Below are 72,089 nucleotides of genomic sequence, written 5' to 3'. Positions count from 1 at the left end.
CTATTCATTAATCACATGTCAGTAGCTTAACATATATGAATAATGACCTAATTGTAGAATTTACTCTAGTCTCAGACCAATCACAACAACACATGACTCATATACCCTTATTCACTTTCTCATAACATTTCTCGTTAACTAATTATCGATCTAGCTCTGCTTTCAAAAAATATTTATCTCATGTTCACTTTATAAACACTTTAATTTCTTTTAAAGATCTCGTCCATCGAATTTGTAAACTCTAGGTCCGATGTTTTTAACTCATTTTCTCAAATACATTTTTCTTTATGTCAGCCGAATTCAATAACTTAAGCCCCTGCGTAAAAATCAATATCATAACTTGTCGACCGAGGGGCCACATGCGTTCTAGGCCTGGGTGAAGTTGTCGAATATCATTTTCTCAAATATCAAATATCATAACCTATCAGACATCCTAAGCGATTGCAAACATATTGTTGGCAAATAATCGCAAGTGTACGATATCGCGCAAGTAATATAACTTGGAAGACCAAGTATCGATCCCACAAGGAACAATGAATTAAACAACTAATTTCTAATATTCTTTAATTGGCTAGTAGAAAAATAAATGATTTTGTGTAAAACTAATTAAAGTCTAACTTAAATTAACTCAAGTAATTAAATTAAAAATATGAAATTAAACAAATAAATTGAGGTTTAAACAATAATGACAAAGAGCTTAAGGATTTATAATTCCAAATAAACTAGTAAAAGAATGGATTAAAACTTATTTAGTGATTTTATTGTGAATCGAGCTATTCTAATGCACGGAATCCCGCTCTCTCAAGCCTTAAAGATTCAAATAAAATCACAACCTAATTAACTAATCAATTATTAACTTGCTCTCACAATATTAAAACTGAATTAAATAACTAAATTGTAATTATGAAGCAAACTCAACGACTACCTAAATTCCAACCCGCTCTCACGGCGTTTTCCTCTAAGTTCTTAATTACCTATATCTATTTAATTAACAATCTATCAATTAGTTAATTAAGCACAAAATCATGAACTAAGTGATCAAATTAATTCAAGCATTAATCTTAGTAATTAAAACACAATTTTACTCACTTAATAAATCCTAATCCAATTCGAAAACTAATCTAAGTGTTCATATCAATTCCCGAACAAAGGATTTAGTTACTCATGCTTAAACTTAAATTAAACAAAGAAAAAGATGAAGAATTAAACATAATTAGATCAATAAATACCGAAGTTGTCAATTTCGGAAGAATCGTCTAGATTAAACTTGAAATCTTCACAATCGTTCTTTGCAGAAACTAATAGTAAACTACTAATAAACTGCTGGAAAACAGAAGCTAAAACGTTATTTTAAGAGAACGAAAATATAACCAATGTATTCTAATTATCAAAACTAGTCTATTACAAGGTCTTTATATAGTGGAGGAAGCTCTGGAATCTTCTAAGTCGATTTACGAATCGAATTTGAAATAGGAGTTTCGGTTGGAGTCGGAAAAGGAGATTAACTCCAAGTCCAATTCTAATTAGGCAAACTTCAGCTCTTTCTCGTTTGGGACTTTGATTCCCGTTCGAGAATTAAGCCAAAATTTCAAGGTTTCGAACGAACCCTTCCTTTTTTTCTCTTGAGTCTCGTTCGAGAATGCTTTTCTCGTTCGAGACTTACCCTTTTTCTTCATGGTTCCCGTTCGAGAATTGCGTTTTTCGAACGGGAACATAGCCTTATTGCATAAGGTTCGTTTGAAAATAATATATTCCGTTTGAACCTTTCTTTACGATGTTAATTTCTTCGTCCGCAAGCTACGCTTTTACTCCAACGCTCAATCCATCATTTATTAGCTCCAAATACTCGATTTTCACCTAATTTCCACTTAAACACTAACAAACACTATCAAACATAAAAATGCCAAATAATGTATGAAATTAATACTAAATGTGATAAAAACCGAGTAAAATCGACCCTAATTATAGGAGTAAAGTACTCATATCAAACCTCCTCACACTTAACCTTTGCTTGTCCTCAAGCAAGAAATAAATCTCACTCTACAAAATATGTTAGAAAATCTTAGCATATAACTTAACAATGAATCAATAAAAGAAATCCCCAACCTATGAACAATATGAACAATCAAAACTTCTAAACCCGACAACTAAATAAGGATGCAATCAAATAACAATAATAATTTTATGACATAATTCAATATAACAATGGTTACTAACTCATTAGCACAAGGTCAAATTGAATCACACTTCAAGTTTCTTTATCACTTGCGGGACATGGAAAATAATCAATTTCTCACTTAGGCAAATCATAGCATAATTTAGTAAAAACTAAGCTAATGGCATCAATATTTCAACAAATAGAGTATATAACAAAGAAAGTTCACAATTGAAAACATGAATATTCACCATGAGCTTGCTCATAGTCCCGGACTCCGCTACTTGATTCGGTAATCAACAAAAATCATATGGTCTTTTATTGGGGTTGTAACGTGGCTAAGGTAATAGGTAGGTAACAAGGATAAAATAAAGGCTAATTATCAACTTAATAAACTATTTATTACTACTATTAAATTCTAGGTTGATCTAACTCAGCTTTTGTGTTTATATGAACTCATAATTTTCTTTTCTTTTTGAATTACGCTTTACTCATTGCCTTTTGCAATCTCGGAATTTTTTTCTTCTTTTTGACCTTTTTCTTGCAAATTTCTATCTCTTTTTTTTCAATCTTTTTCAAGGCGCAAACTTTTTCTTTTAAGCACAATGTAGTTCACTTTTTCTTTTCACTAATCTCGAGTTTTTAATCACCTATATTCATCATAGTCATAATAAAATATATTAAGTCGATAAGGTAAACAAAAGAAGTAAAACATAGAATGGTAAAGGGTGTAAAATATGGTAAAAACAATAAAAAGGTTTAAGGCTCAAATTGGTGTAATCTAGGGGATAAGGGTAGTCTATTTAAGTGGTCTAAAAGAAAGGTTATACCTAATTGCCATAATCATCTAATTGTTGAAAACTCAATCGTGTAACTTTAAACGGACACCGAGCAAGTTCTAGGAATAAAACATGAAATCAACACTCACAACAAGGAAATTAAGCTCAAAACTCTCAAAAGTGTGTAGTGTTATGCCATAAACTTAATTCCTACAAGAATTATGCTACTTATGCCAAAAGTTTAAAAACGACTATAAAAATAAACAATCGACATGTCATGAATCCGCATAAAGTTATTCAATTATGTTTTAACGATTTGAACAAGTCTAAATTTTTGAATTCACCCTTATTTCATCGGATTATGTCAACGAATTATTAAGTAATTAAGCAAGCATCGCTTATCAATTGTCGAATTAAGAATCCGTGTTCATACATTCATCGATTCGGGGAAATCTAAAATTGACAAATTATTTAAGATACACACCAAATCAACTAACACTTTTCATATTTAAAGACAAAGATTGGAACGATAAAAGACTTTGAAAATAAACTACTTTAACACCCTAATACATTCTACTAAAAATAAAAAAAAAAGCTGAAAATAAACTACTTCAACACCCTAGTAAGATAAAAATAAAGATAAATCACCGAAAATAACCCAAACGAAAGATAAAATTTTCTTCCCCCCTCCTCACACTATTTCTAGCTATGTCCCCAAAGCTAAGAAATAAGAAAAATAAAAACAGAAAATTAAAGGAGTTTGGGTTAGAAAAACAAATCTCGCTCTAGTCAAAGGCCAGTGGATCCGGTGATGGTTCCGGTGATGGATAACGTGCTCCGCCGGCGCATTAAAATAACCCCGAAGAAAATCCTCTTGCCGATTAAGCTGTGCCCGCATTCGATCTTGCCTCCATTGAAGTTGTGCAAGACCAACATGTTGCTCACGTCGGATGTCTTCAAGTAATTTTTTGTTAGTTTCCCAACCAACCTGGTTTTGCTCCCATCCGGTCCGGTTTTGTTCAACCAACTCAGAAAACCGTTGATCAAACCCGGAAACATTGGCCGCTTCTCCGGCTTGAGAAGTCTCTGCGGGTTCCTTCCCCGCTCGCCTTCCTACTCTTTCTTCCACTTCTCCTCCTTCTTCTTCCGCTCTTTCTTCTTCCGCCGCCGCTTCTCTTTCGGCTCTCGACAACAACCGCACTCTTCTATGATAGGGAATAATTATCCCCCTCTTCACGTACCCGGCCACATCTAAATGTGAAATGTTGATTATTCGCGCCGGAGTGGACTCAAAGGTTGCCAAGATAGACGCCGTGGGCATACAATTGTATTTCTCGGCTAATGCTCGAATGAACCATCCATAACCAAGCTTTGACGATTCTTGTGGAACCGCTCTTAATCGCTTCAAAAGACGATGAGCCGTGTTGACTTGGTATTCATCTATCTCCGGATGTAAAATGGCATTTAATGCCAAAAGATCACTCTTCGCCACCTTGGAGTATTCATTACGCCCGCCAAAAGAATGACCAAACCATTTTAAGAACACCACAATATTGATGTCTTTCACTTCATTCATCTTAGACACCTTGGATTTGTAGTCGTCACGATCCATCAATTCCCTCCAAATTGCCACTTGATCGAACTCTTGTGCCTAATTAACCAATCTCGTTCCCCTCATTCCAAAAAGTTCCACTAAATCTTCAACACAAAGAGTATGACTAGTGTTGTTGATGCGGAAAGTGATGGAAGTAGGAGAACCGCGAACCGGTTAAAGAGTAGAAAAGAATTCAAAAGTCATCTCATCGTAAGAATGGTGACTTACCTTAGCTAACGCCGTTAGACCCAAGATGTCTAAGTACCTCTCAATTTCATCTTTAATCCCGAGGCGCTCCATATCATCGAAATCAATTTCAAACAGAACCGTGATATCCCGCTCCTTAATTCCCAAATACAAGTCACCTTCCTCCTCCGTATGGATTTGGAAAGGTGCTTGATAACGAGATGTTAAAATCGCCGAGGTGCTAGGCCTAGCGGCGGAGGAAGCGGTTGATATTGAGCGGCTTCTTTCGACGGCCGGTAAAGATGGAGTAGCCGCTTCTTGATTTCTTGTGCTTGAACGGCGGATTGGTTGATTTTCGGCATTCTTGCTTCGCACCATGATTGCGGAATGAGAATGTTTCTAAGCAAAAATTTGGAGAATAAGAAAAGAAGAATATTAGAAGAAGAATATGTGTGAAATAAAAAGTAGAAAAATGCAAGGTATTTATAGGGAAAATATAACAAATCTCAAGATTTCCCACCACTAAATTCAAACTTTCAAATTAATAACTTTAAATTGATTTAACGGTTTAGATGGCAGCCATGTAATCAATCCAAGTGAAATTTAAACACTAATGAATGGTTCGGATTTGCCAAATCATCAATCCAAGTGAAAAATTCAAATTTTTGCAAAGCACAAATCTCAAAGAAACACAAGTTTCAAAAGAAACACAAGTCTCAAAAGAAACACAAGTCCCAAGAAATCTACTACACTTTAATTCAAAAGTTTTAAATGAAAAAAATTCAAATTTCCCACTAAAATAAAGCAATTCTCGAACGGGAATTTATTAGTTCGAACGAAAAAGTTAAATTGTATAATCGGGATCGTTTGTGTTTTATTTTTTTCGTTCTAAAACTTAATCGAACCCAGGCAAAATTGCCTTGGTTCTCGAACGGGAAAGACATTCTCGAACGGGAAAAAGGCAAATTCTGCCTGGGTACGAACGAGAAGTCCATTCTCGCTCGAAAAACCCTCTTACCGAGAGCTTTTGGCTCTGAAAATTTCCATTGGTCTTGAACGAGAATGTGATTCTCGAACGAGACCAAGAGGAAATCAATGGTTCTCGTTCGAAACCTTTGCTTTTTCGAACGAGAAACCAATACCTGAGCTATATTTTAAGCTATTTTGCAAGGGTCTCGTTCGAAATTTCTGAATTTCGAACGAGACCAAGGCAAAATGGCTCAAATAGCATCTGGAAACTCTTCTGAAACTTGCTATAAACCCTTTAAATACCTGTATTATCAAAAACAAAAACTCACCCCGGAATTAAACAGGAATAATAATAATAATAAAAATAAATAAAAATAACATCAAATTCAAACATAATAAAAGAAAATAAAAGATAAATAAAAATATACGAACCTCTCGGGATTGCCTCCCGAGTGCGCTTTATTTTTAGTCAAAAACTAGACCGTGGCCCGGAATTTATGGAGGAGTGGTGAACATGATTTGTTCCACCATTTGATCCGTCAAAGGTCCAAGATACGGTTTGCACCGTTGTCCATTTACCTTGAAGACTTCACTGCTAGCATTCTCCAATTCCAAATCTCCATGACTTGCCACACTTCGAATTTTGAAAGGACCGCTCCAACGAGACTTCAATTTCCCGAGAAATAATTTGAGGCGTGAGTTGTAGAGCAAGACAAACGACCCTTCCGAAAAGGTTTTAGGAACGATATGAGCATTGTGCCATCGTTTCGTCTTTTCCTTGTAAAGCTTGGCGTTTTTGTAGGCATTTAACCGAAAATCGTCCAACTCATTGAGTTGAAGCATACGTTTCTCGCCCGCCGTTTTAAGGTCAAAATTAAGCTTTTTTATGGCCCAATATGCTCTATGTTCAAGTTCCACCGGAAGATGGCCCAATATGCTCTATGTTCAAGTTCCACCGGAAGATGGCAAGCTTTCCCAAAAACAATACGATATGGAGACATTCCGAGAGGCGTTTTAAAAGCCGTACGATACGCCCATAATGCATTATCTAGTTTTAGCGACCAATCTTTCCTTGTGTTATTAACCGTTTTCTCTAGAATTCTTTTTAGCTCATGGATAGAAACTTCAACTTGCCCGCTTGTTTGATGATGGTACAGAGTAGCGACCAGATGATAGACTTTATACTTCCGCATCAAGGCATCGAATTGCCGATTGCAAAAGTGAGATCCACCGTCGCTTATTATTGCTCTAGGAGTTCCGTATCGATTCATCAAACGTTTGAGAAAATCCAACACAACTTTGGCATCGTTAGTGGGTAATGCTTCCGCTTCTACCCATTTTGAAACGTAATCTACGCACACCAATATGTATTGTTTTCCAAACGACATAGGAAATGGACCCATGAAGTCTATTCCCCAAACATTGAAAAGCTCCACCTCTTGAATGTTGGTAAGCGGCATCTCATCTCTCTTAGATATGTTCCCCACTCTTTGGCATCTATCGCAATGACTAACAAAGTCTTTTGCATCACGAAATAGCGTAGGCCAAAAGAATCTGCACTCTAGCACACGAGCGGCGGTCCTTGATGTACCATAGTGACCCGCATAGTCCGACGAATGGCATTGACTAAGTATAGGCATCATCTCTTGTAGTGGTACACATCTCCTCAAAATCCCATCTCCACACACCTTAAAGAGGTACGGCTCCTCCCATAGAAACCGTTTAGTATCGCTCAAGAACTTCTTCCTTTGGTGATAAGTCAAGTCCGGTGGCATTATTTCGGAAGATAGATAGTTTGCAATATCAGCATACCATGGCGTTTCTACCTCCGAAAGTACCATCAACATCTCATCCGGAAACGTTTCATTAATCTCTACGCCACTTAAAATTGGTTCTGGAATCTCTAACCTTGACAAGTGGTCGGCGACGACGTTTTCCGTTCCTTTCTTGTCGCGAATCTCGATGTCAAACTCTTGCATAAGAATCACCCATCGAATTAGTCTCGGTTTAGCATCTTGCTTTGCAAAAAGGTATCGAAGGGCCGCATGGTCCGTATAGATGACAACCTTAGAGCAAAGTAAGTACGACCGAAATTTATCCAATGCAAACACCACCACAAGCATCTCTTTTTCGGTGGTGGTGTAGTTGAGTTGAGCACCCGCCAATGTTCGGCTCGCATAGTATATCACATGAAGCTTTTTCTCCTTCCGTTGCCCCAATACGCACCCGAGTGCTATATCGCTTGCATCACGCATGAGTTTGGAAGGAAGAGTCCAATCGGGTGATGAAATAATTGGGGCTGAGATAAGAGCTTCCTTCAACCTAGAAAAAGCAAAAAGGCAATCATTAGTAAATTCATAAGGAATATCTTTAACAAACAAATTAGTTAAAGGACGAGCAATGGAAGAGAAATTTTTAATAAATCGTTGATAAAACCCGGCGTGGCCTAAGAAAGCACGAACTCCTTTTACGGTAGTTGGTGGTGGTAATTTCTCGATGATTTCCGTTTTCGCTTTATGTCACGACCCATTTTCATGAATCGCAACCGGCGCTAGGGTATGGGTGATGTAGTACCGAAACCCGTAGCTAGCCTTCCATATATCACATAAACACATAAACCTGCAGAAAACCAATGCTCGGGGGCAACCGAGACTTCAGCCTAAAACTAACAGTTATAATATTCAACAGTTTATATAACATGCTTATTCAATCCCGAGCCTAAAATAGGTTTATCATCAACCAATGTAAATAATATAACATGCCAAAGCAATAAAACCAGTCGAACCAATCCGACAAAAATATAATAATAATAAAGACGTCTAGTTACTACTGCGGTCTAAGAATAAAACAGTTTATAGTTTTATTAAAAATAAAAGAAACCTCCGAGGAAAAGTAAATGCGGAGATCACCAGACTCTCTCAGATCATAACCCTGGGGAAAATTGGGAAAACAACGGGGTCAGATATACTGAGATGAGTTTATACCACTATCTACATTTATTAAGTGGAAACCCTTTGAAACCGTTTAAAACGTTTAAATACGATATTACGAATAATAGTTGGAACCCTAATCCACAATTCTAAATAATAAACATAATCCAATAGGTCTGGTCCCGAGAGCTGAGCTACACCGAGTTACCACTGACCACACTTATTCCAGAGTCCCGAGAGCTGAGCTACACCGAGTTACTCTACTTGGTCCCGAGAGCTATGCTCACACCGAGTTACCACATTACCATAATTACCTTTCCCAGATCATTACCGGTGCGCACGCAGTCCTAATGATGCCCATTAGGTAGCATGTTCCAACTAGAAGTCATAATATAAAAACAGTTCGAAATATACGTACAATATATATATTTAATATTAAAATAACAATTTACTTAATAAAGCGGTAAATAGTAAGCACAAACTCACTGCTTGCTTGTCCACGTGAAACTTGGCAAACAGCTAACCCTGCGTAGACTCCGAAGCACGAGCAGTGGACGGGTCTAAAACATATATAAGTCAAAATCCGAACAATCTCTAACTCTAAGAATACTAAACTCCACATAGGACTAGCATCTTGAACACAACTAAAGTACAACCCAAGTAAGGTAAACATCCATGTACCAAACAAACCAAAGAATTCATATCATTCACTTTAAACAATTTAGGCAAGTTAGCTTAGATGAGTTCTTATCCTTAAAAGCAAAACAGAAGTCCTTTCCATAACTTAAATAGTTCTTTAAAACCAAAGAGTTTTCCAAAGTAGTGTGTTAGCCTTAACTGCAGTATAGCTCAACACAACAAGTCGGGCGACCCAAGTCTAACCCGACCCAACCATAAGCCAAAGTGAAAACCAGAGTTTAAAACCAATCCTTAAATAAAACCAAAGTCATTTGAAAGTAAGAACTCAATCCCTAGCTTAACAATGCCAACCTTAAAAGCAATAAGCCACATAGCTTGCCAACACTTGGCAAGTTTCACCCAAAGTATACATCACTTAAAAATGTCACCTTAAATGAAATCAATTGGATTTAAACACCTTTTAAAGGTTTAAACTTAAATCTGAAATATTAACTTATACATAACACCTTTGTAAAATTGACCATGACTTATATACCATTTCAACCATCGATTACCAAACAACATAAGATAAAACTAACATTTTATAAATGTCCAAAATAGTTTATAAAACGTATTTACATCCATTAACAATTTGATCAAAACCAATATTAAGGCAAAACACTCAAATAATCAAATTTGGCAATTTGCCGAAAATTGCCTAAACTAGCCAAACGATTCAAAACCAACAATCGATGAACCAAAGTATGTTACTACTGATTTAAAAACATCAAAACATCATATAGAAAATATTAGATCAGTAGGTATAGCATTTGAAAACCAATTTGCAATCGTAGCGTTTAACTTTCGTAAAATTGTCAATTTCGCAAATCGTAGAGATTTTTACAACATAGATCAAACCCAAATCTCACTTCAAGATCCTAACTCATAAGATCATTAGCTATTGTAGTATAACCACATAATATCCCAAATAACTCAGATTCAACACTTTAACAAATCACTAAACGAATCAATTTCATACAAACCTAGAATTAGCCAATTCGTTGTTTAAATCATGCAAATCCAATTCCAATCATGATACATCATATTATAATCATATTAAACTCCATTTAAAACATAATATTCAAATCATAAATCTCAGACCATTAATCATAAAGTTCCAAACTCCAAAACACCCTAAATCATGCAATTCTACGCAAAACACAAGACAACGATTCACCAATACATAAGAGATGGAAATAATTACCTTAGAATGGAGAATAACAAGATTATCTAAGTATTAAACCCTAGGTAAGGGTCTGGACCAGAAGCAACAAGAGTCACAATCACACCAACGAAGAACACCACAAGCAAAACGCGTAGAAATCGCAAAACGGATAAACAATCACCAATCAATTGTTAAAAACCATCAAGGATCATAAAGGAATGATAAAAATAGGGTTTATCTGAGTGTAGGGTCGCATTAGGTCTGATAGGATGAAAAAGGGCTGAAAGAATCGAGTTAAGGAGCTATTTATAACAAAACAGCGAACCCTACAGTGCCGCGTCGCGCCCGAGATGACTGAATCGCGCCCGTGATGGTGTATCACGACCGTGATGCTCCTGTCACGCCCGTGATACACCCCCTGCTTCCAAAATTATTGATTTTCTGGGCCATAAGCCCAAGGTCGATCCACACGGCCCGAACCACACTCAAAACAAGCCCAAACATCGAAATAACTATTGTGCAACCTAAACCAAAGTTCCAAGGAACTAAACCACCAAACATTAACCCAAAACACATTGAAAAACTCATCGTAACAAGCCGAAAAAATACGGGGTGTTACACTTTATCTACTTCGATGCCGTCCTTTGAGATTTTATGTCCCAAGACATTTCCTTCTTCTACCATGAAATGGCACTTCTCCCAATTCAAGACTAGATTGGTCTCCTCACAACAGACCAACACTCACTCAAGATTATTCAAGCACATCTCAAAAGAGTCCCCGAATACCAAAAAATCATCCATGAAGACCTCCATAATATCTTCAATCATATCGGCGAAGATGGAGGTCATAGATCGTTGGAATGTTGCCGGTGCATTACAAAGACCGAATGGCATCCTCCGGTAAGCAAACGTTCCATAAGGACATGTGAAAGTTGTTTTCTCTTGGTCATCCGGGAAGATAAGAATTTGATTGTACCCGGAATATCCATCGAGAAAACAATAATAAGCATGGCCCGCTACCCGCTCCAACATTTGATCGATAAATGGTAATGGAAAATGGTCCTTTCTCCTCTCCGTATTTAACTTGCGGTAGTCAATACAAACACGCCATCCCGTTACCGTCCTTGTGGAAATTTGTTCACCCTTCTCGCTTTCAATCACCGTCATACCCCCTTTCTTTGGAACACATTGAATGGGACTAACCCACGCACTATCGGATATGGGGTATATAATTCCGGCGTCGAGAAGTTTTACTATCTCTTTGTGCACGACCTCCTTCATATTTGGATTCAAGCGCCGTTGTCTTTGAGCCGATGCTCTTGACTCACTTTCTAGATGGATCTTATGCATGACCACCGATGGACGAATTCCTCGGATGTCCGAAATTTGCCAACCGATCGCCAATATATGTTGCTTCACCACTTTGACAACTCTCGCTTCTTGTGTTTCTGACAAGTTGTTTGACATGATGATGGGAAGTGTCATGTTGTCGCCTAAAAACGCATACCGTAAGTGAGATGGTAACGTTTTAAGCTCAACCTTTGGTGGAGAAATAGAAGAATGTGGTGTCACGCTCTCTCTTCTAATCAAATTCTCGGCTTTCGGCTCATCTTCCTTGGAATATTCTTCCCCGGTGATTTCATGTGTCTCATCGGAATGAAATATGACTTTTGAAACCGGGAAAAGTTCTTCCACGATTCCATCAATCATATCCAATTTCATGCATTCTTCCTCCTCAAAAGTGTTGCGCATGATCCTTTTCATATAAACTCCACTTTGTCATCATCGATACGCAAAGTGAGTCGTCCAGCGTGCACATCTATCAATGCCCTTCCCGTGTTCATGAAGGGACGCCCAAGAATCATAGGGCATGTTTTATCCGCCGCATAGTCAAGTACGACAAAATCCACCTGAAAGATGAATTTGTCTACTTTGACTAGAACATCTTCTACCACTCCATATGGCTTTTTGAGTGAATGGTCCGCCAATTGAAGCATCATCGATGTTTGCTTCAATGTTTGATCACCAAAAATATCCCTGAAAAGAAACAAAGGCATTAGATTGATACTTTCCCCTAAATCACATAGACAATTAATTGAATTTAAATCGCCTATTTTGCATGGAATTGTAAAACTCCCTGGGTCCTTAAGCTTGGTGGGCAAGTCACTAAGGATGAGTGAGCTACAATTTTCCGTTAGAGAAATTGTGCCTTTGTCGTCCCAACTCCGTTTCTTCGTTATGATTTCTTTGAGAAACTTCGCGTATTGAGGCATCTCACAAAAAGCATCCGCAAAGCTTATGTTGATTTGGAGTTTCTTGAAACTTTCCAGAAATTTATGGAATTTTTGGTTGTCCGGCGTCTTCTTTAATCGTCCCGGGAATGGGACCTTCGGCACAAATGGAGGAGGAGGTGGCGGTTTAACATATGGAAGTTCGGTTACTTCCTCCTCGTTTGTGCCCGTTGTTAGATCGATCGCTTTCTCTTTACTTGCATGTGGATCATCAAGTTCTTTCCCGCTTCGAAGTTCAATAGCTTTGACTTGCTCCCTTGGATTTGATTCTGTTGTAGATGGTAAACCACCTTGAGCTCTATTTTGAAGCGAGATGGCAAGTTGAGAAATTTGAGTCTCAAGATAGTGATTGACGGAAGCTTGGTTCTTAAAACCGGCTCTAACTTCCTCAATAAACTTGTCAATTTTGCTCCCCTCATCTGCATTCCGATTTTGTTGAAAATCGGGTGGGTGTTGTGGTCGGTAGTTGTTGAAAATCGGGTGGGTGTTGTGGTCGGTAGTTGTTGAAGTTGCCTTGGTTTTGTGGACCACGGTTTCCTCCTTGGAAATTTGCTCCTCCCATATTTTGGTTGGCATTGGCTTGACCCGAATTGTCCCTCCATGAAAAGTTAGGATGATTCCTCCATCCCGGATTGTAGGTGTTGGAATATGGGTCATTGCCTTGCCTTTGCCCACTGACATAGTTGACTTGCTCATTTGAGTTTTGATATAGAACGGGGCAATCCATTCCCGAATGATCGTGCCCATCACAAGTCTCGCAACCCATTTGAACTACCGCAAGTTGAGCATTCCTTTGATTAGTTTGTTGTTTGTACATCTCGAGTTGTGCTAGAAGTGTCACATTCTTCGCTTTCATTGCTTCAAATTCTTGGGTTTGCTCGAGGGTCATTATACCCTTTTGAGGTGGTTGCCTCAACCGCTCGGTTGACCAAGAACAACTATTTGTAGCGAGTTCCTCTAGCAAGTTGTTGGCCTTATCATAAGTTTTCTTCATAAGTGATCCTCCCGATGCCGCATCAATCGTTGCCCGTGTACCCTCATTGGTACCATTGTAGAAAATAGAGACAAGATGCTCCCTTCCTAGATGATGATGCAGACAATTTCTTTGAAGCTCTTTGAAACGTTCCCAAGCTTGGTATAGAGATTCACCATGTAATTGGAGAAAATCTATAATTTTCTTGGTCATCCTCGCCGTTTTGCCCATAGAGAAATACTTATTGAGAAAAGCTTGTGCCAATTGCTTCCATGTTGTGATTGAGGTGCTTGGAAGTGATTGAATCCAATTCCTCGCCTTATCCCTCATAGAGAAAGGGAAAATACGAAGCTTGATTTGATCCTCCGTCACATTATGGATTTTGAACGTGTTGCACACCTCCGTGAATTTCGAAAGATTAGCGTTTGGATCCTCGCGTTCCAACCCATAAAATTGGCAACGACGTTCGAGTAGTTGAATCGTTCCCGGCTTGATTTCAAAGTTGTTAGTGAGGATAGGAGGTGCAAAACATCCATAGTTGGCGTTGTCTACATTGGGTAAGAAGAACTCACCCAAGGATACGTCTTTCGGGAAGAGGGACAACCCTTTTCGTTTACCCTATTAAGAGCTAGGCCATCATGTGGTGGTGGTGGTGGAACAATCCCCTCATGATTCAACGGAGGGTTACAGTCGTCCTCCATTGTTTTGGAGTTTCGCGCTGTTTTTCGGATACTTCTTTCGAAGGACGTTAAATTTGACTGAAACGGTTCTAGCGGTTTTTTGGCACGTCGTGTATTAGGCATACACTAACCAAAACTCCTGCACAAACACAAACAAGAAAACCAACGTAAAATCCAAGAATCAGAAAATATAGAAATAACTAAAAGTAAATAAAACTAACTCAATTTGAGAATAAGATACTCTTAATTAATTTAATCGCAATTGCTCCCCGGCAACGGCACCAACCACTTGTTGACAAATAATCGCAAGTGTACGATATCGCGCAAGTAATATAACTTGGAAGACCAAGTATCGATCCCACAAGGAACAATGAATTAAACAACTCATTTCTAATATTCTTTAATTGGCTAGTAGAAAAATAAATGGTTTTGTATAAAACTAATTAAAGTCTAACTTAAATTAACTCAAGTAATTAAACTAAAAATCTGAAATTAAACAAATAAATTGAGGTTTAAACAATAATGACAAAGAGCTCAAGGATTTATAATTCCAAATAAACTAGTAAAAGAATGGATTAAAACTTATTTAGTGATTTTATTGTGAATCGAGTTATTCTAATGCACCGAATCCCGCTCTCTCAAGCCTCAAAGATTCAAATAAAATCACAACCTAATTAACTAATCAATTATTAACTTGCTCTCACAATATTAAAACTGAATTAAATAACTAAATTGTAATTATGAAGCAAACTCAACGACTACCTAAATTCCAACCCGCTCTCACGACGTTTTCCTCTAAGTTCTTAATTACCTATATCAATTAATTAACAATCTCTCAATTAGTTAATTAAACACAAAATCATGAACTAAGTGATCAAATTAATTCAAGCATTAATCTTAATAATTAAAACACAATTTTACTCACTTAATAAATCCTAATCCAATTCGAAAACTAATCTAAGTGTTCATATCAATCCCCGAACAAAGGATTTAGTTACTCATGCTTAAACTTAAATTAAACAAAGAAAAAGATGAAGAATTAAACATAATTAGATCAATAAATACCGGAGTTGTCAATTTCGGAAGAATCGTCTAGATTAAACTTGAAATCTTCACAATCGTTCTTTGCAGAAACTAATAATAAACTACTAATAAACTGCTGGAAAACATAAGCTAAAACGTTATTTTAAGAGAATGAAAATATAACTAATGTATTCTAATTATCAAAACTAGTCTATTACAAGGTCTTTATATAGTGGAGGAAGCTCTGGAATCTTCTAAGTCGATTTACGAATCGAATTTGAAATAGGAATTTCGGTTGGAGTCGGAAAAGGAGATTAAGTCCAAGTCCAATTCTGATTAGGCAAACTTCAGCTTTTTCTCGTTTGGGACTTTGATTCCCGTTCGAGAATTAAGCCAAAATTTCAAGGTTTTGAACGAACCCTTCCTTTTTTCTCTTGAGTCTCGTTCGAGAATGCCTTTCTCGTTTGAGACTTACCCTTTTTCTTCATGGTTCCCGTTCGAGAATTGCGTTTTTCGAACGGGAACATAGCCTTACTGCATAAGGTTCGTTCGAAAATAATAATATTCCGTTTGAACCTTTCTTTACGATGTTAATTTCTTCGTTCGCAAGCTACGCTTTTACTCCAACGCTCAATCCATCATTAATTAGCTCCAAACACTCGATTTTCACATAATTTCCACTGAAACAATAACAAACACTATCAAACATAAAAATGCCAAATAATGTATGAAATTAATACTAAATGTGATAAAAACCGAGTAAAATCGACCCTAATTATAGGAGTAAAATACTCCTATCACATATTTATAACATATTTCATAATCATTAGTCGAAAATGACGCTTAAAAATAATACGAAGGCTTCATCACAAAATTCTCTTGTCTTGATCAAACATTCAAGTTCATAAACATCACTAGCGCAAGTTATAAGTCATTTTGTAACTTGCAGTTTGCGTTACGTAAATCTTATCAATATTTCACCGCTGACCAAAAATCGTTGAATCTCGTGATTTCCACCTAGAACTAAACATTTGTTATTTTACACATTAAAACAATTCTTAGAACAACCCTTATTTAATTTTACAAAAATATGTTAACTTTTTTAAACGTTAATCCGCGTTTCATCAAAAGTAGCGAATCGTCAACCTTTTTTTAATCAAAATTATCGATTAACGAAATTTTATTATTTTCGCGATCTCAACCTAACTTGTTTATCACAGTGTAAACATATCGATATCATTATTAAATTAGCCTATTCTAAAATTCGTAACGATTGCTATAAATTTCCAATGTTAAAATGTCGAGACGGCGTTAAACCTTGACTTAGGGTTTTATACCTTAAGCCGAAAAACTTGCCTAAACCATAATTCAATAATTCAAACGTTAAATCGTTACTTCAACGGTGTATGCAACTCATTTTAGCACGACCGGCTTGGAAATCTTTGAATAAAACGTCAAGCTCCTCGACGTTTGATCGTCCTATTTCTACGGTTTTCAGAAACCATTTGTTGATTTGTTCTCTATATGGATACTTTCCGGTTTTGTATGAGTTTAGATTAAAGTTTTAATGAATTTAAGTGTGAAAATAGGCTTAAGGACAAAATTTTAGAGTTTTAGAAATAGGACCTACTTATATCTATATTTGCTTTAATTTTATAATTTCGGCGTATATATTTAAATTTGGGTCAATTTTATATAAAATCACCACTTTTATATATATTTTTTTTCATTTTATGATGCTCTTTAAAAGCTGTCATATAAGTCACCATCTTTCATTATTTTTGTTGCAAATTTATCATTGATGTAAAAATCTGGTGTTTTTTTGCTGACTCGACAACCGAAATCGGCAAAAAAGAGGGTGTTTTTTATTTTAATCAGAGCATTGGTAAGATTAGGGCATTTATTTGGGAAGGGGAAGACACCAAATTTTGACACTGGTGATAGATTTGCAACAAAAATTAAAAGTGACAATTTATATGACAACTTTTAAAGGACGTGACCAAAATGAAAAAACGTGTAAAGGTGATGATTTTATATGGACCTAACCCTTTAAATTTTATGTTGCTATTGTCTAATTTTGACATTTTACATCCCCTCACCTTCTCTTAATTTATATATTATTATTGTAATATACGTTCTGTTGTACGATGCGACTGAATTTAAAAGATGTCACATATAAATAATATTGGTTAATCTCAATAAAATACCAAACTTTTGTGAGTTTCGTTTGTTATATTCAAAATTTTCAAAATAGGCTAGTCTAGCTAATTTCAGAATATTTTATTCCTTTTTTATCCATTCGTGAATCGAACCGAAAAAGTTGCCACTTCACTCGCCACATCGCTGCCAACTCAACAAATGTCACTAAAATAAAATACCAAACCTTTGAGATTTCATCAACTACATCCAAATATTTCGTCGTTAGTTTAGCCAATTTCGGAATATTTTAAACATTTTTTAGCTATTCGTGAAATAAACTGAAAACTTTGCCGCCTCACGCCACATCGCTTCCAACTCAGCACAAGTCACTAAGTGAAACTGAGTTGGCATCATCTACAAATCCAACCAGACCAAAGGCATCCCTAACTAAACCACATGACGAACAAATAAAATTAAATCCAATTTAAATTTTCAAATCAAATCTAATTAAATATAAATAGAAACTAATTAATTAAAATTATTTATTTTAAATTAAAATTTAATCATCTCAAAGTTTTATTTTTATTTCAAGATGAAATCTGCATAAATTTAAATTTAAAATATGATTTAAATTTATTTATTTAATCAATTTAGTAAAATTAATTTAAAATTCCATTTAATTAGATCTCAATTTATCTCGAATTTTAATTTTTTATTCTGAAAAAAAAAACTATTCTAAAATTTTAATTTTGCCACCACTGTCTCCCACTTCAACCATATCCGCCTCCTTACTCCCACTCTGGCCACCATGATTCATCTTCTCGACTTTGTACAGACCATTGATAGTAACCATTTTGACTACTATCAAAATAGATATTTCCTCCAAATACCTTATAAGACTCTACATCTTGTAGAAGTTTATTAGAATGGAGAAGATGAACATATTTGTTCATCTTCTCCATTGATGAAAAAGACCAGATATGTCTTATCCATCCATGCACGTAGCTTGTCTTCTCCATTCATAGAGTTACTTGGTCGGAGTGCAAGATGACGATGGCGGAATTAAAATTTAGAATAATATTTTTTTGAAAATGAAAAACTAAATTTCGGGATAATTTGATATTTTATTAAATAAAATTTTAAATAAATCTTCATAAATTGATTAAATAAATTTATTTAATGTACATTTAATGAGATTCTAAATTTAAATTTAAGTAGATTTTATTTAAGAATAAAAATAAAATCTCAAGACGATTAACGTTTAATTTAGATAAATTTATTTAATTTAAATTTAGATTTAATTATATTTTAAATTAGTTTTATTTTGGTTTGTTTATTATATAATTTGGTTAGGGATGCTTTTTTATTGGGTTTGTAAATGCTGCCAACTCAGTTTCATTTAATGACATCTTCCGAGTTGCTAGCAATGTGGCGGGTAACATGATAACTTTTTCGGTTTGATTTATGAATGAATAAAAAAAATTAAAATATCTCGATATTGGCAAAACTAACTGATTTTGAAAGATCTTGATACACTGATAAGATTCGCAAAAAATTGATATTTTTATTTCAGTGACTTCTGCTGAGTCGGCAGTGAAGTGCCGAGTGAGGTGGCAACTTTTTTGGTTCGATTTACGAATGGATAAAAAAATTAAATATTTTAAAATTGGCTAAACTAGCTTGTTTTAAAAGATTTGATATGACTAACAAAACATGCAAATGTTTGGTAGTTTATTGAGATTAATCCAAATAATATTTGTTTTTAAATATTAATACACCAGAGAAGAGTGTATCCATTCTGAGAATAAGTTTGAAAAGAGTTTGTTTTTTTTATGAATGAAATTTTTTATAAAAGGCCACGAGAAGTGACAAAATGCTATACATCAAGCTTTCGCACAAAAAGTGGCAAATTAATTGCACACTAGAGGCTACGACGAGGTGAGAAAGCAAATCATCCAAGGAGAATACAATCAGGACTTCTAAAAAAGTCCAAATCTCAGTACGAAAAAGTACTATTACAACTGTTAAAATAAAAAACAGATTTTAAAAAACCCCCCAAAATTATATCCTCCACCTCGACATCTTTTTGCTGAAAAATCTTCTTGTTCCTTGAAATCCAGATCTCACAAACCATAATAATCCACAACAATTTCCATAACTTCGCATAACTACGTTTTGGTAAAATGTTTAACCAAAGACGATAGAAATTATCCATTGAGTTCGGCATAACCCAAGACACACCCATCCTGTTAAGAATCCCATTCCACACCAAACGAGCAAAGACACAATGCATAAAAAGATGATCTTGTGTTTCGAAACAATTACAGAAACAACAACTTGCATTTTCCACACTAATAATACCACGGATAACTGAAAACTGTTTTGACGGAACTCTTCCATGCAACGCCGTCCACAAAAAGAATTTTATACTTGGATGAGCCAAAGATTTCCAAAGTTTAGAAAACATACCATTTTTTAACTTAGTATCCAAAGTAGAATGCTCAAAATAATCCCTTCCAGCTGCTGAAGACGTTGATGCATGGCCCTCTACATGAGCTGTTACAACATTTAATTGAGAATTCCTCATAGGGTGCGGGAACTGCTGAATCAAAGTTGCAGTAAACTGCCGACCACTTCCAGAAAACTGCCGCTCAACACCACTATCCTGACGCATCTGATGAACCGCACGCGAAGCTTCTTCACGACCCAAATGGGCAGCAGCAATAAAACGTATAAAGGAGGCTGCAGAATAAAAACTAGAAGCAGAATTCCATCTCATGGTATCAATAGTTCCTTCTAAAAAATTCAGCTCATTAAATTTTTCAATAACAAAATAAACACCTCCCTTTCTCCCCACCTCAATCTACGCCTCCATCTCCATCCTTCACTCTTGATTTACTTTAGAGTGGCATTCTTTTGGTTTGAAAGATTAAAAAGAACCGGAAAAAGAGAGGAAGCCGTTTCCGATCCTAACCAATTATCATTCCATAAAGAAATTAAAGAACCATCGCCTAATTTGAAACGGGTGTTAGAGATAAACACATTCCAAATAAAAATATCACTACAACAAGCCTTTTTAATTCCTTTCCAAATAAACGAAAGCGAATTTCCATCTCCGATAGCAAGAGAACTCCAATGGGAAACACCCGAACACTTCGAGATAACCCGAAACCAAAGAGAATTCAAATTCGAAAATCTCAATTTCCAAATCCATTTAAATAATAAACTTTGATTCCGTGTTTGAAGGTTAACTAAACCCAAACCACCCAAGTCAAAATCTTGACAAATTACCTTCCATGAAATCTTACATAATGCCCTAGATGTAGCATCCCCCTTCCAAAGAAAACGTTTCATACAAGACTCCAAATTTTTCCGAATGGAAATAGGCATAAGGATAGTGGACATGAAATAAACCGGTACACTAAAAAGTACAGATTTCAAAAGAACTAACCTCCCCGCAGGAGACAAAAAAGAACCTTTCCATAAAGCCAATTTCGAATTAAATCTCTCCACCACATGCTCCCAAGTGTCTTTAAATAACCCCTGCTTAGCCAGTGGAAAGCCCAGATATGTGATCAGAAAGGATCCAATCTTGCAGCCCACAATCTAAGAAGCTAAAGACAAATCAGAATCACTAACATTAATTCCCAGAATAGAACTTTTATGGAAATTAATCTTTAAACCCGAAATTAGCTCAAAGCATCGAAGAATCCTTATCAAATTCTGAAGCTGTGCTAAATCAAAAGGCAGGTAAATCAGAGTGTCATCCGCAAACTGAAGCAAGAAAACTGAATCAGAGTTTGTATCAAATGAGTAACCCAAAAAAATCCCATATTTTCCGCCTTTACAATGTAATACCCCGTACTTTTAAAGTACCAAGTAATGTGCCACGAAGCATAAGTACGAGAATTTAATCAAGGACATCGGAATTAAGTTCGAGAAATAAGAATTTAGACCGAAGCGGGTCTATTAAAATTATCGTAAAATAATAAATTAAGTGGAATTTATTATTTGATAAATTGGAATTTAGCGGGACTAAGAAAAGTAAATAAATTAAAATAAAATAAATGGTAAGTCCCGAGTTAATTTTACGATAAAGTTCGTAAAATAAATTATTTGGACCTAGATAAATAAATAATGTGATGGAGCCATTATTTATCAATAAAGAATAATCGTCAAGGTTCTTTTTAATTACGACAACATTTTAGACTTTAATTGAAAAATTTAAAAGTTGAAGGATTTAGTGGGAAGAGGTGCCAAATCTAAGTATTTATATAGATTTTTTCCCCATAAAACCAATAGGAAAAAGGCACCTAAACCTCCACCTCTTCAAGAATACTCTAGCTCAAATAAGATTAGAATTGGAAAATAGAAACAAAACCCATCTTCTTCTCCTCCACCGAAAACCCCATCACCATCTTCATCAACTTGGAGCTCTCACCACGGTGGCATCAATATCTTCACAATCCGGCCACCAAATCCAGCGATTCAAGGTCGGTTGGAGAGCTAACACACACACGAATAAGGTAACCTCTTTAGTATTGGATTTGATTGTGAGTTTGATGGTGTTTTGCTTAGTTAAAATAAGGTGTAGTTGCTTCCCTGTTTTTAGTTGTTATTTAATTTGAGTTTTGGGCTATGATTTGGGTTGTTTATGATTGATTAATGGAGTTTAAGGTTCGTTTATGGTTAGGAATAGAAGGTAGCATGTCGGAGTGAGGATTAGGGGTCGGAACAGCAGCGTTTTGCTGCCGTAATTGCAGCGTGTTGCTGCTGCAATTTTGCAGCAACACCGCTGCAAAACTGCTGCAACCCGCAGCAGTTCAGCAGCCCATGGGGACTGTTTGGGCAGTCCCCGACCCCTCTAGGATGTTATATTTCGAATATACATCGAGTCTAAATCATGACGTGTTGAATTGGAGTTAAAATAATGGTTTAAAGTGGGTTAAAACTGATTTGGTAAAATGCAGAAAATGAAAGCTAAAAACTGTTTATGATGCTATGTTTGGATTAAGATACGGAGGCCGTTGAGCGATGATTTTTGAGAAATCTTGAGTAGTATATCGTAAGGGATATACAGAGAGTGATACGCGATAGTCGGATTAGAATTTGAATGATTGAATAGGGCTGTGATGATTGAAATAGATGGGGCGTTCAAAATTATGAAATCTGAAAATTTGTAAATCAAGCCATGAAGGCTACTCAGCCTATAAAAACGGACCTCGAACTATAATAATCTTAACCCGAAATTGAGTAGAATACATAGAGGATGTTACGTAGATGAGATATGGGTAAAATAATAGTATTATTGTTAAGTCGGATTAAAAATTATCCGTGTTTAAAGTTAAGTCAAAAACTGAAAATATAAGTTAGAAAAATAAATTAAGTGTTAAAACATAATAAAAAGAAAACTTTGGAATTAAATTGTGAACAAATGGTAAGTCGGAATCAGTTGAAATCTTCACGGATATTGTAGTGGGATGTGTGAAGTTTAAGAATGTCAGATTATTTTTGGAAAATATCCGCTGTAGATACCCTGTTCCGCTGTCCGAAACAGCAGCTCTCGTAAACTGTTTTGCACGCCAAAGCTGCCAATTTTAAGGAGTCGACTTCAGGACAAATTTCCGACATCTTAGGACGATAATTTCAGTTTAGAATCTAAATGACAGTTATAGACAAGGTTACAAACTATAAGGATGTCAAATTTGTTTGGGAGTCGGGCCGTTTTAAATAAACGTTTTAATAGCCCAAAGTCGGCTAGTTAGCTAGTTTTGGAAAAAAACTAGTTTTAATTAACGAAATGTAAAGTCGTTAATCAATTGAGTTATAAATTGACGTTTTGAGCTAAGATCAATTATAAATTATGGAAAAGTGACTTATTAAATTAATTATCGATTTAGCTCGATAATTAATTTCATTTAGCTAAATTGAATGGTTAATAAATAACATTTGGACTAATGTTATTTATTAAAAGGAGTTATATTTTAAAAGGTTATCAATTTATTCCAAGGCAAAATAAATTGATTTATTCGCTAAGTAGTCTATAGCTTGAACACCTTTGGATTAGGATCCATTTTAATTACGATTTATTATCGTATCTTCATAGACTCGACGAGGCGACTATTAAGGGGGCGCAAAACGTAAAGAACGCAACAGGGCTTTGCTATGGCCGAAGTCTTTGGATAGCAATTAGTGAGTTCTGCAATTTACTTTCGTATATTATTATTATAAGTTGATAATTATGTGATAATTCATTAATTGCATTGCATATGCATTATTACTTGGATAATTCATGTGAATACTTTGTTCATAATATCGCTTGGGTGCATTATTTGATATATTGTTGTTATTTGTAAATTGTGATATTTTCTTAAATGATCCGAGGAAACGAGCTACCTATTGGGCGTCAATAGGCTGTGTGATCACCAGTGTCCGGGTCAGTCATAGAATTAGTGTCGATAGATGTTTGTATTTGAAAATGTTTGATATGAGCTCAATATACGCTAATTATGTTTGGGTATCGGAAAGAAGGATTATAATTTTTGTTAGATACGTGAGTAACTCGGTTGAACTATCTCGGGACCCGTATCTAGTGAGTAACTCGGTTGAACTATCTCGGGACTCACACCTTGGGATTAAGCAGTGACATGATGTAACTCGGTTGAACTATCTCTGGACTATGTCACGTGGTAACGAGTAACTCGGTTGAACTATCTCGGGACCGTACCACTTGGATTAAAATGATTTGATATAATATTAATGGATACAATATGAGTAGGATACGAATAGGAAATAGTATTAATTTAAGATTAGGGTTTCATCGGATCAAATATTGTTGTTTGTTTTAATATATGTTTATGCAATTTATATTTATAATATCTTAAGTAAATGCGAAGCGTTGTCTGACCCCCCAATAGTGTTATGTTTCAGGTGTATAGTATCAGATGTAACGGACTTCTATCCTTGTTCCAGAAGTCCGCGAATACAGAAAGAAGGAATAAATCAGTAGTGCTGCAGTAGTCGAGTCCTAGAGTGTAATTATGTTTTGTCAAACGGTTTTATATATGTTGTTTATACTCTGACATGTATAAAGGTTTTAAACTGCGCTTTTAAACCGTTTATATATATATATGTGAGAAACAGGGCATTGCTTGATATGAGATATCGCTTTGTAAGACCCTGATTTCTAAAGATCGTTTTGTATCGTTTAAAGAAGTTTTATAAAAACGTTTTGAGAATGTTTCGCGAAAAATTTATAGTGAAATTTTAGGCTTGCTACGGGTTTCGGAGCTACCACTCCCATTCCCTAGCGCCGGTCGCGGCCCTAAATTTTGGGTCGTGACATACAAGTAAGCATTTCAGACCCTCCACTTCAATAACAAACAAGTACGGCGAAATAGGATCTCCCTGACGAACACCTCTCTCCACTGGAAAGGATCAATAGGGCTACCATTTGCCAAAACCGACGAGCTGGCAGTAGAAAGACAATAGGACATCCAGTCAATCCATTTCTGAGGAAAGCCCATCTCACTCATAACCGATAAAAGATAACACCAATCAATACAGTCAAAATCTTTATGAAAATCAAGCTTTAAAACGAGCAACTTATCTCTCCTTCTAGTTGCATTATGAATCAATTCATTAGCTATCATAGAACAATCCACAATACTTCTTCCTTTAAGAAAAGCATGCTGATTTTTAGAAATTAACTTGGAAAGTAAAGGTGCTAACCTTAAAGATAGAACCTTCGAAAGAAGCTTGTACATACCATTCACCAAACTAATAGGGCGATAATATTTTATATTCGATGATCCTGGCACTTTTGGAATAAGAACCATAAAAGATGAATTAATCCCTGGAGTCAACACATTACTACTATAAAAGGTCGAAAAAAGATCCAGAATGTCCTTTTTCAAAAAGGCCAAGCCCTTTTTTAAAAATAGTAATTGAAACCATCAGGTCTCGGCGCTTTCTTCTCCGCACAAGAACACAGCGCTTGAAAAATTTCAGACTCATCAAAAGGCTGCACAAGCCGAGCTGCACTGACAGGGGATAGCCTCAAAAACTCCAAGCCTGAAAGATCAAAACAAACCACAGGCAATTTGCAGTAAAGAGATCTAAAAAAAGAGCAAATATGAGTACGAATATCCAAAGGCTGCGTATAAACTACATCTTCCACCTGAATCGAAGAGATCATATTGTTACTATAATGCATAGAAGCAATACAATGAAAACATTTAGTGTTCCTGTCGCCCACTAGATTCCAGTTAAGTCTTGATTTCTGAGCCCATAAGGATTCTAATCTTTTCTCTGCTTTCCATAAATCCGATCTAAGAGTTGCTAAATCTGCCTTCTCATCAATGGATAGCGAACCCGAATCATCAGCAATATCTTTTGCAGAAATAACAGCACTCAAATCAGCAATATGCTTGTTCTGGTTTCCAAAAATATCCACATTCCATGCCTTGATAAGCTTCCGAAGCTCTCTCAATTTATGAACCAAGTTTGAAGAGGAGCATGAAACTGAATTCCAGGAAGTAGCCACAAACTTCTCAAAATCATCATGATCCCACCAAGCGTCAACTGATCTAAAAGGCTTTGGACCCCAGTCTATTTTATTAGCTGAGCTAAAACAGACAGGTACATGATCAGATTGCTCCCTTGCCTTAGCCGTGAGAGACATAAAAGGCCAGACATTGCCCATATGCGCAGAAATCATACAACGATCAATCCTTGATTTGGAAATTGAGTTTTTCCAGGTAAAGTTCCTACCCTGTAGCGGCAAATCCAACAATTCCAAATCATTGACAAAATCATCCAATGCTAACATAGAAGGAGAAAACTCCATGCAATTTACCCTTTCCTCTGGCCTTAAAATCTCATTAAAATCTCCTGAAATAATAACATAACCACCAAAAGACACCAACGGTCTTAACTCCCTCCAAAAAGCCACTCTCTCAGAAGCTATATTACTAGTATAAATAAGAATATGACAGAAATAAAACTGTTGAAAATTAAAATCCAAAGTAATCCAACGATTTCCTTTCCCCACCACAACATTACGCAACAAAACAGCATTCCAAATAATTAATAAACCTCCAGAAGCACCACAAGAAGGAATCCAAGCATAGTCATAATCTAGATTTGGCCACAATTTTCTAACAAGGAAATCATCAATAACTTCCTCTTTAGACTCCACCAACCCAATAAAAGTCAAATTATTATCTGATACCAAATGCCTTATTAATTTCTGCTTTCTAGGCATACCCAAACCACCTCTACAATTCCAAGAAATAAAGCTAAGCAACACCGACATAAAAAAACTGAAAAATCTTGAAGGAATAACAATCAATTAACAAGATCTTTATCCTTAGTACTGTTCACCACTAACCTTTTGATAGCTAAGTCTTTATCAGATGATGGAAGAATGCCAACAGAATTCCCTAGCAACCAAGTGTTTTTTGCTTCCTCACGAACATTAAAAACCGAGGATCTATCGTTTGCAGCCAAGAAGCGGTTCATGTTCTGAATATCACCGTCCGACAATTCTGCTTCCTTCTCCACCTGAACACCCGAAGTAGACTTAGTACTCCCTGTGATTGTCAGTTTTTTTAACGGTCTCCTTGCATCATTCTTTCGCAACGTGAAGCCCGGACTTGCAGAAATAATCTGCTGAGATGCATGAGTAATCTGCTCATTTATAAAATTCCCAAAATTCACTTGTTTCTCTGTCTGCACTGTCATATCACGGACAGAATGATTCCCAAATGAAACAGTTTTCTCTCTTTCACCATTCAAACCTCTGCTGCCAGATAAATCCACCAATGGAATCTCCTCAAATAAAATCTGGTCCACCTGTTCTCCCTCCAAATTACTGATTTGATCCACAGATTTGTCCAAAGCATGCCCAAAATCATCCTCCGAAGCTTTTTCCAAATCTGAGTAGAATTCTTCCTGTTCTTGAAGTAGATTGGCTGGTCTACTTCAAAAATATGAACCAAGGTAATTGACTCACCCCTCAAAAGCCGAATAGATTTGTTAATCCAACCATTCAGAGTTGCAATTAAAACCAAACCAGTGTCCAACCTTTCTTTAACAAAGACAAGGGGATGAACACGAATCGTCTCACCGAAGAGATTTCCAATTTCCCCAAAAGTGTTCGGGCTCCAAAGAGAGAGTGGAATTCCAGAGATTGAAATCCACGTCAAACGAAGAGTTGGAGTATTAAATTCAACAGCTTTATAAATTTTTTGAAAGAAATCTTGTAACAGCAAAGATTTTTCATTCAAAAATTCCAAAGCCTCAGTAGTTGAATCAAAAGTAATCAGGATCAAATTACCACCCATGACCACATTATCGAATTCCACATCATTCGCCAACAAATAATTCTTAGCATCAAGAATAGATTGTAAAGAAATGGCTCTTGCAACCACTGATCTGTCAAGCCATTCACCATTCTTCTCTGGAACTGCCCTAAGATTATAATCAAGCACAACCTCTTTTTCCTTGGCCACAGACTGATCTGCAGACGCATTACTCCCACCAGAAATAACTTCAACATAAGAACGCCTATCACGAAAAGAAGGATTTGATATTGGCACCTTCTTAGTCTCTTTGATTTTCTTTGGTTGTTGTTGCGGAACCGAAGGAAATCGTGAACGAAACACTCGTACACGAAAACGCCCTGATAATCATATTCAATTGACCCAATATCCAGTCAATCTCCAACCCCTGAATAGGGCGTAAAAACCCAAAAGAGCAATTCCTTTTTGATAGTTTCTTTGCCAAAGTAACCCTACCAAAAACTTGATAACGAGCAAAAGTTTTCTCAAGATCAAAATACCTCCAAGAACGTGGGAAGTTCTCAAAGTAGATTAAACGATTGTTATCTGCCGAAACCTGAGAAGAATCTCTGACTAGATGAAGATTTTGATTTGGGTTTGAGCTCAATATCGAGATATTTTAACTCGATATTGGCAAAACAGATATGGGTTTGAGCTAAATATCTCGATATTGGCAAAACATATAAGTGATTCTTCTTCTCCATTTGGGCTTAATCAGTTATACATATAAGGGGGTGTTTGATAACCCAACTTATTACTTAAATTAATATATTAAGCACTTAATTGTTTTAAATTGGTTTGATAACTCAAAAAAGTTCAACTTAACTTATTCAGTTAAGTCAAAAACCACTTAAAATAATAAGTCAAAAATTTTGACTTACTGAAAACATTAATTTATTAAATATTAGTTTTATCATTCAATAAACTTTATATTTTTATTATTTTCAATTATTAGTCATGAATAAAAATATTGTATCTCATATTTTTTTTATTATCACTAATTATACTTAAATTAGCACTTAAAATTGCAAATTACTATATTTTTCATCATGAATATTTTATTCTCCATCTTTATTTTGTTTTTATAGTCTATATGTCATTATTTAATATATCCGCTTTTAAAATTTTATTTAGACTTCCATTTGTAACACACAACAATGGTTATCAGATTTAAACAGTTTTTTAGAGTTTTAAAAGGTATTTTATTTATGGACCGATTTTCAAGTTAAATGGGAGAATCGTTATATCTTTAAAAACTAATTATCAATATAAGCAACTAAAATTTATGATTTTTATTTGTAATATGTGTATTATTCATAATATTTTTTAAATATTTTTTATTTATATTTTAAAAATTATTTGTATTTAGTAATTTATTTTTAAAATAGTTAATCTTTAAAGATTTATATATAAATATAATAATTTTAATAATATTCAGTAGTTATAGACTTGCAGTTATCAAACAGACTTATTTAATTCAGCACTTAAAAAAATCAGCAATTATTATTTTCAGCACTTAAAATTCAGCACTTAATTTTCAGTACTTAATTTTCAGTTTTATCAAACGCCACCTAAGTGATTGTTTTCTTTTATTCGACCGTCAGAATACTTGACTCTTTTTGCGCTAAACCAATCCAGTGCTGAACTGTATTCTGCCCCTAAATAAACCTAACTAATAAGAAAAAGCTGCAAGCATAGTACAGTAAAGAATAATACATTCGACCAAATTAAATCATTGGAATTCAAACCTACTAGCTAAATTATCAATTATATGTTGACAGGTATGTATGATGCATTTTATTCTTGATTACTTTAATTATATAAAGATTAATGTTATATAATTTATCTTGTTTAACCCATCTTTTTATATACAATAAAAAAATAGATGCATTAAATTTTATTTTTTAAAATATATATTTTTGAGTGAGAATTAAATAAATAAAATCTTATTACGTAAAGAGAATTATAAAAGATGAATCAAATATGTAGGTTATAAAAGGTGAGTTATATAATATTATTCCCTTATATAAAACCTGTCATTAGAATACCAACTAACTAAATTATTTGTTAGATAAATTATTTATGATGCATTTAATTCTTAGATTAGTTTAATTATATTAAACCTATCACTAAAGTGACTGATAGTTATAGGAGTACTTTCTAATGCATCTCACTAAGGGCCGGCTTTCATATACTACTAATTATTGCTAATAACCTTCTAAAAAACCAACGAGCTGTAACTCAAATGATATAAGCGCTGGGCAGCAAATGCTAAGGTCGTGGGTTCAAATCCTCCCACAAACGCTCCCCCCTTTTCAATTATCCAAAAAAAAGACCTTCTAAAAGAATTAATTACTAATAGCATATTACAAGACCATAAAATCAAAGATACGCATCAATAGCGGGTAATTATAGTTTCGGATATTTGAAAGTGCAAGAATGAGAAAGTCTTTCAAAATAAGACTTCTCATGAATATGCAGTTATTTTTAACTGCTTCTCTAAAACGGTTTGCATAAAAGCTACAACAGGAATTTTGCTCTTTCAGGATTGTCTTTTTAAAAAAAAAAAAATTCAAGTTGTATTATTTATTTCGGATCTTTGATGTTGCATTTGCTTAAATCGTAATCCCTAATGTACCACTCTAAGCGTTGCCATTTTTTGAGCGAAATTTTAAGTTTTGATTTTTGGCCACTTCTAGTGACTATTAATATATACAAATTATACATCACAAATTATTTTCATTTCAATTATTGAATTAGTTTAATTTTTTTATGATTATTGAATTTCATTTTTTCAAATGAATTTTTCTGGATAAAAATACTTAGATGGTAGCCGGATTTCGCTATATTAGCTTAAAAACTTATCACATATATAATTTGATTTTGGAAGAGAATTTTTAGACCAAATTTTATATATATATATATATAGTAAGTTTTCAGGCAAATAAATTTCGGTTGTCACATTAGTATTTTTTAGAAAAAATAAAAAATAAAAAATAAAAATTCAATTTAATAATTTAATAATTGAAATAAAAATATTAAAAACTAGTGAGCCTCAAAATTAGTTAACAATAAATAACATTCAGAAATATTAATATATTTACTTATGAGCATGGTCATCTTGATAGTGTATTTTCGCTGATTTATTTTTTCATTAAAAGTTAAAAAAGACCATAGTGTCTTATCGGATTTGAACCGATGACTTATGCCTTATCATGGCATTACTCTACCACTGAGTTAAAGAGGCCCATTTGATTGAATTTCTGAATTGAGCCATCGTTGCATGTATATAAATGAAGCTTATTATTTTATAATTACATTATATATTCAGATTAACTATTATTACGGCTATTGGATTATAGTTTCTTTATAAAATGGTTATCGAATTATAAAATATTATAAAATAATAGCATAATTCATTTTCAAGTCTTTGTATTTTTTATTTTTTATTTATTTGGTTTTTGATCTACTTTACTTTTTTAGTTAATTTCTATATTGTTCATTCTTTGTTTACTTAATTTCTATACTCTTGTTTTCGTCCGAGTTCTTTCTAAATTTTTTATCTACTTAGTTTTTTCAAAGTTTTATTTTTTATTTATTTCGTCCTTCATCTAATTTTTAAAGAATAAATTATTATGAAATTTAATTATAAAGGGATCAAGTAAAAAAAAATGAAAACTACAAAAATTAATTAAAAGCGAAAAGTACATTAATTTAAGGATGAGTTAAGCTTAAAATATTTACCAAACTATAATTTTTTTTATAAAACATTACTGAACAATAAGAAGTTTTCGTACTATAATTTTTAATAAAATAATTACCGGATGATAGATGTAGAAAATACAAAATAACACAACCATACAATAAGCAGATAACTATTTTTCGAACATGATGTAATTAGTATTTGTTTAGTAAAAAAATATATATTTTGATAATCGTTTTATAAAAAATAATATAGTTCGGCAATTGTTTCATAATTTGTTATAATTTAATAATTATTTTGTAAAAAATCACAATTTTATAACTGTTTTATAAAAGAAAAAATAGCCCGCTAATTGTATCATAATTTCTTATAATTTAGTAATAATTATTTTATAAAAAATTATAATTCGTAAATGTACAAAGTCAAAACTTTATTAATTATAGAGCATTAAACAACCAACTTATTGAAGTTATTCAAAGTTGGGTCCAACGCAAGTACTACTTTTTTGAGAAAATTAGAAAAAATACTCTCTTTTTAAAAATAATATGATTTCCTATCTCAATAAGTAAAAGATAGAGAAAATACCTCACCCTTTTAATATATTTATTTTTTTACTCTAAGACATATTTATATTATAATTATACCTAACTCTTATTGTTATTTTACTCTAATCATATTTATTCTATTCTAAAGGACATCTGTCATTTTTCTTTCTCTTTCATTCTTTTTTCTCTTTCTTTTCTCTTTTTTCTTTCTTCTCTTTCTTCTCCTTCTCTGATTCTTTTTTCTTCACCATTTTTTTCTTCTTCTCTTCTCTATTTTTATTCTTTTCTTCTTCGCCGTTCCTCTATCGCTCCGCCATCGCTCCGCCATCTTAATTTTAGCGATTTTTTCTTAATTCGTGGTAATAAATATGATTTATTTTCATTTTCAGATCTAAACAAATTACTCTTGAATTTTTTCAACTTTAGATTTAAAAATCTGCATAAGAAACAATGTTATGATGAAAAAAAATGATTTTATGCACAAAAAAACGATTTCTGCAAAAAAACAGCTTCTGATTATCATATGAGTATCATCACTGCATTATCATGTAAGTATCATAACACTGCAGAGAAAATTGATTTTTTACTAAAAAACAGTGTCTGATTATCATATGAATAACACTGTATTAAAATATCATTATCATAACATTATATGATTATGATAAGGTTATGATAATACAAATATACGATAATGATAACAGTATGATAATGTTTTTATGATAATATAATGATAAGCTTATAATAGTATGATAATATGATACTTACATGGAAAAAAAATTACAGAAATAGTGTCATATGATGATGTTTTATCATATGATAACGAGATGATAATATTTATGGTACATACATGATAATATCTATGATAATATATGATAAAATAGTTTTCGATTATCATGTCGTTATCATAACACTGGAGTATGATAATTAGATGATAATGAATTATGATAAGTTTATGATAACTGGATGATAACGTACGTGAAAATAGAATTACAAAAAAATTCATGACACCAGTATGATAACCAGATGATAATAAAATAATAATATTATGATAATAGTATGATAATATGATACCTATATGTAAACAAATCACATAAAAATTATGATAATGAGATGATAATATAAAGATAATAGTATGATAATATGATACCTGTATGAAAAAAAAATTACAAAAAATTTATGACAACGAGATGATAATGTGAAGATAATAGTATGATAATAATATGATAATATGATACATGTACGAAAAAAACAATTACAAAAAAATTATGATAATAAGATGATAAGGTGACGATAATAGTATGATAACATGACTTTATTATACTTCATTATCATACTATTTTCTTCACATTATCATTTCGTTATCATAATTTTTATGTAATTTTTTTCATATAGGTATCATATTATCATACTGTTATCATAATTTTATTATTATGTCGTTGTCATAATATTATCATTTAGGTACAATAATACATTATCATCTCGGTATCATATGATTATATTATGAGAATGAGGTGATAATACAGTGATAACAACATGATAATCAATTTTTTGTAGAAAATCTTTCTTTATGCAGTTATGATAACAACATGATAATACTGTGATACTCATATGATAATCAGAGACTATTTTTTTTTATAACAAATCATTTTTTCTGCAGTGTTATGATAATCATATGATAATCAGATGCTGTTTTTTTGCAGAAAATCGTTTTTGTGCAGAAAATCGTTTTTTTCATCATAATATCGTTTTTTCATACAGATTCTTAGATTTGAAATTGAAAAAAAAAATTCAAGAGTAATTTATTTATATCTGAATGTTAAAAAATCGCCATAATCACCATGAATTAAAGAAAAGTTCGCTAAAATAAAAAATGAAAGAACAGTGGAGCGACGGTGGAGCGATGAAGAAACGGCGGCGGAGGGATGAAGGAACGACAGAGAAGAAAGAAACAAATGGAGAAGAAAAGAAGAAATAAAAAAGAAGAAAAAAATTGACGAAGATGAAGAAGAAGAAGAAGAAGAAGAAGAAGAAGAAGGAGGAGGAGGAAGGAGGAGAGAGAAAGAAAATAAAAATATGACAGTTGTCATATAATAAGAGTAAAGATATATTTGGAGTAAAAAATTAATAAAAAGTAGGTATAATCATAATATAAACATGCTTTAGAGTAAAAAAGTAAAAGCATTAGAATGATGAGGTATTTTCTCTATCTTTTTTTTATTGAGGTAGGAAATCAAATTATTTTAAAAAATAGAGTATTATCCTAATTTTCTCTACTTTTTTTTGCAAAGTCCAATTCGTGGTGGCTGTACTATTTTGTGGTAGAGATTAACAGAGACAAATAAAAACAAGGAAAATAATTAAAAACCAAAGAGTAAAGTTTTTTTTTTTTTTTTTAGAAAAATCACAATTAAAATGATCATTTTCATTAATTGGGTTGATCAGTGACAAATACAGATTATCATTTCAGGGGGGTCTAAATTAAAACCATAAAAATAAAAATATATAATATATACTTTAAAACAAAAAAATGTCTAAAATATTAATATATTATTTTTAAAAGTTAATAAACTAACATAAAACATATTATAGTACTGCATTTTTTTATATTATTATACTTTAACTAATTATGATATTTATCAAATTAAGATGTAAAAAAATATATTCTTTTAAGCCCTATTTGTCTTTTGTAAAAATTTACATTGAGAAAGTTGACATGAAAACCTTTTAATAAATAAACTATATGAATCGGATCTCTCAAATTATATGAATTAGTATGTAGTTATGGATTTTTGAATATATTTTTTGAAACTCTCTCTAACACATGTTATTTTTTTTATAAAATCGTGTCATATAATGAAAAAAATCATACTAAAAATCTGCAAATTAAAATAAGTGTTATAATTATAATTCTCTTTTAGATAACTTTATATTGTTTCACATATAAAACTTATAAGTGAAAAATAATTTTCTTTATTTAGAAAATTTAAGTTTATTTTCTTTAGAATAAATTGTTAAAGACAATTAAATTTATATTTACTTAATTTTAAAGAATAAAAGCTTTGAAATTATAGAATTTTTCTCACATGTAAAAGTAATCGTATTTATAAAATATATTAAAATTTGTATTTACAATTAAAACAAATTTTATATTTTGTTAACATTAATTTTGTGAAAGTGTGGCTTTTATTAGATAAAAAAATATTAGAAAATTATAAATGTAATTATGCAAGGCAACAGAGTTTGTAATTGGACAAATATATAACAAAACCTTTTATTTAACCTAGCGCTAATTGGAACACTATGTAATATATGTGTGTGGTTTTAATATCAGGGGGGGGCCAATACACCCCTTGGGGCATATGTGTATCCGTCTCTAGGGTTGATATAAGTGGTAAACGGTTTGTTATCGCTTAAATAAAGTTTCGGATTCGAGTTTTGTGAATGTAAAAAATCTTCGCTAGCAGACTCACCCACTATATCAAATACGTGACGCGGTTCTGATCTGGATTAGTTATGGCAAAACTCTAGAAACCGGATGGGCAACCGAAAAACACTGACCAAGTTTAAATTTGATAGTCATTGAGCTTGAATTTTATTAAATTGTAGTTATAAAATTGGGTACTCAACATCTATTCCACACACATAATTTATTAGGGGTGTACAAAATTTACATAATCCATCCAAACAATTCATGTGAAACCAACCCAAACCACTATATTCATTTTAATCATAAACCATTGGGTTATTGAAATTTTATAACCCAACTAAAAGAGTTTCTTGGTTTATTTGGGTTATATATTATTTAAAGTGCATATATATTTGTTGAATGATTCACCAAGTTTTTTCAAAAAAAATTATTTTTTAATATTTTTTTCTGGAAATAAATATTTTTGGAACAATATTTTTTAAAAAAACAAATTCTGGAAATTTTTTAAAAAAACAATTATTTTTTTAAATTTTTTTATCAAAATATATTTTTTCTGGAAAAAAAATTTTAAATTTTTTTTTTAAATTTTTTTCCTGAAAATATATTTTTCCTGGAAATAAATATTTTTTTTAAAAAAAAAAATTTCTCACATTCCGCTAGAGAAGAAATAAAAAAAATGATAAATCCTATAGGTTGACGGAAAAGTTTTTTTTTTTAAAAAATTATTTTTTTTTATCAAAATATATTTTTTCTGAAAAAAAAAATTAATTTTTTTTTTCCTGGAAATATTTTTTTTTATTATTTTAAAAAAAAATCAGATTGAAATTTGGGTTTTAAATTTTTCATCTAAAGTGATAAAAAGCAAAAAAAAGTAAGTTAAATAACCCATATAACCCATGTTGGTTTTGAATAACTAAACTAACATAACCAAAATTATTTGGGTTATAACTCAAGATAATATTAGAAATTCAGTTTGGATGGTTATAAGTTCATAACCCAACCAAACTGAATTTGAACACCCCTACAATTTATGGATGATTAAACCTTTCTTGTGAGTATATAAGCTGAATACACACTTAATTTATTCCTTCAATTCTCACAGTTCTTTCTCTCCTTGCAACCAAATAATTTTTTTCATGTCGCTTCTCAGCAGCAAAGTTTTTATGCTTGCATGCGAACGAAAAATATTTCCATCATTTAGTATTATTATATAGTCTATTATTTTAATTATTTATCTTAAACCTATGGGTGAACAAAACTTTAGTTTAGCCAATGTAATTCATAAAATTTATATATGGTTTAAAGTAGGTCTTTTTTTATAAATTCTGATTTTCCACTAATTTGATTAGTAATAAATTTCATGTTATCTTTAAACTTTGACAGTTTGATACATTATTCTTAAGACCTTTGCCATATATGTATATCCATAATTCTTTTAGAGTTAACATGGCATCATAATGTATGTCCACGTATATGAAAAGTATCCTAATGAACATATACAATATATTATATTGTACAACATCAGCTCCAAACTAAATATAGATATGTTTAGTAAATACAATAAAAATGATGGATCAAACCGGAAAAATTTAAAGATCATTGTATATTTGGAAAACGAGCTATAGGTGTGGCCCGATAAATTATTTTTGCCTCTTATCAATTTTAACCAAATTAATCAACTCAATGAAGCATCGACTATATTTGGTTCGGTCAAATTTTGATTATTTGATACAATTAGTTTGATAAAATTTAGCAAATTTTAATTAATAATATAAGCAATTCATTTATAATATTGTTTCGGAAGTAGAAATGTGCCATGTTTTAATTATAAGTAACTTCGTTTACATGTTTGGGATAAAATGCAGTAAAACTATTCAGATTTACAAAACATCAGATGTGTAAATATATATAAAACCGTTTGTCAAACCATGTATACATCTAGGTGTAATACCCCAAAATATTTAAGTATTTAACTGGAACATGTGTCCAGTTCTGATTTGCCAGGGTGGCGATATCGGAAATAATTTCCAAGAAATTAAAGTAATTATGCGGAAATTAATGTTATATTTCAATTCTAAAGTTGGAATTAGAATTAAAAGGAAAAATGTCAAGAAAAGTCCCAAACTAGAGTTCAGGGACTAAAGTGGTAATTTAACCAGTCAAGTCCCAAAAAGGGTAATTATTTCGCCAAGGTCTGCGAAATATTTCATAGTAATAGTGGTAAAAATTTCGGGTCAATCGGAGACCTTTTAAAATTTGAACGCGGATGCGTTTGGGCTAAATTGCAATTTTTGCAAAGTTTAAGGACTAAAGAGTAAATTGGCCAATTTAGCCTCGAGAATAGCAATTAGAAGATTATTTTCGGAAAATAATAATTTTGGATTAGTATTATTTATTTGGATATAAATAATACGTATACGTTATGACTAAAGTGTTAATTGATTAAGCGATGGACTAAATTGAACAAAAGAAAAGTTCAAAGGATAAAATTGTAACAAATAAAGAAAACAAGAATTTAAGTGGAACTTTAGCCATATTATATAAAGAATGAGATATGAATGATATGAAATCAGATGAAAGGAGAAGATTCCAGAGGCTACGTTCATCTCATCGTTTCTCACCGTCGTTCCTTCACGGTTTCTCCGTTCGGCGTCCGTTTCGGACGATTTTTGCGGCAATATCTCCGGAATTGAATGCTCTACTGATCTTAAGCATCATATCAAGGTAATACTTCAGTAATTGGTGGTGCAATGATGTTTTTATAGGCTGTTTTGTGTAAGAAGTTAGGTTTGAATCGATGCGTCGGAAATCAAGTCGTTTTCATCGTTTTTGTTAGGATTCTTGATGTATTTTGTGTATAAATAAAGTGGGTATGAATTGGTACAAGTTTTAGGAGTTTTGGAGCTCCGGAAATGATCCAGGAATGCTGAAAAACGTCGCACACGTCGGTGCACGACGTGCTGCACTTCAGCACGTCGTGCTGGTGCGCGACGTGCGCCATAAGGGTGCACGACGTGCACCACTAGGGGTGCACGACGTGCACAAGGAAGGGCACGACGTGCCCTTCATGAAAAATGAGGGGCACGACGTGCCCTACTTCGATCGTGACCTCCGGGGGACTTCCGGGAGCGAAAATTGGCTTCCGATGACATGATACGGGTGTACAACTCTGACTAATGTCTTAAAATGAATATTAATAAGACATTATAGCAATGAACATTTGCATTATGAGTAATCAAGATATGAATAGAGATCTATAGAGAAAGATATGTTTAGAGCACGACAGTTATGTTTCGTGCTTTTGTCGTGTTAGGTATCTAGTGCAATTTTTAAGAATAGGATTCTCTAAGTATATGTTTTGACAATAGAATCCTATGATAGATGTGACGGACTATCGAGCTACGAGTATGACGAACCAAGAAGATCGACGAGGATTGACGAACCAGTCTCCTAGAGCTTACGTTCGGATATAAGGAATAACGGTCACTGTGAGTTGCATCTTACTTTCGCGTATTATTTATAAAAGCTAATTTCATATATGATAAGTACTTCTGTCAAATACATCGCATTTATATGATTTGTTTTGTATGGGATGTTGTTATGTTTGATTGCTTTGATATATCAACTTGGTGGTAATGTCTATGGTCTGTATGGGATATGAGAGATTAGTTCGTGGGATTCGAATTAGATACATCGGTTGGCTTCGCTATCGATGTCAGACGTATTAGACACATCGGTTGGCTTCGCTATCGATGTCAGGCGTATCAGTTACATCGGTTGGCTTTGCTATCGATGTCAGGCATCTATGATACATCGGTTGGCTTCGCTATCGATGTCAGACATGTAGGATACATCGGTTGGCTTCGCTACCGATGTCAGACGGATGATGTTAAGTATGATCGTTATGAAATGAATACTCATGAATTATATTTTGAGTATGCGATGTTATAATTTTAATAATACCGTTAATAATTTGCAAACTCACTCAGTATTTCCCAAAATACTGACCCCCTCACTCTGATGTTTTTCAGGTAGACAGAGTTGGATCAGACAAACCATCTTCGCTGTGCCAGAAGTCGATTGGCTTGCACAGAGTATGAGCTCCTAGAGCTGCAGTAGTCAGTAGGTGTCAGTACAAAATTTGTGATTTGATTTCAAACAGTTTATTTTGAATGTAAACTCTAATATAATATTTTAATGTCTATAATTATATTATTTAAAAGAGTTTTCTAAAATTATTTTGTATATGATATTATATTTTATTTGCGAAAACTTTATAGTTATTTTAGGCTTGCTACGGGTTTTGGAGCTACCACTCCCATTCCCTAGCGCTGATCTCGGCTCAATAATTTGGGTCGTGACACTAGGACTAGACTACTGCAGCACTATCGATACACACTTCATTTGTACATACTTCTAAACAGACTTCTGAAGCAAGGATAGAAGTCTGTCACGTTAAAAAGACTATATACCTGAAAATGTTTGAAACAACTGGGTCAGTCGAAACTGAGTGAGTTCATAGTTTACTAATGAACATTCTATTAAACAAAACAATGCTATAAATCATTCATTCATATGCATCCGAATATAACTTCCGATTTAAACCCTAATCCTTAATTCCTTGAATCTTTCTCGCAATCAAAATTAATAGTTCGATCTTGATGGTAGGTTACAGGATATTTCAACCATGTCAACCATACCATCTGGTCGGGCATCGGGATAGTTCAACCATTATGCCTCATACCATCTTAAGTCCAACAATACAGCGGATTCCCGGGATAGTTCAAAAAGATTCACTAGATACATGCTGTGGGATAGTTCAACCATGCAGACCTCGTATCACATTCACACACACAACAAACTATATATATATCGCTCGATTATACTAGTGATCACATAGTCCTATTGCCGTCCAATAGAAAAGCATGTTTCATCGGATCTATACTAGTTTCAAGGTAATGATGTGTGCACTTCATACCAAGCATTTCGATAATAAATCATGTCATGCGATTTATATAAAACATTTGTATTTAGAAATCAATGCATTTTCAATACATCAAAAGTAAACATTTATAAACTCACCGCTTGCTATTCCAAAAATGGATAACACGACCCCCGTCAAGCTCCTTGTCCGGTAGTTGGTTGCCTCGCCGGATCTAGGAAATAGATAAATATAACTCGAGTAAGAATCTAACTCTATAGACATTCTAGACTCGAGATATAAACATATATATAACTCGTCGATTTCTAATCGCGTATAATCTCACTTTATTCCTTCGTTACTTATCGTTCTTCGATACTAACACTATACGGCTTTAGGTTTACGACTTAAACCTAAACCCTAAACGTCTCATCCCGTATATCAAAACTCTAATCTCATTCTTTATGTTCTAAGTCCAAATTGCACATTTCCGGAGTCCGTAGATTCTTATTGATTTAAGAAACGTCTAGTCCAAGTTCCGAGCATTGTGAGGGGTCGAAAACAGCCTAAGGGGCCCGGATTTGACCTTGGCACGTCATGCCAAGGTGTGTCGCCCCGCGAAGGGTGCCTTCGCGTCGCGACGCACTCCCTAGCGTCGCGCCCTTGGCTGACGCGACGTGACGTTGGGGCAGCAGCCCTTTGCTTATCCAAAACATCACCCAAATCCAATTTCGACATGCTTAAAACGCTCACGAATGTATCCGACATCAAAACAACATCTAAATCCATCCAAAAACGTACTAGAAACGCTGAAAATGAATCAAATACGTAATCGCAATACGGTTTCGCAGTAACCTAACGTTAAAATCCAAAAACTCATCAAAATAACCCAAACGAATCTTAAAACGTATAGCTTACCTTGATAGCCCTTCGTTCTAGGATTGTTTAGCAACAACAACCGTCGAATTGGGTCAAGAAACGAAAAAGTTATGAATCACCGAGGTTGATCGTGAGAAGTGTTAAGGTTTTAGGTTCTGATACTTCTTAATGAAGTAGATGATGATCATATATATAGGTTGGCTAAAGTACACTTTAACTCAAACAGCTCAATTTCGTACTTAACTCAATTCCTTAATTAACGTCCGCGTCCAAATTTAAAACGATTTTCAAATAACACGAAAATTACCGATAAGTTCTTAAAATTATTTTACGAACGATGACATAGAAATTATTAGCTCAGGACCTACACTTTATTTTATATTAATTTATTTAACTTTTCCTTAGTCCCGCTAATACCCGCTCTAACGAATAATAATTACCAATTAAAATTATTATTTCGTGATTAACCTAATAAACTTAATCCGACTATAATTCTCAACTCGGTTTCCTATTCCAACCTACTTGACCTAAATTTCGCAATTTAGAACATGTGACATGATCTAATACGTTAACATTTTATGGATTATTATAAAGCAGATAACTATTTTTCGAACAGGCTGTAATTAGTATTCGTTTAGTAAAAAAAAGATATAGTTTGGTAGTTGTTTTGTAAAAAATGATATAATTCGGTAATTGTTTTATAATTCGATAACCATTGTCATCTATGGAGGATTTTATGGTATTTAATTGTTTGGGAAATTTGAAAATATAGGAATATAAGTCTTTCGAAACAAATTACAGGACACAGAGGGGGATATTTCTAACTGTTTTATCAAGACGGTTTTTCTATTTAAACTTAGTAATAGAGAGTTTACTTATTCGCGTTTGGATTTTTGTAGAAATTCTTTTTGTATTCTCTTTTCAGGACTTTGATGCTTTGTCTTTTTTTTTATCGTAGCCTCTATTGTGCCATTTTACATGTACCACTTTTTATACGAAAGTTTCGAACTGGCTTTTGCTACTTCTTGTGGCCGATATACATATTATTCATTAAAAAAATAATTTGACGATCATTTTATAAAAAATAACAGTTTTATAACACTTTTGTAAAAGAAAAAATAGTCCGATAATTATATTATAATTTTTTATAATTTAATAATTATTTTATAAAAAACTATAGTTCGCAAATGTACAAGAAATCAAAACTTTATTAGCTATGGAGCATCAAACAACCAACTTACTGTAGTTCAAAGTTGGAAAAGTCCAACGCAATTACTACTTTTGTTTTTCAAAATCCAATCGTGGTGGCTGTACTATTTTGTGGTAGGGATTAACAGAGACAAATTAAAGAAGGAAAATAATTAAAAATCAAAGAGTAAAGGTTTTTTTTGTTTTAGGAAAATCACAATGAAAACGATCATTTTTATTAGAATTAAAGAAACACCGAACAATTAATGGGGATTGGTTCAAGTGCTGAGCGGTTTGTTATCGTTTAAGTAAGATTCCGGATTCGAGTCTTGTAAATGTTAAATATCCCTGCTGGCAAACTCATCCACCATGTCAAGCGCGCGACGCAGGTCAAATTCGGATTACTTAAGGCGAAACCTTCAAAACAGTATGGACAACCTAAAAAAAACACCAACCAAGTTTGAATTTGGTAGGCATTGGACTTGAATTTTGATTTTTGTGTAATTTTATTAAATTGTTTATAAAATTGGGTAGTCATCATAAAAATCTATACCACACATAATTTATGGATGATTGAGCCTTTTTTGTGTGTATATAAGTTGAACATCTACACAATTTATTCCTTCAATTCTCACAGTTCTCTCTCCTTACAACCAAATAATTTTTTTCATGTCGGTTCTCACCAGCAATGTTCTTACACTTGCATGTGAACGAAAAATATTTCCATCATTACGTAAGTAATAATATAGTTTACTTTTTAATTATTTATCTTAAACCTATGGGTGAACAGAACTTTGATTTAGCCAATGTAATTCATAGAATTTATATATGGTTCAAAGTTGGTTTGTTTTTATAAATTCTGATTTCCACTAATTTGTTTAGTGATAAATTTCATGTTATCTTTAAGCTTTGTCAGTTTGATACGTTATTTTTAAGACCTTTACTATATATGTATATCCATAATATTTTTAGAGCTAACATGGCATCATAATGTACGTCTACGTATATAAAAGATCTCCTAATGAATATACATAATATTATATTGTAGGACATCAGCTCCAAACTAAATATGAATATGTTTAGTAAATATAACAAAAATGATGATCAAACCGACAAAATTTAAAGATCATAATATATATGAAAAACGAGCTGTAAATGGCCCGATAAGTTAGTTTCGCCTCTTATCAAGTTTAACCAAATTAATCAAGTCGATGAAGCAACGACTATATTTGGTTCGGTTAAATTTTGATTATTTAATCCAATCAGTTTGATAAAATTTAGCAATTTTTTATTAATAATAATAAGTAATTATGTTAATAATATTATTTGGAAGGTAGAAATGTACTATGTTTTAATTATAAGTAACTCTGTTTATATGTTCGGGATTTTCTTACAAGCAGAAATATCTAATAAGCTTACACGATTCCGGATAGCTCATACGAAAAACTGTATGGTAAGTTTTAAATTTATATTATTATATTTATTATCATTCAAATATTGAAACAAAATTGTTTTTTTTATTAGGATATAAATGATTTGATTTTTAATTAATCAGGATGAAGTAGAGAAGACAATAAAAAGAAAAAAGGTGGTTGAAAAAGCCAAACTATCAGTTTCATCTTATGATACAGCATGGGTGGCTATGGTTCCTTCTAAAGAATCAAAGGAGAAGCCATCGTTTCCGGAATGTTTGGATTGGATTATGAAAAATCAACATTGTGATGGATCATGGTGCCATAATCCATACCATCCATTGCTTGTTAAGGATTATATCTCTTGTACTTTGGCTTGTGTTCTTGCTCTTCAAAAATGGAAAGTTGGCCAATCACTCATCAAAAGAGGTAAAATCAATGGTGGATTTAAATTTTCTTTTTTAGCACAAGTTTAACTTTTATTTTATTTTTTTATCTTCCGGGCAGTTCGGATTTAACTTCCTTCTAATAGTGAATTCACTTCATAAATAAATTTCCGATTCCAGCTCGTGTTAGAGCCTACCCTAATTTAAGGGTAGCTCCGCTCCTGAGTGAAACAATTTTCTTCTCTTATTTTTTTGGGTTAATTATAAATAAAATAACTACTTTTACGTACATTCATTTGTATTCTACCACGATCTTTATTTTTTAATTGTTTGCAGACATATCATCGTTTAGAAATCCAACAATTTATAGTTGATATGACAACATAAAGATGACATGGTATAATAAGTCAGATTTCACGAGTAATAATTATAATTTAATATAGTGATGTTTTTAACATAGTTCGTTGCTTTATATTTTTGTTATAAAGACATATGTGGTGTCAAATATGATTTTGAGTTGAATAAAAACTTAACAACATGATCAATCACTTGTGGCATCTGACTTGTCACGTCACATCGTCCTCCGGTTGCCATATTATCTATAAATTGCCGAATTTTTAAATATTGTAAAAAATTAAAAGGTGGTAAATAAATTTGACAATTTTTAAAGATAATGATAGGGAAATTCATCCCGAGGGTACCCACACTATCGTTTTTTTTTTAATTTTGGTGACCAAACTTTTATTTTCATTTGGTTACTAAATTTTATTTTTTTGATGAATTTTTTTTGGCCAGAATGCATACATAACAACTGGAGTTTGATATGTGGCAATTGGATTTTGCTAGTTTTATCTTAAAAACTTGTCAACATATGCATAATTTCATTTGAAATAAATTTTTTACGTCAAATTATGCATACTTGGCAAGTTTTTAGGTAAAAAATAATTTCAGCGGCCGCCTAAGTATTTATGGCCAAAAACTCATCTAGAAAAATTAAAATTTAGTAATAAAAAAATAGTTTGAATACCCTCTGGATCAATTATTTGGTAAAGATATAATTGCAATTTAGTATAAATAGTGAACCGTAGATATGAGTTGTTCAAATTTCATTTTATAAACTTTCATTAATTTTGTAGGTCTAGAATTTATTGAGGCTAATTATTGGGCTGCCACTGATGAAAGACAATTGACACCAATTGGATTTAATATTATATTTCCTGCCATGATCGAACTTGCAATGGAATATGGATTAGAAGTTCCTTTTCATCTTGAATTGCTTGATTTATTACTACAGAACAGAGAAAATGAAATCGCAAGGTATTGTTCAAATTTAGTTACCTTTTGACATATAGCATGAAATGAGTTATTTCAATATCGTAATAATTTTTAGGCCTAATTCCTTAAAAAACCCCTACCTTGCACTTTTTCTTCGTTTATACCCTGACCTTGTAAAAACACCACTTATACCCAATTTTGGGTTTTTATGTTTCATCCATACCCAAAAGCATTAAATTGTACTCTTTTCATTTGGAAAAGAGTTTAAAACACACTTTTTTCTATTTTAAAATATACAAATAAATTCTTAAACTTAAAAAAATAATCAAATACATCCAAATAATTAATTTTTTTTAATTTTATAAAATAATAAAAAATTAAAAAAATTAATTATTATTTTTAGTTTTTTTGTCGGAAATATTTTTTTAAAAAATTAAAAAAAATTCGGAAATATTTTTTTAAAAAATTAAAAAAAATTATTATTATTTTTAATTTTTTGAAAAAGATGGTATTTTTGTACTATTAATAACATAAATATCTAATTAGTATATAAGTTAAAAATGAAGGATTGTTTTAAACTCTTTTTCAAATGAAAAGAGTACAATTTAATGCTTTTGGGTAGAGATGAAACATAAAAACTCAAAATTGGGTACAAATGGTGTTTTTACAAGGTCAAGGTATAAACGAAAAAAAATACAAGGTGGGTTTTTTTTTTAAGGAATTAAGCCTAATTTTTAAATAAAATTTTGAGCCAATCTCGAAAATCTAAGTGCTTAAACTAAATTTCTTGCAATTTTAAGGGCGTTCTATCCATATTTATTTAACAATTTTTACTACAAACAATCAACTTATTTAATTTCTACAGATATGAATTGGAAGGAACCAAAGTCCATCTAGCATACCTAATAGAAGGACTTGGAAAGAAATGTAAATGGGAAGAGATGAATAAATATCAAAATAGTAATGGATCATTTTTTAATTCTCCGTCAGCAACTGCAGCTGCTTTGTTTTATAATCATAATCAACAATGTTATGATTACTTGACCATCCTCTTAAAGAATGATGATAATGCAGGTGAGAATATAATTTTTTTAGATTTATATATTTCTTTATCTTTAAGAATTAACTTTTACATTGTGATTTTTCAGTTCCCACAACTTATCCATCGCAAATATATAGCCAGCTTTGTGCAATTGACAATATTCAAAAGTTAGGAATTGATGATATATATTTCAGAATAGAAATAGATAATACTTTGGATGACATATACAGGTAATTAATTAATATTTTATAATTAACTTTTTTACAGTGATCAAACTATAATTATTTTATGAATGGTTGTCGAATTACAAAAAGTTACAAAATGATTAGAAACCGTATATTTTTATTCCGTATTATAAAAAAATTAAAAATGATTACTGAACTATAACTGTTTTACAAAACGGTTACCAAATTATAACTTTTTATAAAACGGTTACTGGCTAGGTGTTTGGATATGTTTTCCTTATCCACATTTATAAATAATTGGGTTAATTCCTAAAAAAATCACGAACTTTACACGAAATTTTATTTTAATCATGAACTTTAAAAGTTGTCATTTAAAGGCATGAACTTTCATTTTGTTTCAAATCTATCGCCAAAGTAAAATCCGGTGTATTTTATCTAACCAAAAATTCCTAATCCTATATACTCTAACTAAAAGATAATAAGATTTAATGTCAATTTATAATTTGGATCTTTGATTACTGGTTTATTGAAGAATTTAGTTAACAAAAATACACTGAAATGATAGATTTGAAACAAAATGAAAGTTCGTGCCTTTAAATGGCAACTTTTAAAGGTCATGATTAAAATGAAACTTCGTGTAAAGTTCGTGATTTTTTTAGGAATTAACCCTTTAAAATTTGTTAATTGTTTTGTAAAAAGGTTATAATTATGTAACTGTTTTATAGCTTTTTCTAAAAAAAATGGCAACCATTTCGTATAACGCTATTATTGGATAACAGTTTTATAATTTTTATAATTTGATAACTGTTATATAAAAAAAATATAGTTTGGTAACTGCAAAGATATTTAATAAAATATTTTAAAGATCTTACACGAATAATGTCAACATAAAGAACTTAAAAGTAAAACTGGTTTTGTAGATTATGGATGCAAAGCGATGAAGAGATATACTTAGATGTGAATTGTTGTGCTTTGGGATTTCGTCTATTACGATTAAAAGGATACAATGTTTCTTCTGGTATGTACCTGATATATATATATATATATATATATATATATATATATATATATATATATATATATATATATATATATATATATATATATATATATTATTTTTAATTTGCACATAAACTTCATAATAATTATGGAAACTGTTCTCTCTCCCATAGATGCATTAGCACATGTCTCCGAAGAAGAATATTTTTTCAATTCAGTGAGTCCACAATTTAAAAGTACAAAAACAATTATGGAATTATACAAGGCCTCAAAGTTAAGTATATATGAAAATGAATTTGTTCTTGAGAAGTTAGAAGTTTGGACATATTCTTTCTTGAAACAACAACTACTTACGGATGTTATTAAAGATTCTAAGCTACGTGAAGAGGTATGCACGATAAATGTTACGAAATTTAATTGGGTTGTAATATTTTTATTACAATTCTGTTAATAATGTTACAAAAAATAAAAAATAGAGCGATCGAAATATATGAAATTTTGCAGGTTGGTCATGTCCTAAAATATCGTTACGATAGTTTAAATTTCCTCGAGATAAGGTGGGGAATAGAACAACAGAAAGCAGATAATGTTGCACTTCTCAAAACATCTTATAGGTAAGTAAGATTTGCTGATTTGTAATTTAATAAAAAGTTTGAGATTTCATGTTGAGGAATATTAATCCAATAAATTAGTATTTGTTTTGACATCATAACAGTCTTAATGACAATAATAGCGAGTTATTGGCATTGGCGATCCAACAATATAACACGTGCCAATCGTTGTATCAGAAAGAATACAAAGATATTGAGAGGTGGAGATTCATGTAATTTTTCTTGTGAAAAAGACGGAATGAAAGCTGTAATTTTTTTATTAATGCCGCTTCATATGCAAGTGTAGATGGGTTAAGGTTTGCAGATTTGAGGAATTAAATTTTGCAAGGCTTCTGCTACTTAATTGCTACTACACCAACTCTGCAGTTTTAGTTGCTCCTGAATTAGCCGATGCTCGAATCGCCATTACCAAAAATTGTATTCTAGCTACAGTTGTTGACGACTTCTTTGACATTGCTGGTTCCAAAGAAGAACTTGAAAACCTAGTTCAGTTAGTCCAAAGGTACTTGCTTGTTTAATTTTTATTGGTAAAACTATAACATTTCAAACATCTGATCATTAGTTTGTTTTATGAATGATGCGGCACAACCATTTTATTGAATGATTATTCTAGATCACTAATTAAGTTTGCGAAAGATGCTTACTTATAGGTGGGGGGAAACTTCAACTATTGGCTATCGCTCTGAGCAAGTTAAGATAATCTTTTCAGCACTTGAAGACATGATCAAAGAGCTTGATTCCATTGCATTCAAACATCATGGAAGAAGTGTTGAGCATCACTTGGTCAAAATAGTACGAGTTTTTATATGGACTAAAAAGTTTGCGAAAATTAAAGCTCATTATTGTGAAATTTTGATTTATATGTAGCGATACTGATATTGTTGACGTTGCAGTGGCATGAATTGCTCAAGTCTATGATGCAAGAAGCTGCATGGGCTAGAGAGGATGTGATACCATCTCTTGACGAATACATGGAAAATGCATACATATCTTTTGCTTTAGGACCAATTTGTCATATAACAACCTATTTTCTTGGGATAACATTACCCGAAGAAGTAATGATAGGGCCACAATTATATAATCTATTTAAGCATGTCAGCCTAGTTGGACGACTTTTTAACGACCTCCAATCTTTCAAGGTACCATGAAATCACTTCCTGGTAATTTCTTGTGAGTGCACTTGTTGTTTTTGGGTTAAAATATTTTACGATTACTCAACTACATACTTTATACACTTTGGTAATCGCCTTTTTATTTCTACATTTTTAAACCTAGTTTTTTATTTTCGTTACAACAAGAGGTTATTCATTCATTTTTAGATGAAAAATTATTTAAGTAATTTTAAAAAACCAATAGTTTGGAATCTCCAACATATTTTGACCATGTTGTTTCTTTTATTCTTATTATGCATGCGCAATTTACTATTTTAAATTTGTAGAGAGAACGCGAACAAGGTAAATACAACAGCATATCGTTGCGTGTATTTCATAGTCAAGGGAGCATAACAGAAAAAGAAGCAATTGAAGATGCAAAAAAAGACATTGAGATGTATAGGAAAGAATTACTACGACTCTCTGTGCAAAAGGAAGAGAATTCACTACCAAAACCTTTCAGAGAGTTATTTTGGAACTTCAGTAACGTATTGCATTATTTTTACATAGACAATGATGGCTACTCAAATCCCAAAATTAAAATGGCAAATGATGCAAAAATTGTATTATGGGAACCAGCTTCTCTTCTTTAGTTTATTATTACTGCATGTTATGTTTGTTAATTAATAATATCTTGCTTCCTCAAAAGTTTTATTGGATCGTTTCGAATCCTTTATGATAAATAGTTAAATATAATTAAGTGTTTATAAAGAATTTATAACCAATTGCAAATAAATTTAATTTTTTTTATGATAATTGTATTCATCGTCAATTTTATTTTTGTAATTCTATCACTATTTCAAAATCCCATGATGTTCCAGCATCCATCTAGAAACACACAGTTTCATTTTATTGATAAATTGTAAATATGTTTATGATAATTATATAAAATTGTAATTTTATCACATTCTTTATATAAATTTGTTATCTTGCATGTATTTATGGTAGCCACATCGGCTAAAATTGTCGAATTTAAAAACCATGATGTAGTAGAGAGATTCAATTCGAAACTGACTTTATGGAAAGGCGCTCTTTTATCTCCCGCAGGCAGGTTAGTTCTTTTGAAATCTGTGCTTTTCAGTGTGCCGGTTTATTATATGTCCATGTTTCGCATGCCTTTGACTATCCAAAAAATTTTGGAATCTCGAATGAAACGTTTTCTATGGAAAGGCGATGCTTCCACTAGGGCATTATGTAACATTTCTTGGAAGGTAATTTGTCAGGATTTTGAATTGGGTGGATTGGGTATTGTTAACCTTCAAACTCGGAATCAAAGTTTGTTATTTAAATGGATTTGGAAATTGCGATTTTCTAATTCAAACTCTCTTTGGTTTCGAGTCATCTCGAAGTGTTCAGGATTGTCGAATTGAAGTTCTCTTGTTGTTGGAGATGGTAATTCATTCTCTTTTATTTGGAAAGACATTAAGAAGGTTTGTTGTGGTGATTCTTTTATCTGGAATGTGTTTATAGCTAACACTTGCTTCAAAATAGGGGATGGTTCTTTAATTGCTTTATGGAACGATAATTGGATTGGTCCAGGAACAGCTCTACCCCTGTTTCCAACTCTATTTAATTTGTCTAACCAAAAAAATGCAAATCTTATGCAAATAGCTAGTGAGGGGTGGAGATGGAGGCGAAGATTGAGGAGTGGAGAAAGGGAGGTGTTTAATTCTTTACTCGCAAAATTTAATTCTCTGAATTTTGTTGATGGAATAGTTGACATTTTGGAATGGAAATCGCCTTCAAAATTGTATTCAGCTGCTGCGTTTGTTCGGGCAGTGACTTCAGCTCGCAGAGAAGAAACTCAGCAGTCGGCAGCTCTGCAGGTCCACCACGTTCAGCAGCAGTTCACGGGAGCAAATTCTGCTGGGCAGTTTCGGACTTCAGCAGCAGGTCAGCTCCGGACTTCAGCAGCAGATCAGCTCCGGATTTCAGCGTCAGCTCAGTATCAGGTCCGGACAAGGGAAAATGAGAACAGTCGGCAATCAAATACTGAGTTTACTTTGGAGCAGAATAACTCTAACCTTTTGTCTTCTAAAGGTATGTTTTCTAAATTGTGGAAATCATTAGCGCCCCCAAGAATTAAATTCTTTTTATGGACGGCGTTACATGGTAGAGTTCCGTCAAAAGAGTTCCTTCTTATCCGTGGTATTGTGAACATGGAAAATGCTAGTTGTTGTTTTTGCGATTGTCTAGAGACACATGATCACCTTTTTATGCATTGTGTTTTTGCTCGTTTGGTTTGGAATGGTGTCCTTTGCAAGATTGGTATTTTGTGGGTTATGCCGAGCTCTTTAGAGATTTTTTATCGTCTTTGGTTGGACCTTTTGCCGAGATGTAGCTATGCCAAGTTATGGGAATTGTTGTGGATTGTTGCGATTTGGGAGATATGGAATTGCAGAAACAAGCGAATTTTTCAGCAAAAGTCTTTGGAAGCGGAAGATGTAATTTTAAGTGTTTTTGTTAAGACAGCCTTTTATTTCAGCAGTTGTAATATTACTTTTTCTTATTCAGGCTTGGACTTTTTTAGAAGTCCTGATTGTATCCTTCTTGGATGATTTGCTTACTCTCTTAGTCGTAGCCTTTAGTGTGCAACTAGTTTGCCTCTTCATGTGCGAAAGTTGTGTGTAGTTAAGCGTTTTTTTGCCTCTTCTTGAGGCCTTTTATAAAATCTCAATTCATCAAAAAAAAAACCATGACAGAGTTGCAAAACCAAAATGATGATGAATGAATTGGCTATTTAAAAAAAAACATGATAGAATTGCAATTTTATGTACAAACAATAAATGATTTCGTCAATTGCACCCTATTTCGTATTTTTACATTTTAATAGCATCCTAAATTAAAAAAATGGATGATTTTATTATTGTAAGAATTAAATTTTATGAAACAACTAAATTTAAAGGGTCATTTTATACCTTTTTCTACTTGGACAAAATCAAACAAGTCCCTTAAATTAAAAAACTTTCAAATAAATCATAAATAAATTAAAAAAATTAAAAAATATATATAATTAATTATTTAATTAAAATTAAATAAATATTAAAACTGAATCCGCTACCACCCGCCTTTTCCGCCACCATCCGCCTTTTCTGCTCTCCGTTTTCGGTCTTCCACCAGAGACGAGCTGGTGGTCTTCCCTTAGGAAGACTAGCATCAACTAGTCTTCCTTGAGGAGGATGATAGGAGTATTTTACTCCTATATTTAGGGTCGATTTTAGTCGGTTTTTATTATGTGTAGTATTGTTTTTATACATTATTTGGCGTTTTTACGTTTAATAGTGTTTGTTAGTATTTCAGTGGAAATTAGGCGAAAACCGACTATTTGGGGCAAAATTATGGTGGATTGCATGTACGAGTAAAAAGCGTAGCTTGCGGACGAAGGAATTGAAGTTCACGAACGAGATTGAGGAAAAAAGGGGTTGTTCCGTTCGAAAAAGAGGTTTCACGAACGGAAAACATGCAGAGTGAGCATGAGTCCCGAACGGAAAAAGCCTTGTCCCGTTCGGGACTCAAGAAGGAATCAAATCTCAAAGCTTTCGGTCTACAGTTTTTTCGAACGTGAAGGGTTTGTTCCGTTCGGGAAAGAAGAAAATTGGGCATGTCACGAACGGAACTATGGCTTCCCGAACGGAAAAGAAGGAAAATACACGTGCAGCAGACTTTGAGTTAGACTGAAATTCCTCCTCCAATTACAAATATAATTCCTATTACAAATTGATTTGTAATACGAATTAGAAGACTCCGGAACTTCTCCTACTATATAAAGACCTTGTACTAGACTCAATTAAAGATGTAGAATAGTGTAGAATAATTTAGAATACATTAGTTTTAATTATTTTCTCTTAGATCAGCGTTTTAGTTTTCTTTTTCTCAGCAGTTTATAAGTAGTTTATAATTAGTTTCTGCAAGACGATTGTTGAAGATTTCAAGCTTAATCAAGACGATTCTTTCCGAAATTGACAACTCCGGTATTTATTGTTTAATTATGCTTTCTTCTTCATCATCCTTCTTGTTTTGTTTCAGTTTTATTATGAGTAACTAAAACCCTTGTTCAAGGGTTGATATGAACTTATAAATTTGTAATTACTTGGATTGGATGGATTAGTATTAATTCGTGTCTTAATTATTAATCTTATTGCTTGGATTAAATTAGCTACTTAGTTCATGAGTTTGTGTTTAGTTAACTAATTGAGAGATTGTTAATTAAATAGACATAGATAATTAAGAACTTAAAGAAAAACGCCGTGAGAGCGGGTTGGAATTTAGGTAGTCGTTGAGTTTGCTTCATAATTATAATTTGATTATTTAATTCAGTTTTAATATCGTGAGAGCGAGTTAATAATTGGTTAGTTAATTAGGTTGTGATTTTATTCGGATCTTTGAGGCTTGAGAGGGCGGGATTCGGTGCTTTAGAATAGCTCGATTCACGATAAAATCACTAAGAAATCCTATTCCATAATTTTACTTATTTATTTGGGATTATCAATCCTTGAACTTTTTAATCTTATTGTTTTAAACCCTATTTTATTATTTGTTTTCAGTTTATATTAGTTTAATTAAATTACAAAACCCTATTGATTTTTCTAGCTAGCCGATTAAAGAATATTTGAAATTAGTGATTAAGTCCATTGTCTCTGTGGGATCGATACTTGGTCTTCCAAGTTATATTACTTGAGCGATATCGTACACTTGCGATTATTTACCAACAAGTTTTTGGCGCCGTTGCCGGGGACAATTGCGTATTTAATAAATTAAGAGTATTATATTCTTGATTGTGTTAGCTTTTATTTTCTGTTTTTTATTTTTATTTTTTTTGTGTTTATTGGATTTTACGTGGGGTGTTCTTGTTTTTGGGTGTGCAGGAAATTTGATATTTGTTGGTTTTTCCTCAATTTGTTTTTGGTGTACCTATTTTGGAAAGAGTAATGGCATGGAATCAAAATTATATGCAGTACCAAAATTTTCAGTATAACTGTGAAATTTGTGGGGATTTTGGTCATACTCGAGCTGACTGTCATGTACTCTATCCAGATTGGAATGGACATGCCAACTATATGGGTGATCAATGGCAAGCTAGTGAAACTTATGGTTGGAACGATACTTGGGAGAACTTCAATGAAAATTTGAACTTTAATTCAAGTTATCACCCACATCAAAACGAATGGGATTTCAATTCCAACTTTGATAATGAACCACAACAATCACCGGATTTTCAGCAAAATTGGAATGTGGATGAAGGAAGCAAGATTGACGAATTCATTGAGGAGATGAGAACCGGTTTCCAAAATCAAGCCGCGGTCAACCACCGTCTTGAGACGCAAATTTCTCAATTGGCTATTTTGATTCAAAATATAGCTCAAGATGGTCTACCATCTACAAAAGAATCAAATCTAAAAGAGCAAGTAAAAGTAATTGAGCTTCGAAGCGGAAAATCACTTGACAATCCATATGTTACGAAGGTGGTTCAAGTTGACGATGTACCGATCAATAGTGACGATGAGATGGCTGAAACTCCATATGTCAATGCTTTAGTTGGACATCATCCAACAAAGGTATATGTAGATGCCGAAAAAGAACAGTGTGAGGATGGTGAACTTGAAACTCCGATTTTCCATCCAATTACAACATCCATGAGCTTAAATAATGAAAGTGGAGAGCAATTTGGTATTACGGTACTCTACGAGGAATTTAATAAAACCTTTGATTTTAAAGATCCATTCTTAGAAGGGTTTGATTCCGAGTATGATGGAAATAATACTAAATATATGAATATGCTTCATACTCCTCATGTTCCCTACTATAGTGTACAAGCATACTCTATATCATCCGAGTTTTATTTGAAGGAGCCAACAAGGAAAAAGAGGAAGAAGATGCTACCAAGACGGCTTCCTCATGTTAGGTTGTATTTTTAGCAACCTTACGCGAAGAGTCAAGCTTTAGACTCTAACTAAAGCGCACTTGGGAGGCAATCCCAAGAGGTATTATTTTCCTTTCATCTTACACTCATGTTTTTCAATTTTTTTTATTTCATTACACTGAGGACATTGCATGAAATAGTGTGAGGATGGGGGAAAAACATATCGTTTAGTTAGGATTTTTATTTATTTATTATTGTTTGTTTATTTATGTTTTCTTAGGTTTAGTTTGTTTTTTCTTTAGTTTGTTTTTCTTGTGTTTTCATGCTTTAGTAGATTGTATTAGGGTGTTTTAGGATAGACGTAGTTTTTTACAATGCCTTGTATCGCTTTAAATCTTTGTCTTTCAATTATGAAAAAAAGTGTTAGTTGATTTGGTGTTATCTTTTAAATTTGTCAATTTTAGATTTTCCCGAATCAATGAATGTATGAACGCGACTTCTTAATTCGACAATTGATAAGCGATGCTTGCTTAATGACTTAATAATTCGTTGACATAATCCGATGAAATAAGGGTGAATTCAAAATTTAGACTTGTTCAAATCGTTGAAACATAATTGAATAACTTGATGCGGATTCATGACATGTTGATTGTTTATTTGTATAGTCGTTTTTAAACCTTTGGCATAAGTAGCATAATTTTTGTAGGAATTAAGTTTATGGCATAACACTACACACTTTTGAGAGTTTTGAGCTTAATTTCCTTGTTGTGAGTATTGATTTCATGTTTTATTCCTAGAACTTGCTCGGTGTCCGTTTAAAGTTACACGATTGAGTTTTCAACAATTAGATGATTATGGCAATTAGGTATAACCTTTCTTTTAGACCACTTAAATAGACTACCCTTTATCCCTTAGATTACACAAATTTGAGCCTTAAACCTTTTTATTGTTTTTACCATATTTTATACACTTTACCGTTCTATATTTTACCTCTTTTGTTTACCTTATCGACTTGATATATTATTTGTTATGACTATGATGAATATAGGTGATTAATAACTCAAGATTAGTGAAAAGAGAAAGTGAACTACATTGTGCTTAAAAGATAAAGATTGCGCCTTGAAAAAGATTGAAAGAAAATAAAAAGAGATAGAAATTTGCAAGCAAAAGCTTCAAAAGGAAAAAAGAAAAAAATTCTGAGATTGCAAAAAGCAATGAGTAGAGCGTAATTCAAAAAGAAAAGAAAGTTATAAGTTCACATAAACGCAAAACCGGAGTTAGATCAACCTAGAAGTTAATAGTAGTAATAAATAGTGTATTAAGTTGATAATTAGCCTTTGTTTAACCTTTTTACCTACCCTTTACCTTAGCCACGTTACAACCCCAATAAAAGACCATATGATTTTTGTTGATTACCGAATCAAGTAGCGGAGTCCGGGACTATGAGCAAGCTTATGGTGAGTATTCATGTTTTCAATTGTGAGCTTTCTTTGTTATATACCCTGCTTGTTGAAATATTGATGCCATTAGCTTAGTTTTTATTGAATTGTGCTATGATTTGCCTAAGTGAGAAATTGATTATTTTCCATGTCCCGCAAGTGATAGTGAAGCTTGAAGTGTGATTCAATTTGACCTTGTACTAATGAGTTAGTAACCGTTGTTATATTGAATTATGTCATAAAATTATTATTGTTATTCGATTGCATCATTATTTAGTTGTCGGTTTTAGAAGGTTGTTTTTCATATTATTCATAGGGTTGGGGATTTCTTTGATTGATTTCTTGTTAAGTTATATGCTAATGATTTCTAACATATTTTGTAGAGTAAGATTTATTTCTTGCTTGAGGACAAGCAAAGGTTAAGTGTGAGGAGGTTTGATAGGAGTATTTTACTCCTATATTTAGGGTCGATTTTAGTCGGTTTTTATTATGTGTAGTATTGTTTTTATACATTATTTGGCGTTTTTACGTTTAATAGTGTTTGTTAGTATTTCAGTGGAAATTAGGCGAAAACCGACTATTTGGGGCAAAATTATGGTGGATTGCATGTACGAGTAAAAAGCGTAGCTTGCGGACGAAGGAATTGAAGTTCACGAACGAGATTGAGGAAAAAAGGGGTTGTTCCGTTCGAAAAAGAGGTTTCACGAACGGAAAACATGCAGAGTGAGCATGAGTCCCGAACGGAAAAAGCCTTGTCCCGTTCGGGACTCAAGAAGGAATCAAATCTCAAAGCTTTCGGTCTACAGTTTTTTCGAACGTGAAGGGTTTGTTCCGTTCGGGAAAGAAGAAAATTGGGCATGTCACGAACGGAACTATGGCTTCCCGAACGGAAAAGAAGGAAAATACACGTGCAGCAGACTTTGAGTTAGACTGAAATTCCTCCTCCAATTACAAATATAATTCCTATTACAAATTGATTTGTAATACGAATTAGAAGACTCCGGAACTTCTCCTACTATATAAAGACCTTGTACTAGACTCAATTAAAGATGTAGAATAGTGTAGAATAATTTAGAATACATTAGTTTTAATTATTTTCTCTTAGATCAGCGTTTTAGTTTTCTTTTTCTCAGCAGTTTATAAGTAGTTTATAATTAGTTTCTGCAAGACGATTGTTGAAGATTTCAAGTTTAATCAAGACGATTCTTTCCGAAATTGACAACTCCGGTATTTATTGTTTAATTATGCTTTCTTCTTCATCATCCTTCTTGTTTTGTTTCAGTTTTATTATGAGTAACTAAAACCCTTGTTCAAGGGTTGATATGAACTTATAAATTTGTAATTACTTGGATTGGATGGATTAGTATTAATTCGTGTCTTAATTATTAATCTTATTGCTTGGATTAAATTAGCTACTTAGTTCATGAGTTTGTGTTTAGTTAACTAATTGAGAGATTGTTAATTAAATAGACATAGATAATTAAGAACTTAAAGAAAAACGCCGTGAGAGCGGGTTGGAATTTAGGTAGTCGTTGAGTTTGCTTCATAATTATAATTTGATTATTTAATTCAGTTTTAATATCGTGAGAGCGAGTTAATAATTGGTTAGTTAATTAGGTTGTGATTTTATTCGGATCTTTGAGGCTTGAGAGGGCGGGATTCGGTGCTTTAGAATAGCTCGATTCACGATAAAATCACTAAGAAATCCTATTCCATAATTTTACTTATTTATTTGGGATTATCAATCCTTGAACTTTTTAATCTTATTGTTTTAAACCCTATTTTATTATTTGTTTTCAGTTTATATTAGTTTAATTAAATTACAAAACCCTATTGATTTTTCTAGCTAGCCGATTAAAGAATATTTGAAATTAGTGATTAAGTCCATTGTCTCTGTGGGATCGATACTTGGTCTTCCAAGTTATATTACTTGAGCGATATCGTACACTTGCGATTATTTACCAACAGAGGACCAACAGATTTGGTCTTCCATGGATGATGAGCATCTCGTCTCTGGTGGAAGACCCGTAATAAAGAGCAGAAGTGACGGGTCCGAAAGGAGGTGGTGACGGAGAGCGGCGGCGGGTCCAAAGGAAAGCAATGACGTTTTATTTAATTTATTTAGTTATTTATTTTTAATTGTGGAAAAGAGTATTTGTATGCATAATTTAAAACATCATATAATATTTAGAATTTTTGAAAAATATAAAGGATTTGTTTTGAACTTTATCCAAATGAAAAGAGTTCAATTTGATAATTCCGGTTGCTATTGAAACATAAAAGTACGAAATAGGATACAATTGACGAAATTATAAGGTCTTGTTGTTCTGACTTGGCAGATCGATACTCGTCACATACAAGTACTTCAAGCAGAAACAAAACTTGTGACTTAAGCTTGAAGTTATCTTGAAATGTGTCGTAGCTGTAATATAGCAGAGTACCAAGAATCATAAGATCAAACTGAATAACATTCAGACAGATTTAATCTGTCTATAAAATAAGTTTTTTATTTTATAATCACATTTCATGCCCAGATTAGATACTATTATGATTATGCATAAGATTCTATTTAGTTTAGGACTATTTTATTAGATTTACAATAGGTCTTTTCCTTATTCATATTTGGACTTGTTTCGAAATCTAAGTTGTATCTTATTCTCATGACTTTATTTTCTCCACGCTCAAAGTCGTAGCTTTTACTGTGCAATCTTACGCGTGTCGCTTCTTGTGTGCAAGCTTTGAATAGCGTAGCGTTTGACACTTTTTGTGGTCTTTTAGTATATTTAAATTCATAAAAAATCCTATTAGAGTTATTACTTCTTATTTCTTGTGACATAATTTGATCTCTATAAATATGCAAGTCCTATGGCTTGTAGAATTTAACAATGAGGCAGATCATTACGATTAAAAGCATTATTTGAGTATATTGTTGGGTTTTTGATCATAATGAACTTCTACCATTTTTTATAATCTTGATTTATTAGTGAATAAAAACTCATTTATTCGCCCGAAGAGTAGTCTTTAACAATCAACGTAAATTTTGTGTTTATTTTGGTTCGACTCTCTATTTTGCTATATGTTTGATTTTCTAATTAATTTTCTGCTATTCCGCTGCGACTAATCTCACAATAAATATTTTTGCAATTACGGAATTATAATCTTTTTTACAAATTGGTTATCAAATTATAAAAAATTATAAAACAATTACCGAACTATTATTTTTTACAAAACGATTACCGAATTATAAAACATTATAAAATAATTATCGAACTATAATTTTTTTACAAAACGGCTACCAAATTATAAATGTAGATAAGAAAATGTTGTACAAACATGCAACAAGACAGTAATCATTATGTAAAAACTATATATAACTCGTTATCTTTTTATAAAGAAATTATTAATTGATGACTGTTTTATAATCTTTTATAGTTTGATATAACTGTTTAAAATAATTGTACGTTAACCATTTTACAATCTTTTATGATTCAATAACTACTTTATTAAAGTAAAAAAGCTATAATTAAGTAACCATAAAGAAAATATGCAATCATGTCATCTTCAATCAATATAACAAGTCAAGACTCTTACTTTCATACTTCAACCAATAGTTCAAGTAGTCAAAACGTTTTGATTTCTATGTCAAATTGTCAAATTGCAATGACGAAATTGTACTCTCATCCCATAGATATGCGTATAATAAAGACTGAGTTTTTATTTTTCCAAAACGAAGCCTGTTTATTATTTGTTTAATAATAACATATATACTTATTATAGGCTTAATCATTTAAAAAAATTCTTTTCGTTTGGCGTTAAAATAGCAAAAAAATAAAATTATTATCTGACATTGCCTAAATTGAAAATTCATATTAAAATTATAAAACACGCTAATATTCAAAAAAAATTAAACATTTAAGCCCCAAACAAAAAATAGCGCTTCCCTTATTTTAAACATATCATAAAGGGACTTATACTTTGTCCTGCTTCCCTTATTTTAAACATATCACTAGAGGGACTTATACTTTGTCCTTCCTAAGACTAAGTTTAAAACAACACTTACACTCGGCAGCTCACTAAATACATATAATTTTTTTTTTTTTGGTACAGGGTCCATGAGGTTTCCTGAACGGATCTCAACTATGAGACGGCACCTTTAAGCCTTCCACATTCAGACTAATCCCCACTCGAGCCGTGTAGGTCCCTTGCGGGAGGCAAACTCTGGCCCCAAGTTTTAAACGGCTGCATACATGAGTACGGTTCGAACCCGCGACCTCACTTAAGCTAGAAGAGCGCCTTACCAACTCATCTACGCCTTGGGGTTATAGCATACATATAATTAATAATTGGGTTATTCATATAAAAATCATGACTTTTGTACAAAATTTTATTTTTATCACGATTTTTAAAAGTTTCCATATAAAAACATGAATTTTTATTTTTTAAAATCTATCATCAAATTATCTTTTGGTGTATTTTGCTAAAGTGGCTATCGAAATCCGGCGGATTTGAAAAAAAAATGAAAGGTAAAAGTACACCGAAAAATAGTCGGTGATAGATTTAAAAAAAAAATGAAAGTTTATGGTTTTATATGGCTACATTAAAAGTCGTGATTAAAATGAAATTTCGTTTAAAATTCGTGTTTTTTATGGAATTAACTCTTAATTATTAATAAGGCCAAACTCTCAAAAAATTCTGAATTTTTGCAACTTTTGTTAGTTTTGACCAAATCTTTCAAAATCGGCAAACATAACTCGTTTTTGCATATTATATTTCTTTTATAGCCAATTTTAAACCGGTTCAGTTTTTTGCCAACATGTCGACACTCGGCAAAACGACGTCGGATCGATGGCTATAAGTGACACAACATACAAAAGTTTGGCTATAAATGACAGAACACGCAAACATGTGACTATAACTGACACAACATGTAAAAAATTAATATTTTATTTTAATTAAACCTTTTTTTTTAATTTTATATATGGATGTCATGTTGGTAAGAAAATCAGTTTGATTTGAATTTGCATATAAAAGGAACATAATTTATAAAGAGGATATATTTACATATTTTGAAAGATTTACCTCCATAACTGACAAAAGTCGTAAAAATTTGGTACTTTAAAAGGACATGGCCTATTAATAAGTATAGAAAAACACCAAAGATCATAAATTAAAGATACAAGTGAATAGCACTCAATAAAGATTAATATATTTAGTAATGAGCATGATCATCGTGATATGCATTGTATGCATATAAAGAGTCTGTTGGTTCAGTGTTTCAGCAGCTAGTAGTTGTGAGTTGTTGCTACTATTGTCACCTGTGAGCCGGTATCTGATCGCTGATTGATAAATATATCTAAATAATTAATAATATTAAAACATCTATTAGCTGCAAAAGCTCCAAAATAGAGATTTTCCAAAAGTAGCTATTGGAGGTTTAAAAAATTTACAATACCCTGAATTTTTAAGGTATTAAGTAAAGTGTCTCGAGACATAATCATGAAAATTAAGATCGAGAATGTCGGATTAAGATAGAATAATAAGGATAATAAGATCGAGAATGTCGGATTAAGATAGAATAATAAGGATTCAGATCGGAATAATTCTTGAGACAAAATGATCATGGATTAAAGAGTAATCAAGGTAAGCCAATTAATTTTGGTTTGTATGGTTGTATTTGATGGAAATTTGATAAGGAAAGTTAGGGTTTTGAAGTTATGAAATTGACTTCATGTATTTGATTGTCTGTGAGGTATAAGCTATGGTTTAGAGCCAATAATTTTTGGAGATTGACCATCATTCTTGGAGAAGTATGATTCTGATAGGAGGACAAGACATCGAGATAAGGTATAATTCTAAATTTTTGGAATTTGGAGATAAAAATGATAGATTTTGTTGATGTTTAAGTTGAGTTCATAAACTGTTTTTGCTGTGTTGAGGAGTGATGTTTGAGCGATGATTTGAACGAGTTGTAATCGGTTTTTATGGCTGGAAATTAGTCGGATGATAATTCGGAGTGTCAGTGTAGGTAATGGTAGAGGTAGTTCTGCTCCGGTGATCAGAACCAGTCTGCTCCAGTGAGCAGAACATGGCTGCTCACCATAGCAGATGCTGCTCTGCCTGGGCAGAGTACTCTGCTCAGCAGCAGGCAGCTCATGGAGGTTGTTTTAGCAGCTCCCAGCCGCTCGTGGATACGTCGGAATTTGTTCGTACCTTGACGAAAGTCGTAGACGGGATGTTTGAGAATAGAAATGCCTAATTTGTTTAGCCATTGGACGTTTTTAAGTATGTCGTTTATTGTCTCAAAGTCAACTAGTTAGTCGCTTTGAAAATTTAACGAAAATATTAAATTTTAAGAAAAAAGGGCGCGATAAATAAATTAGATAGTCGAGAGGCAAAAGACTAAGAATAGGAGAAAACTACAGTGGCAAGATGGAGGTAATGGAGAATCTCCGGCAACTGCCATGCCAGCCGGAGCAAAGGGAGACGAAGGTGATGGGAAAAGGGGGTAGCGTAATTGGAGGAACTGGCATTGGCAGTGACAAAGTGTCAGCAGGAAGTAAGGAGGGGATTGGGCTAGAAACCCACTTTAGCAAATCTCAATAAGAGATGAGGGGAGGTAAGGTAGGCGATATTCCAGGTCTGATAGAAATCACGGTGAATCACGAAACTGATTTACAGGGTGATGGGTTTTTGGCGCGAGGAAGAGGGGGTTTGAAAAGTGGGCTAGATGGGTCAATTAGGCTCAAATTGAAGAGTGTGTGTAGAAAGCCCATAACAAAAGGTGGGCCAAAAAAGAAGACTAAGCAAGGCATGTTGGGGAAAATAGCCCCGCTGATTGATATTTTTAACCTAATTGGAAGTACAGAGGAGAGAGAGAAAAAGTGCACTAAGGAGAAGGATGAATCATTGCGCAAGCATTATCTCCAGCAAGAGACTATGTTGAAGACTGGGAGGAGCATCTCACATTGGTGGAGTCTGCTGAGCAGGCCCATCGTTCGCAATGATTATCTTTAGCTGGAATGTTCAAGGCCTGGGTCCGCCTAGAACATTCAGCAATTTAAAGGACCACATCAGGAAGATTAAGCCGAGTTTGGTATTTCTGATGGAAACAAAGATGAAAGGGAAGAAGTTAGAGAAGATAAGCAAAGAGATGGAGATGGAGAACTGCTTTGTGGTTGATTGTGAAGGTAAGAGTGGAGGGCTTGCGTTGCTTTGCGGTAGCTCAGGAACGGTCATGATTTTGAGCTCTTCAAAGTATTATATTGATTGTTGCGTTGTGGATGAGAGGGATAACAGTTCCAGTTCACGGGTTTTTATGGGAACCCAATCCAATCTCAAAGGGTTAATTCCTGGCTATTGTTAACAAGGCTCAATAGTATGTTCGCGGGTCCGTGGATCTGTGGAGGAGACTTCAATGAAATAGTCTTCGAAGAAGAGAAGAAGGGAGGTGGGTGCAGACCGGAGTACCTGATGAGAAACTTCAGGAAGGCCATCAGTGAGTGCAACCTTTTCGATGCAGGTATGGGGAGGAAGGATTTCACGTGGTGGTGCAATAGGGGAAATGGCCTCATCAGAGAAAGATTGGATAGGTTTTTGATAATGTGGATTGGCAATCGCTCTTTCCAGATTTTAGGGCTGATACTCTTGAGCATTAGGGTTCAGATCACTGCCCAATTGTAATCAGTAGCAAAGTTGGTTGGGAGCAGCCTAGAAGAAAAGGAAGTAGGGAGAGGTTTCTGTTTGAGGAGGTGTGGACTTTGAATAAGCAGTTTGAAGAGATTGTCAACAAAGAATGGAGTGAGGGTTCTGAGGTGAGGACTGTGGAGGAGCTCCCCGAGAGGTTAAGGAGGTGCGCGGCGGCTTTTAACAGGTGGGGAAAAGTGGCAATGGGCAATCTGAAGCATCAGATTGGCCGGAAGAAAGAGGAGATCCAAAGAATTTTAACACTGGAAATAGTAATATCACGGGAGAGGAAGTCAGAAGGTTAGAAAGGGAATTAGATACCCTTCAGACGAAGGAGGAGGTGATGTGGAGGCAGCGGTCCGGAGTTGATTGGCTGGCACAGGGGGACAAGAATACCAGATTCTTCCACCTCAAGGCTTCTAAGCGAAGGGCTAGAAACAGGATTCAAGGGCTGAAGGATGAAGGCGGGTTATGGAAGGATAATTCGAAGTGGAAGAGATAATTCAGAGGTATTTCTCCTCAATCTTCACCACTTCAAATCCAGATGATCCAGACATAGCCGAGGTCTTGAGACACCTCACTCCTAGTATGAGTGAAGCAAACAACAGAATGCTTTACTGTAACTTTACTTCAGAGGAGATCTTGAAAGCGCTTAGGGAGATGCCTCCAACGAAGGCGCCAGGGGGCGATGGTTTTCTAGAGATCTTTTTCTAAAAATACTGGAGGACTGTAGGTCGAGAGGTAACAGAGTTATGCCTGAAACTTCTTAATGAGAATGTTGATTTCTCTTGTATGAATGAGACCTTAATTGCCCTGATCCCTAAGGTTAAAGTAGCAGACTCTATCCAAAAGTTTAGGCCTATTATTTTGTGCTATGTTATCTATAAGATAGTGTCCAAGACCTTAGCTAATAGATTCAGACTTGTCCTTAGTGACATTATTGATATGGCACAAAGTGCCTTTGTATCCGACAGACAAATTCTAGATAATGCTCTGTTAGGTTTCGAGTGTGTCCATGTTATTAAACAGTCTAAAAGGAAATTAAATGGTCATATGGCTATCAAGTTAGACATGTCTAAGGCATACGACAGGTTTGAATGGGGTTTCTTACAAGCCATGATGTCTAAGTTAGGTTTTTGTGCTGAGTGGATCGGCAAAATTATGAGATGTATCTCAACTGTGAAATTTTCATTTTTGTTGAATGGAACTGTGAAAGGTGAAATTATGGCGCAGAGAGGCTTGAGGCAGGGGGACCCTCTTATCCCCCTACCTATTCTTAATTTGTGCGCAGGGTTTGTCCTGCCTCATCAATGCAGCGGTTGCAAGGAAGCAAGTCCAGGGGATGAAGTTTGGTGAGGACTGTATGGTGTCCCGCCTATTTTTTGCAGATGACAGCCTCCTCTTTATGAGAGCAAACCAAGAGGAATGTAAGAGGGTCAACGAGATTTTGCTGCTATATGGGAAGGCTTCAGGCCAAGTTATAAACCTAGAGAAGTCGGCTATATGCTTCAGTAAGGGGACAAATGTGAATGTTAGAGAGGAGGTTGTAGAGATTTTAGGGGTTCAAGAGGTGATCTGCCACGAACAATACCTAGGGCTGCCTTCCTCAGTGGGGAGAAGAAAGAGAGAGAGAGAACCTGAAAGCAGTAAAAGAAAGAATATGACAGAAGTTGCAGAGTTGGAAAGGGTCCCTATTTTCAGGAGGAGGAAAGGAAGTGCTGATAAAAGCTGTGATTCAGTCGATTCCTATGTACCATATGAACTGTTTCAAGCTTCCCAAAAGCTTAATTGTAGAAATTGAAAGAATGTGTAACAAATTCTGGTGGGGCAACAATGATGGAAAGCAGAAGCTTCATTGGGCCAAGTGGGGAGTTTTGTGCAAGCCAAAATGTTTTGGAGGGTTGGGGTTTCGTGATTTTGAGTGTGTCAATCAGAGCCTTCTTGCTAAGCAAGCATGGAGAATCCTGATGTAGCCAAACAACCTGCTTGCCGAAGTGTATAAGCATAGATATTTCAAGGATTGCTCTTTTATGGAGGCAACTAACTCAAGAAGCAACTCTTTCACATGGAAGAGTATTCTATGGGACAGGGGAATTATAGAGAGAGGATCCAGGTGGCGAGTAAGGAATGGAAAAGACTTCAGGATTTTTAAAGATAATTGACTGCCAAAAGAGATATCTTTTAGGCCAAGAAATCTAAAATGTGTTGTATGAGGAGGCTTTGGTTATTTACAGCTACAGGGAGTTGGGATGCTCAGGTGATCATCAATTCTTTTTTGGAGGAGGATGCAAAGTGCATTATGAATATCCCTCTCCCTAGAACCAATCAACCTAATGTTAGGAGATGGCATTTTGATAGGACAAGGAAGTACACGATCAAAAGTGGGTACAGGCTGGCTTAGGGGAAGAAAGAACAGACGTCCAGTTCAGAAAATGGGGAGGCTATGAAATGGTGGAAGTTTTTGTGGAAGTTAGATCTTCCCCCTAAGGTCAAAATGTTATTTGGAGGAGCTACAACAAGTGACTTCTGGTTAAAAAAAACTTGATCCATAGAGGTATGGACATTGTAAATTTCTGTCCTTTTTGTGGAAGCAAAGAGGAGACTCAGATGCACTCCTTGTGGTTCTGCAAGCAGGCTAAGAGAGTTTGGAAATGTTGGGATAAAAAAAAGAAGCATCAAACCTGCCCCAAACTGGAAAACTCAGGACTTGATCTTCAAGGTGCACAAAACTGTGAGCAAGCAGGATTTTAGCTTGTTTGTCGTTCTGCTTTGGGTGATTTGGTATGAGAGGAATTGTATCCTCCATGGGCAGCTTGTGAGTCAAAAAGCTAATTTGGTGGAGTGGGCTTGGAGCTATCTGGAGGAGTTCATGGAAGTGAAGAGGGGCTTACAAGAGGGGAGAGCTGTTGAACGAATGTCTCCTTTTAACCCTCCTGACAGGAGATGGATCCCACCGGATGAAGGCACTTATTCTGTGAATGTCGATGTTGGCTTCACACGGCAGAAAGACTCTTTCAACACAGGGGTTGTTATCCGTACCTGGAGGGGTGAGGTGTTAGCGGTTGACAGCCGGCGATATGGGAGAAGAGCAGAGGTAGATGAAGGGGAAGCCATTGCAATCAGAAATGGTATTTTACTAGCGGTAGAAGAGAATCTAATTCCTTTTGAAGTCAGATCAGACTCGAGAGTAGTAGTAGAAATCTTCAACAACAAAGAACCGGTTTGTAATGATGTGAGTTTAATTGCACAAGATTGTTCTAGCCTTTGTATGGGTGGGATTTGTACTGGTTATGCTTATACCAGTAGGTTGTATAATTCTGTAGGAGATTACATTGCTAAGAGGGCATTAGTGGCTCAAATCTCAGTCACCAGATGGAGGGGGCATTTCCCCTAAGATATTCAAAACTATGTAATGACCGACTTTGTGGCTTAATTAATGAAGTATCTGTTTCTCAAAAAAAAAATAAAAAAAAATAGAGCATTCTCTCTATTTTTTTAAGTTGTCCATTTAGCTAAAAGTGTATTTATTAAGAAAGTAGGGTTTTTATCTTAAATTAAATTATGAGAGTTAATACTCATATAATCCTATTATGTAATAAATGTTTTTGTAAATTGAGTTATAAAGTCACTTTTGTTGCAGAAATTTTTGTACTATATCTTTTTTGTTCCGAAAATTTTTGTATTAATTTTTATTTTTCTATTCCTTCTATTTATCTATTTTTGGATTTTCAAGTTTTTTTTAATTATTTTTTTCAATCTCTCTATTTATATTTTTTTTCCTTCAGTCACAAAAAAAGACATAAAAATCAAAAATTAAATTAATAAAAAAAGAAAAAAAAAAGAAAAAAATAGTACTACAAAAACTTCATAACAAAAATATTATAGTACAGGGCCTTCTTATGGCTTTACCCAAAAAATATCTAGTTGCTAGCTAGGCAAATGTTGACCGTAATTTATTTAGAAAACAGTGGAGCCTAAAAGCAATGTACGATAACTAATACATTATGTTATAAAGTTTAGTAACCATCTTGTAATATTTGCAAAGTTCAATAATCTCTAGAATCAATTAACATGAATAAAGCATAATTTTATAGTTATTCTTAATTTAGAATTATTCTTTACTAATTGAATAATATTAAAAGAATAGCATAATTTTATTAATATAGTTGAAGATTTATATTTTTATTTGAACTAATTGAAATTAAATGGAACAAGTAGAGTACTAGACCGGAGAGAAACAGGGTGTATATATAGAGGCCGGTATAGAGTTGAGTTATCAAACAAAAATCCTAATTCAATAATTTAGTGAGTTAGTCACCATGAGTCTAGAAATGTTGTCATTTCCAATATTACTGCTGATTTCTGTGTTGTTCATTCTTCGGGCAATATGGAAGAAACTAAAAAGCAGCAAACCCCTAAATCTACCCCCGGGGCCATGGAAACTCCCCATCATTGGAAATATGCACAAGTTAATCGGTGGTCTTCCCCATCATAAACTCGGAGACTTGGCGAAGAAATACGGCCCTGTTTTGCAGCTTCAAATCGGACAAGTCCCAACAGTTGTGATTTCTTCGGCAGAAACTGCGAAACAGGTGATGAAAACGCACGACACCATCTTCGCGCAGAGGCCCTTCCTCTTAGTTGCAGACATCGTCTTTTATAAGTCTGCGGATATTGGTTTTGCACGCTATGGTGATCACTGGAGGCAAATGCGGAAAATCTGCATGTTGGAGCTGTTTAGTGTGAGACGGGTGCAATTGTTCCGACCAATTAGAGAAGAAGCAGTATCGAATCTCATCAGTAGTATTGCTTCGAGCGCAGAATCTCCGACTAATCTTACGAAAATGTTAAATTTGTTATCTTCTTCTATCATTACCAAAGCAGCGTTTGGTAAAAAATGCTTGGTGGATCAAGAAGAATTTCTTCCCATTGCTGATGAAGTTATAGAGATGCTAGCCGGCTTTAGCATCGCTGACTTGTTCCCCGCTATCAAATTGCTCCGTTTCATTACTGGAATTCGCTATAAACTCGAGAAACTGCACAAAAAAGTTGATGTTGTGCTTGAAAACATAATTAATGCTCATAAGAAATCCAAGGCCTCGTCTAAGATTGATTTGGAGGATGAAGATATTGTCCATGTTTTGTTAAATCTTCAAGAGCAAGGAAACCTTGAACTTCCTTTAACAACCGACAGTATTAAAGCTGTTATATTGGTACCAATACTTATCCGACTATACTATTTAGTTATGTAATTTGACTTTGTATACCATTCCGTTGTAAATAAAATGATTTTATCATATGCATGCAGGACCTTTTCATTGCAGGGGTTGATACATCGGCTTTAACATTAGGATGGGTGATGTCGGAATTGATGAAGAACCCAAGAGTAATGCAAAAAGCACAAGCAGAGGTTAGACAAGTTTTCAAAGATAAAGGAGCCGTCGATGAAGTAGGCTTTGAAAAATTAAAGTATTTTAAGTTAATTATCAAGGAAACATTAAGACTACATCCTCCGGCTCCATTAATACCGCCCAGAGAAGCTAGCAAGCAATGTCAAATCGATGGATATGATATACCCATCATGACGAGAGTCCTTGTGAATGTATGGGCCATCGGAAGGGATCCTAATTATTGGATCGAACCTGAAACATTTTTACCCGAAAGATTTGAGGACGGTCGAATCGACTTTAAAGGTAATAATTTTGAATATTTGCCATTTGGTGGTGGAAGAAGGATATGCCCTGGTAGGGGTGAGCAGAAACCGAACCAGACCGAAAAACCGAACCGAACCGAACCGAAATTTGTTGTTTGGTTCGGTTTTTTGGTTAAAACGGTCTGGTTCGGTCTTAAATAGGGAGAAGTTTGGAGATCGGTGTTTGGTTCGGTTTGAGACTTTCAAAAACCGAAATAACCGAAAAACCGATAACACCGAACATATTAAAAACGATGTAGTTTTAAAGTAGATGTACCACACTAGTGAGACTGGTCTGGTTTGGACCGATTCATTTTCAAACTAAAACATTCACTAATACTACGTCGTTTTGGAACAATATATAAACATTCTTATATTTTTTGAAACCCTAACTTCCTCATTTTTCCTCTCTCTCACCCTGCTCTCTCCCACACTCTCCTTCTTTTCCAACTCTTCTTGTTTTTCTTCATTGAAAATCTAGGATTTTTAAATGATTTCTTCAAAATCTCTAATTAATACTTTTCACTATACACTTTATTTAGTCGGACAAATTTCATCAACTGATTTGCGTTGTAAAGCCATCGTATTCCTTTCTCCGATCTGTTAAATTTCTTCAAAACGAAGCTTTGGTCTAAATCCTCCAAAAGGTAAACGTTTAATCACTATAATTTTTTTTTATTTTTATATTTTCGTAACGAATTTATGTCTTTTGATTTCTTGATTCATTTTATTATTGGTATAATTTCTTCTAATTCATTCTCTTTTTCTTATATTTGACAGATCTATAGCTTCAAACAAGTCAAGTTGTTGCAGATCTATTAGGCTTATTAATTTCTTGTTTCATCTTTTTTATTTTATTTTTTTCGAGTAAATTTAGATGTAATTCTAATTTATGTGGCTTTAATATTTATTGTGATTTGTAATTTCTGTATCTCATGGAATATGAATCAATTTTATTTTCTTTATGAATCTGTATTCATTTTACAGTCAATAAATTTTCAGGCTTTACTTAAAAAATTTAGGGTTTGCGTTTAATTTTGAATTGAAAAACCGAATTAAAAAACCGAAACCGAACCGAACCGACCGAAAATTTCGGTCAAAAAAAATTTCGGTGTTTGGTGAAAAATAATACGGTTCGGTTGACCATTTGGACAACTTCGGTACGGTCGGTTTTGGTCGATTCGGAACCGAACCGAACCGAACCGACCGATGCTCACCCCTATGCCCTGGTATATCATTCGCCATGGCTAATGTGGAACTTGCACTCGCGAATTTACTCTTCCATTTTGACTGGGAGCTCCCCTATGGTATGAAAAAAGAAGAGCTGGATATGACTGAGGATTTTCTCACTTCAGCTAAAAGGAAGTATGATTTATATCTAGTTCCGATTCCATATTCTCTTACAAATTAAAATATGTAATTAGGGACACCCAAAAAATAATGTGTTTTTGCATTTGGCTTAATACATAGTTTGACCCCTGAACTTGTACCCTTTTACCCATCTAACCTCCGTACACAATTTCTTCTAGAACGTTTCAAGTGACAGGTGGACACGAAGGGTTCAATATTTGCATATTTATCAAGTTCAGGGGTCAAATCGGATTATTTAACAAGTTCATAGGTTCGATAGGTGAGACGTTAAGTTTAGGGGTTAGATGGGTAAAAGGGTACAAGTTCAGAGGTCAAACTATGTATTAAGCCTTTGCATTTCCATAGTTTTTTTATGTTAATTTGTTGTTTTAATAACACTTCAATTTATGCTTAATTATTTATGCGTGTACCAGTA

General features: G+C 33.4%; 3 protein-coding genes, 2 long non-coding RNA genes and 1 other non-coding gene across 7 annotated transcripts; 5 read left to right on the top strand and 1 right to left on the bottom strand.

Moving 5' to 3' along the window:
• Positions 1-13,829: 13,829 nt before the first annotated feature.
• Positions 13,830-13,936, top strand: LOC126685222 (small nucleolar RNA R71). The gene has a single exon (XR_007643333.1). It is a non-coding gene; the product is annotated as a small nucleolar RNA R71 (small nucleolar RNA).
• A 5,622-nt stretch (positions 13,937-19,558) lies between these two features.
• Positions 19,559-21,460, bottom strand: LOC126681421 (uncharacterized). The gene is made up of 5 exons (XM_050376962.1): positions 21,439-21,460; positions 21,202-21,350; positions 20,854-21,105; positions 20,568-20,715; positions 19,559-20,358 (listed from the first exon to the last, which is right to left on the bottom strand). Exons 1-5 carry the CDS (start codon positions 21,458-21,460, stop codon positions 19,559-19,561), a joined length of 1,371 nt encoding a protein of 456 aa, XP_050232919.1.
• Positions 21,461-21,480: 20 nt separating this feature from the next.
• On the top strand, positions 21,481-24,800 carry LOC126680335 (uncharacterized). Its single transcript, XR_007641106.2, has 3 exons — positions 21,481-22,088; positions 23,669-23,754; positions 24,480-24,800. It is a non-coding gene; the product is annotated as an uncharacterized LOC126680335 (long non-coding RNA).
• An 18,389-nt stretch (positions 24,801-43,189) lies between these two features.
• LOC126683157 (ent-kaur-16-ene synthase, chloroplastic-like) lies at positions 43,190-50,288 on the top strand. 2 transcript variants are annotated; one of them, XM_050378992.2, is made up of 14 exons: positions 43,190-43,301; positions 43,969-44,021; positions 44,124-44,409; positions 45,503-45,683; positions 46,507-46,715; positions 46,790-46,913; positions 47,789-47,886; positions 48,041-48,255; positions 48,372-48,481; positions 48,583-48,678; positions 48,765-48,980; positions 49,129-49,270; positions 49,372-49,617; positions 49,917-50,288. In XM_050378992.2, the coding sequence occupies exons 1-14, from the start codon at positions 43,238-43,240 to the stop codon at positions 50,220-50,222; spliced, it is 2,346 nt and encodes a 781-aa protein (XP_050234949.1). In that variant the 5' UTR covers positions 43,190-43,237; the 3' UTR covers positions 50,223-50,288. The 2 variants fall into 2 exon arrangements, with proteins under 2 accessions (XP_050234949.1, XP_050234951.1); XM_050378994.2 differs by lacking the exon at positions 48,583-48,678.
• Positions 50,289-68,847: 18,559 nt separating this feature from the next.
• Positions 68,848-71,753, top strand: LOC126683160 (premnaspirodiene oxygenase-like). The gene is made up of 3 exons (XM_050378995.1): positions 68,848-69,824; positions 69,920-70,345; positions 71,523-71,753. The coding sequence occupies exons 1-3, from the start codon at positions 68,931-68,933 to the stop codon at positions 71,712-71,714; spliced, it is 1,512 nt and encodes a 503-aa protein (XP_050234952.1). The 5' UTR covers positions 68,848-68,930; the 3' UTR covers positions 71,715-71,753.
• On the top strand, positions 70,696-71,268 carry LOC126683161 (uncharacterized). Its single transcript, XR_007641627.2, has 2 exons — positions 70,696-70,950; positions 71,084-71,268. It is a non-coding gene; the product is annotated as an uncharacterized LOC126683161 (long non-coding RNA).
• Positions 71,754-72,089: the final 336 nt, after the last annotated feature.

Source organism: Mercurialis annua, linkage group LG5 (assembly GCF_937616625.2).
Source record: "Mercurialis annua linkage group LG5, ddMerAnnu1.2, whole genome shotgun sequence".
Lineage (NCBI taxonomy): Eukaryota > Viridiplantae > Streptophyta > Magnoliopsida > Malpighiales > Euphorbiaceae > Mercurialis > Mercurialis annua.
The sequence above is the reverse complement of the archived record's forward strand: the minus strand, read 5'-3'. Positions and strand labels throughout refer to the sequence as shown.

What these genes read in the sequence shown, in the direction of transcription:
- LOC126681421 (XM_050376962.1), bottom strand. Translation starts at nt 21,460, where the DNA reads ATGCTTCGTGGCACATTACTTG. An exon ending in TATGTAAGATTTCATGGAAG is followed by an intron (nt 20,716 to 20,853) that starts GTAATTTGTCAA and finishes GTTATCTCGAAG; the next exon opens with TGTTCGGGTGTTTCCCATTG. An exon ending in CCGTTTCAAATTAGGCGATG is followed by an intron (nt 20,359 to 20,567) that starts GTTCTTTAATTT and finishes TGAATTTTTTAG; the next exon opens with AAGGAACTATTGATACCATG.
- LOC126683157 (XM_050378992.2), top strand. Translation starts at nt 43,238, where the DNA reads ATGTCGGTTCTCACCAGCAATGTTCTTACACTTGCATGTGAACGAAAA. An exon ending in AGAGAAAATGAAATCGCAAG is followed by an intron (nt 45,684 to 46,506) that starts GTATTGTTCAAA and finishes TAATTTCTACAG; the next exon opens with ATATGAATTGGAAGGAACCA. An exon ending in AGCATCACTTGGTCAAAATA is followed by an intron (nt 49,271 to 49,371) that starts GTACGAGTTTTT and finishes TTGACGTTGCAG; the next exon opens with TGGCATGAATTGCTCAAGTC.
- LOC126683160 (XM_050378995.1), top strand. Translation starts at nt 68,931, where the DNA reads ATGAGTCTAGAAATGTTGTCATTTCCAATATTACTGCTGATTTCTGTG. An exon ending in GTATTAAAGCTGTTATATTG is followed by an intron (nt 69,825 to 69,919) that starts GTACCAATACTT and finishes ATATGCATGCAG; the next exon opens with GACCTTTTCATTGCAGGGGT. An exon ending in CATTTGGTGGTGGAAGAAGG is followed by an intron (nt 70,346 to 71,522) that starts ATATGCCCTGGT and finishes CGATGCTCACCC; the next exon opens with CTATGCCCTGGTATATCATT.